Source organism: the organism of the source record quoted next, unplaced genomic scaffold (genome assembly GCF_019419815.1).
Source record: "Pyrus x bretschneideri cultivar Hongxiangsu unplaced genomic scaffold, Pyrus_bretschneideri_v1 Contig14, whole genome shotgun sequence".
NCBI lineage: Eukaryota > Viridiplantae > Streptophyta > Magnoliopsida > Rosales > Rosaceae > Pyrus > Pyrus x bretschneideri.
Genome location: NW_025999435.1, coordinates 4,538,936 through 4,610,733, shown reverse-complemented (window position 1 = coordinate 4,610,733; position 71,798 = coordinate 4,538,936). Strand labels below are relative to the sequence as shown.

At 36.9% G+C, this 71,798-nt stretch overlaps 7 protein-coding genes across 7 annotated transcripts in view; 5 read left to right on the top strand and 2 right to left on the bottom strand.

Annotated features, from left to right (window-relative positions):
* Positions 1-18,356: 18,356 nt before the first annotated feature.
* On the top strand, positions 18,357-22,186 carry LOC103966890 (probable serine/threonine-protein kinase PBL19). The gene is given in 7 exon segments (XM_009380113.3): positions 18,357-19,187; positions 19,190-19,350; positions 19,713-19,772; positions 19,774-19,974; positions 20,705-20,827; positions 21,520-21,810; positions 21,812-22,186. Coding segments are annotated over 7 exon segments (1,161 nt in total). The 5' UTR covers positions 18,357-19,000; the 3' UTR covers positions 21,950-22,186.
* Positions 22,187-28,650: 6,464 nt separating this feature from the next.
* LOC103966889 (heptahelical transmembrane protein 4-like) lies at positions 28,651-31,998 on the top strand. Its single transcript, XM_048579877.1, has 4 exons — positions 28,651-28,894; positions 30,064-30,301; positions 30,452-30,728; positions 30,970-31,998. Exons 1-4 carry the CDS (start codon positions 28,870-28,872, stop codon positions 31,621-31,623), a joined length of 1,194 nt encoding a protein of 397 aa, XP_048435834.1. The 5' UTR covers positions 28,651-28,869; the 3' UTR covers positions 31,624-31,998.
* Positions 31,999-33,432: 1,434 nt separating this feature from the next.
* On the top strand, positions 33,433-38,857 carry LOC103966891 (ATP-dependent Clp protease proteolytic subunit-related protein 4, chloroplastic). Its single transcript, XM_009380114.3, is given in 9 exon segments — positions 33,433-33,626; positions 33,628-33,741; positions 33,938-34,141; positions 35,030-35,085; positions 35,228-35,354; positions 35,526-35,603; positions 36,842-36,955; positions 37,036-37,145; positions 38,626-38,857. Coding segments are annotated over 8 exon segments (918 nt in total). The 5' UTR covers positions 33,433-33,476; the 3' UTR covers positions 37,111-37,145; positions 38,626-38,857.
* A 1,498-nt stretch (positions 38,858-40,355) lies between these two features.
* LOC103966892 (expansin-like B1) lies at positions 40,356-42,616 on the top strand. The gene is made up of 4 exons (XM_009380115.3): positions 40,356-41,003; positions 41,418-41,524; positions 41,707-42,021; positions 42,156-42,616. Exons 1-4 carry the CDS (start codon positions 40,868-40,870, stop codon positions 42,351-42,353), a joined length of 756 nt encoding a protein of 251 aa, XP_009378390.2. The 5' UTR covers positions 40,356-40,867; the 3' UTR covers positions 42,354-42,616.
* A 2,248-nt stretch (positions 42,617-44,864) lies between these two features.
* Positions 44,865-52,501, bottom strand: LOC103966893 (CCR4-NOT transcription complex subunit 11). The gene is made up of 12 exons (XM_009380116.3): positions 52,282-52,501; positions 51,824-51,934; positions 50,742-50,837; positions 49,151-49,204; positions 48,835-48,980; positions 48,606-48,756; positions 48,389-48,526; positions 47,044-47,115; positions 46,885-46,958; positions 46,580-46,721; positions 45,283-45,361; positions 44,865-45,096 (listed from the first exon to the last, which is right to left on the bottom strand). Exons 1-12 carry the CDS (start codon positions 52,429-52,431, stop codon positions 44,999-45,001), a joined length of 1,311 nt encoding a protein of 436 aa, XP_009378391.2. The 5' UTR covers positions 52,432-52,501; the 3' UTR covers positions 44,865-44,998.
* Positions 52,502-52,982: 481 nt separating this feature from the next.
* LOC103966914 lies at positions 52,983-64,036 on the bottom strand. Its single transcript, XM_018652298.2, is given in 5 exon segments — positions 52,983-53,599; positions 54,521-55,183; positions 55,185-55,681; positions 55,684-58,458; positions 63,889-64,036. Coding segments are annotated over 3 exon segments (3,858 nt in total). The 5' UTR covers positions 58,421-58,458; positions 63,889-64,036; the 3' UTR covers positions 52,983-53,599; positions 54,521-54,559.
* A 5,782-nt stretch (positions 64,037-69,818) lies between these two features.
* Positions 69,819-71,798, top strand: part of LOC103966894 (T-complex protein 1 subunit alpha) — a 6,262-nt gene continuing 4,282 nt past the window's right edge. Inside the window, exons 1-6 of the mRNA XM_009380117.3 lie at positions 69,819-70,071; positions 70,163-70,227; positions 70,850-70,939; positions 71,024-71,110; positions 71,216-71,275; positions 71,421-71,471. Of these exons, the coding sequence (XP_009378392.2) occupies positions 69,999-70,071; positions 70,163-70,227; positions 70,850-70,939; positions 71,024-71,110; positions 71,216-71,275; positions 71,421-71,471 (426 nt within the window). The 5' untranslated portion in view covers positions 69,819-69,998. The remainder of the gene's footprint in view (positions 70,072-70,162; positions 70,228-70,849; positions 70,940-71,023; positions 71,111-71,215; positions 71,276-71,420; positions 71,472-71,798) is intronic.

Here is a 71,798-nt window from a genome sequence, read left to right as displayed (position 1 = left end):
TTGTTCAAACGCCGCTGCTCTCCATCTCCGTGTTGTCCAATTTGTTTGGGTCAGGACGAATCTGTGGTTTATTAGTTGAGCTTTAACATGGTATCAAAACAAACAATTTATGTATTTGAGTTGAAGCGCCTAATATGCGGGTAATTGAAGGTCGAAGGTTCATATCGAGAAATCAAACCTTTTGCATAAAAATTTAAACAATGTTTAGTTTCTATACTCGCTACCAATTGGCTTTTAAATTGAATTGAAAATTTCAGTTGAATAATATCTTTCTTTTGTATGAATAATGTAGTTTTCTAAAGTAACAAGACCCGAAACAAAGCAACCCTTTTCTCATCAAAGCTGCATTTGTTTATACAAAAGTTTTGAAAAAAAAAAAACAAAAGAATCTCGTAACTGAAAATGCAAGAGTTGAAGCTTCTACACGAGCGACAATGGACAGATCGTCAAGCAGTACCAACTAACGCATTAGAATATTGTAGACTTTTTTGTAGGCAAGTCAAATGGCTGACAATCATAGTGATTGCTGACTTCCTTTTGAGAGGAAGGCCATCACCCACCAAACCCTTTGGGGTGATCATGCAACCTCAATTATGTTTAAGGGAACCCTTTTCTCATCAAACCTGCATTTTCTGCATATTTTAATATAAAAGTTAAAAAAAAAAAACCTGGTAATTGAAAAAGCAAGACTTGAAGCTTCAACACAAGCAACAATGGACAGAGACCAGCAGTCCTAACACATCAGAATATCGTAGACTTTTTGTAGTTAGTCAAATGGCTGACAAAGTGATTGCTGACTTCCCTTTGAAAGGAAGGCCATCACCCACCAAACCCTTTGGCCTTTGGGGTGAGGGTGATCATGCAATGTAAGTCAATGGAACACCTACCTGTTTTCTATATTATATCTGATACTTTTCATTTCTTTTTTTATGAACCATACGATGCACTGATGCACATAGCATATCATCGTTCTATTTTATGTGCATTCATATTCCAAGTTTCTTGTTCAACAAATTCATCAGTTCAATTTATGTTTACCATAACTTATTGCTCATATAATCACTAGTCGTACGGCCTAATGACGTTACTTCTCTCTATTTGTGAGAGAGATTTCATATTCAACTTATACAGATAACGAATTTGTTATAAGTTCAAGTGTCCAATATATTTCGGGCAACGGGTTCTTTGAAATTATGGTAATGAGTTTATAACTGAGGTGGTTACGAAAATTTTCTTAGTAGACACTCGAATGTAGATGTTCCATTGATGTTGCATGATCACCCCAAAGGGATTGGTGGATGATGGCCTTCCTTTCAAAAGGAAGTCAGTAATCACTATGTTTGCAGCCATTTGACCAACTACAAAAGTCTACTACATTAATGTGTTGGGACTGCTCGACTCTCTCCATCATTGGCTGTGTTAAAGCTTCAAGTCTTTGCTTTTTCAATCACCAGTTTTTATCAAAACTTTTCTATAAACAAATGCAGCTTTGATGAGAAAAGGTTCCCTTTTTTCACACTGGCATGCTTTATTTTGGGTAGAGTTTTATTTTAAAAACCAATTGGTAGTGAGTATATAAACTCAACATCGTTTAAATTTTAAATTTTCATGTAAAAGCTTTGATTTCTCGATATGGACCTTTAACGCACATATTAAACACTTCAACTTAAACACGTGAAGTATCTGTTTTGATATCATGTTAAAATACAACTAATGAACTCGAAACCAATTAGAACTTTTGATTGAGTGGGTTTGAATATGAGAATTACATTTCCTTTTTCTTTTTACGTTTCCACCCAAGAGATGAGGACAAGCTAGCTATCCCAATTGACAATTATAGCTTGATTTGAAATATAGTCAGAACCAGTGGTATAAAACTCTGACTTATGGATCGTTGACAGCGGATCCGACGGTTGGGTGCGGCTAGAGAAAACAATGGACGAAGCCTTCTTTTCTGCACACATGCAACTGCGACAATTCTCATCATTGCGATATTAAAGGTACGATTTATAAGGTAGTGCACCTAGATACGAAACATTTTGATATCCAAAGGATCAGGGAGAAATGAAGAAAGGAACCACAAGTATGAAAGGAGGAAAATGGTACGTATTTCGACTTACTCTGAAAAATACAATTTTTGGGTAACTATCCATCCTCAAGGGGAAAAGTTCTTTCCGATGCCTCGTTAGGGCAATTGTGGGACCATGATTTCCTAAGGCCGGAGTAAGGCTCAGAATATGCCTACCTCTGAAGTTTGGCCATGGACTCAACAACTTCCATAGCATAGCTAACTAAACAGATAGTGATGCACCATCATCCTGTTCCAAAATCAGTGGGTGAAGTTCGTCCACTTTACTAAGATAGACCGTTCTTGTTCCGTAAGATTCGGGAACCTAATCCAGCAAGGAATCATTAGGTTTCCTATAACCTTAGAGTCCTTACAGTATAAGGATTGGTATGTGCCGCAAACAATCATACTTCTAAGAGGATACAATATCTACTTCCTAGATATCCTCATGAATTCGCCCGGTTTAAGGTTGATTCTACTATCCTAAAAGGTCATCTCCACAACTGGTATAAAAACTTTCTTTTAGAGTTTATCTCTAGTAGCACAATCTTTGCACATTTATTCTTTTGCGTACTGCTTGAGTCTTAATATTGCTTACTAACTTGATCGTTTGAGAGCATTTGAACGGTATACCCCCATCACCACCACCACTACCACCACTCTCTGGGTCCTAGGCTTACTCATGGTTGTGTGTTCTTTTACAGGTAAACAGATTCAAGCATCTCTACCATTCACGGTGGTGCGCAAATTTGGTTTCAACAACACACATAGTTGTGGACTTCATCTAGTTACCCAATCTTTTGAGGTAGTTCCAAATTAGTCTTAACCCTTTTAAACATTCCAAATTGCCTAATGTTTTAAAATTAAGACATCTGTTAGGTCACCACGTTAACTGATGACTTTACCAACATTAAGTGAAATGAAGTTTCTAGCATTAAAGGAGGAGGTGGAAAATACTAAATTGGTCTCTACTAATCGTCTTCTTTGGAGCTTTAATTCCCCAAATCAACTTCTTTTAGCCAAGTTAAGCCGTAAATTTGCTTAGCTAAACTACATCTTCGAGATTCAAAACTCCATAGGTGACTTGAGAATAAAAACCCGCTTTAATAATTGTCCACATTATCACTTAACGCTAGTAAACCGAACAGATGTTTAATTTTTAAACGTTGGGTAGTTATTTGGAATGTTCTAAAAGGTTAGGACTAATTTGGAATCACTCTTAAATGTTGGGTAGTTATCCAGACTTAATTCTTAGATATATTTTGGTCATAGCTACTAAATTTGCGTATATTATGCCTATTATATAAACGTACATACATACTTTTTTAAATACTTTAATTTTTCGTGCATGTCGTAGTGATTTGTTATATGAGAACTATTATTGACACTTCAAATATCTATTTCCATATTCTTCATAACATAATTACTTTTTTTTTTTCCAAATATAGAAATTTTAGAGTGCACAATTAGATTTTTAGAGTATCAATAACAATTATCTTGTTATATTTGGTATTTTTTAAATCCATCATATGATACGTGTATTATGCATATACGTAGATACTTTTAACATTTAATAACATTATTTACATACATTTTCAATAAAAATTAAACATCGTTAAGTTTGCTAGTGTCAAGTGATAGTGTGAACAATTATTAAAGCGGATTTGAAATTGGGTACTAGACGGAATATCCTGCAAATAAAAATTAACTTTGCACAGGAGACTAGTCAAATGAGCTAGTTACAAGTTAGTCAGTGATATAATGTGCATTTGCAAGAACAAAACCTAACTGACCAATACGTTCAACTAATCAAAGTCTGCCCAGATTAGTTTCACAACAATAATTCCTAAGCTTGAACACATTTATATATCAGTCCATTATGCAAACAACAATGATAAAGCAAATTAAAGTACAATGGATTGACTAGTCAAGCTCATCAGTTAACTAAGTATAGATTCATTGACATGCCCGACCCTGATATTCTCAAAACACCAGAGTAGGCAAGTGCTGGCCGACACCCAAAGGTGACGAAGACATATTAGGATGCATGAGAAATAATAAATATAAACAAAACTTATAAAGTTAAATACAATGATTATGCAATTATGGAACGTGTTCAAAGCATACAACTAATCATAGACACTAAAAAGGAATAACATAAAATTGAATGAACAAAGAGATGGGTCCTACACTGAGAGGAATCGAAGATGCCGATGCGGGAGTGCCTTGGTGCTGAGATTGTACGCCTCAATTCTAAGTCCTAAGGGGGGCGCAAAACAAAACATGAGTGGACCAAGTTGATATATAAGTAACACTAAAACAGTTAATCTTTAACGTACTGACCCCTAGGTTTAGTAAACTCATAGTATAATAAGTAAAAGGTTTTTCCAAAAACCCTAGCATGCCATAAAAACTTCATAAATCATATATTATATATAGTGTGCTTAGTAGTGGTATCATTTCCCGCCCGAAGGCATATATAACTCTTCCGACCGAAGCCATTTAAATATCTTCCGCCCGTAGGCACTAAAACCCCCGGCCGAAGCCAATATAAGTATCTTCTTCCCGTAGGCACTACAACCAATATAGAACTCTTCATTCGCCTGTATGTTCTTACAACACCCATTTGAAGGCATATAAGTATCAATCACCCGTAGGCTCCTAAAACACCCACTCGAAGGCATATATAAATATCAATTGCCCGTAGGCTCTTACAACACCCACCTGAAGGCATATAAGTATCAATCGCCCATAGGCAGAACATACAACCGTAGGCAGAACAGTGACCACTAGATAAGCACAAAAACATTGAATATAATCTTTCCAACATAAGTATATATATCTCAACGAAGCTCAGTAGCTCAAACATTATATCTCAAAACATCTTTATAGTATATAGTCATCCATCATATATACTACAAAGAACATGAAATCGATAAAGCATGGTTTTCCAAAATATTCTCAGTAAAGCATGATATCTCATAAGAAGTAAAATCTAATTTACTCATAAAATGTTTCATAAAACGTAACTATTAAATCATGATTTTCATGTATGCATTTCTAATAGCAAAATTATGCATTTTGGAAGGGGTCCACTCACTGATACTTCGCTGTTGAAGAGCATTGCAAACTAGCGAAGACGGAAACGCCACAATAAATGCACCTTGCACGATGACTAACTCACCGTGGATTGGCCAGAAAAAGCCTTGAAAGTGGCGATGCTCGCCAGAAACTTTCTCGACGGCTAACTCGCCGTGGTTTGGTCGAAAAATGGCTTGAAAGGTCGCAACCCGACTTGGTTTCTATCCTGATAATCCGGAAGGAAGTTCGAGGTGAGTTTGGGTGTTCTAGGCTCGTGAGGATGAGACGAAGCTCGTGGTGTTCTTGGTTTGGTGGTGGTGGGAGTGTTGTCGTTGTTGTTGGTTGTACTGCCTTCGAGGATGGCTGGTTTTTTAGAGAGAATGAGAAGGCCGAGAGGTGAGGAAGTTGTGAGAGAGAGAGTGTGTTACAAAATTAGAAAAAAGGGGAGGGGATCACGGGTAGGAAGGGATAAGGGGACAAAAATCCCTAAGTGGGTCCCACAAGGCACACTAAATAAGACCCGTAAAGCAACTATTTTAAAAATATCTTCCAACCCAAATGAAATTACCAAATTGCCCTCCGTTCCAAAATCCATAAAATTATTTCGGGATGGGTTGTTACAATCTACCCTGTTAAGAAAATTTCGTCCCAAAATTTGAAATCACTTACTATACTGAAATACTCGAAAATAGGAAGAAGAAAATATATACAAAGAAGAAATCAAGCCAGAGTGGTTGCATCAAAGAGAATATGCCACGCCGTTGCGAGTGAGTTGCAAAATCCTCCTTCATGCCTCCAAGCTCCTACTTTCTTCCCCAATTAGCATAATAGTAGAAACATACTTTATAAAGATATAAGGTTGTAATATATAATAACGTATGGTCAAAACTATGCACGTATAATACGATAACGTCAAAATAGATATGTACTAACATAAAGGTCGAAAAACTCGTATTGAACTTAATAGTGAAAGTGGAAATGACTTGAGCAAACATTTGTAACGTCAAAAATACAATATGTATAATTCATGTAAGGTAAACCAAAATACTCGTACTGAAAATTAAAATTGAAAATGGAAGTGGGTCTCACCCAAGCATTTGAAACGTCATGTACTCCGAGAACAGATGTGTGTTTTTGGGTCAAGCCCCAACAATAACTAAACAATACCAACTATCGTAGACGACTCTACCTATCCACTTGCTTGACGAACCCAATGAATAAGCCATGGATATCACAATCGGCTGCTTGCGATATCGAGAACACATTGTTGTCTCGATAAGCAAGTAGTAATTTCTAAGGGTGCAAACATACCAATGTCTAATCCCAAGTCAACAACAACATAAGCACATAGTTTCTCAAATCATAAAATCAAACATCCGAAAACCACAATCAAAAGAGTGCAACACATCTTTCAAGATCTGGATAGTTCATTCATACTAACAGCTATGCCGAGAAGGCTAAGTGGACACTCACGAATTTAAGGGTCAAAACAAATCCATCAAAGCTAGGAAACAAGATAACCGGAGTGAATGCACAACTTTGATGCAAGAATAATTGTAAGTACCTAACTTGATTCAGTGGTGGTAAGTCGAGATGATTGAGTGCGAACTCGACTCAGTGGTAGTCTAAAGCAGTCTGATTGAAGGGAACTCAAACTTTTTCCCCATACCAATTTTCACAACAACTTGTTACAATAATAAACTCAAGGAACAATAATCTAAGGGATATTCAATCACTGGTGGTAATGATTCGCTTGATAGAATGCTAATGGGTGATTGAATGACTGGTGGTTCAAACTTTCAAATTGAGTGGTTCTCCTGAATAGTCTCTTTGCTATAGAAAAGATACGAAGTGAAATGATATGAAGTGTTATAGGGTAAGCATGAAACCAAAGTTGCCTAAAATGCTTTCAAGTACCAAGAGGTGAAACTGAGATCACGGTTGAAGTTGATGGTAAATTGAGACATCGGTCTAACAAAGTCTAGAATGAAGAATTATGCTAGGTGGTCGAAAGTATAGTCATCGCGGACTGGTAGATAATACAACAAGTGAGTTGATTGATAAATACCAAAACGTCATCATAGTCTCCACGTGTACAAGGTGGTTTGTACTGAAAATCTATAGTGGCACTCACCCATTTCCATTCACATCCCTAGTGGGTCCCTGACAACCCAAAAAGGACAATCATGGGAATTTCTGACTAAGATCATTAGTTACGACAGTTACCTGACCATGATGATACTTCAAGGTGTAATCAACTCACCGATAAGTTCCATCCACCTCTTCTGTCTCCAACTCAACTATTTCTGTGTGCAAGCACACTGCATCTTCTTTGGTAAAAAAAGATGTAACGTTTCTTGCTGTAGAGAGAATGTCACCAGATTTTAAAGCAAGAAGGTCGTTATCAGTTCTAGGTTAAGACTAAGATGGTTCACATCATGCGGTTCCAATCGTCAACAGGCACACGCGTTACTCGATCCTGTTGCATTAGCGTGCGGCCAGACATTTATTAATACACCATCAAATAATTCAAAAAGTGTAAGAACTACGATCGGATGAGATAATACCTCGTTGTCGGAAACTTCGTTCACCGTCAGCATCGTAATAAAGTTGACTGGTTCCTTAGCCAAAAAGGAAATAGGGTTAAGCTCAAAGAATAGTTAAGAACTGCTGATAGGATTTGACGAGGTCAAAGGCGTTTCGTATTTCACAACACCATGTGAGGATTTTCAATTTCCAACGGTCGTAACCCCTTTTAGGAAATAATGAGAATATCGTCTGTTACCAAAGAATTTCTCAAGAAGAGTATCAAATCTAAACAAAACAACGTTCGAAGAATTTGACGTACAGTTGACCGTCAATGTTTAATGAACTGGACCTCGTGATTGAAGTAAGCAAGAAGGTTATCGATAGAACAATCACAGAGAATTGTTCTAAAGATCCACACGAATTTCCTCAGCGGGAATGAGTCTGAGAACATTGATCTGAGCCCACCAAACTACCATTTACTAAACTTTGTAACGACTAGTGTTTACTCGCTTTCTCCAACACAAACTTCGAATGTTTCGAATAATTTCCATGAAGATATGACTTTGCCCTCTATTCTTAGGGAATGCATGTCGCAGAGTAACATCACAAATTCAAGGTCTCCAGTTGGTCTTAACCAACTCCTACCACATAGATTTTTCTGTTTTTCCACACTCTAATGTAGATCAGACTATGCCCGTAATTTCTAAGGAACGCATGATGTAGAGTGGCATTGCCATCTCGGTTCATCAGCTGGTCTTAACCAAGCTTCCCTTTACTGAGATTCCTAATTCATGTCACTTCAATGTAAGACTGACTCTACTTGCAATTCCTAGGGAACGCATGTTGCAGAGTATCAGTCCGATGTTGAAAGTCGTCCAACCATCCATTTCGTCATCGATGAGGCACAATCCCAACACGAATTCTTGTATTTAAACCAGAAGGTGATAACTCAAACAAAGAAAGGTTTGCACAACTGCGTCGAATGACACCTAATCCGAAATTCGTGACACCCAAATGATGTGATGACCGACACACAACTACAGTAACAGAAAATCCTAAGTATGGTCTGAACAAACCATGCTTTGATAACATATTAACACGCCCGAACCTGATCTTCTCTAAACACCAGGATAGGCACGTGCTGGCCGACATCCGAAGGTGACGAAGCCATATTACGATGCATGAGAAATAATAAATATAAACAAAACTTATAAATTTAAATACAATGATTATGCAATTATGGAACGTGTTCAGAGAATACAACTAATCCTAGACATTAAAAAGGAATAATATAAAATTGAATGAACAAAGAGATGGGTCCTACACCGAGAGGATTCAAAGATGCTAATGCGGGAGTGACTTGACGCCGAGATTGTACACCTCGATTTTAAGTCCTGAGGGGGGTGCAAAACAAAACATGAGTGGACCAAGTTGATAAATAAGTAATACTAAAACAGTTAATCTTTAATGTACTAACCCCTAGGTTTAGTAAACTCATAGTATAATAAGTAATAGGTTTTTCCGAAAACCCTAGAATGCCATAAAAAGTTCATAAATCATATATTATATGTAGTGTGCTTAGTAATCGTATCATCTCCCGCCCGAAGGCATATAGAACTTTTCCAACCGAAGCCATATAAATATCTTTCGCCCGTAGGCACTACAACCAATATAGAACTCCTCATTCGCCTGTGGGCTCCTACAGCACCCACCCGAAGGCATATAAGTATCAATCATCCATAGGCTCCTATAGCACCCACTTGAAGGAATATATAAATATCAATCGCCCGTAGGCTCCTACAACACCCACTCAAAGGCATATAAGTATTAATCGCCCGTAGGCAGAACAATGACCATTTAGATAAGCACAAAAACATTGAATATAATCTTTCCAACATAAGTACATATTGTAAACACGAATTTTCCTTGAAACAAGAACACGTGTACAAAATATATTTTTGTATTGATTTTGGGGTTACAATCTCTTCTACAAATTTAGCCTCTGATTTTATCTTCGTAAAATATAGATATGTGGATGGGCTGTTGATCCAAAGAACCGTCGGGGCTTGGACTAGGGATGAACAGTTATGTGGATTTATTGATGTTGTTGATCCAAAGGGTTGTCGGGGCTTGATCTTAGGATGAACAGTTGATGAACGGATCTTCAAGGGCTTTTAGGCTTGATCTTGAAGAACAGGTGTGTGGATTTGTTGATGTTGTTGATCCAAAGGGCTGTTGGGGCTTGATCTTAGGATGAACGGATGATGAACGATGAACACTTTCTTCAAGGGGTGTCGGGGATTGATCTTGAAAGAGGTTTTGACAAAGAACGAAGAAGGCTTTCTTGATTCTTCGGGATTTGCTTGAGAGCTTTAGATTTTCAAAACTTCAAGGCTTTGGTGTGATGTCAATTCCTTTCCTGAAATGAATGAAATTGGCTTCTATTTATATACTTTTTCAAGGCCTAAATTTGAATATAATATTAAGATGAAATAAATCATTTCTACCAAGTGTTGACACATGTCCCTATTTGATGACTTTTCTGATTTTGTTCCATTTTTGTTAAATTACATGGCACATGTAAAATTTATGTGATGCGTGACCGTTGAAATTTTAATTATTGGTCAACATTTATTTTACCAAAATTTCGATGTCTACACATATATCTCAACGAAGCTCAGTAGCTCAAACATCATATATCAAAACATTTGTGTAGTATATAGTCATCTATCATATATACTACAACGAACATGAAATCGATAAAGCATGGTATTCCAAAATATTCTCAATAAAGCATGATGTCTCATAAGAAGTAAAATCTAATTTACTCATAAAACATTTCATAAAATGTAACCATTAAACGTTTCATAAAACGTAACCATTAAATCATGCTTTTCATGTATGCATTTCCAATAGCAAAATTATGCATTTTGGAAGGGGTCTGCTCACAGATACTTTGCCATCGAAAAGCCATGCAAACTAGTGAAGACGGAAACGCCACAATAAATGCACCTTGCATGATGGATAACTTGCCATGGATTGGCCGAAAAAAGCCTCGAAAGTGGCAGTGCTCGCCGGAAACTTTCTCGACAGCTAACTCGCCATGGTTTGGTCAAAAAATGGCCTGAAAAGTCACGGCCCGTCTTGGTTTTGATCCCGACAATCCGGAAGAAAGTTCGAGGTGAGTTTGGGTGTTCTAGACTCGTGAGGATAAGATGAAGCTCGTGGTGCTTTTGGCTTGGGTGGTGGTGGAGTGTTGTTGTTGTTGTTGTTGTTGCTTGTAGAGCCCTTGGGGAGGGCTGGTTTTTTAGAGAGAATGAGAGGGCCGAGAGGTGTGGAAGTTGTGAGAGAAAAAGTGTTATAAAATCAGAAAAATGGGGAGGGGATCACGAGTAGGAAGGATAAGCGGACAAAAATCCCCAAATGGGTCCTATAAGGCACACTAAATAAGACCCATATAGCTACCATTTTAAAAATATCTTCCAACCCACGGGAAATTACCAAATTGCCCCCTGTTTCAAAATTTGTAAAATTATTTTGGGACGGGTTGTTACATCATTAGTTAATCAAACGCAAATCTACAAATCAAATTTAGTTCACTGCAAGTTATCTTAGTTAACAACAGTTATGTTCATTGCTCATAATATGCAGTGTAAACTTAGTCTCTAACACATATCAAATAACAAATCATAGGATGGATCAAACATATGCAAGTACATAAGATATATGGACAAGCTTAAGAGACAAAGAGCGCAAGAAGTTTTTGGCTAGAAAAACCCACCTCTGGGTTAAAAAACCGAGGACTCTCCACTGAGTCCAATACACTAGTGTAAACAAGATTCTTACAAAGACCACACAAGCTCAATTCATAGATCCCTATCTACGGAGCATCTTTACCTTTGTGCAACATTGCCTTACACGAGATGAACTCCTTCGGTCTTTACGAAGTAGTAGCTCCTTAGGAGCTATTCACCTTGTGGCACCGAAAATGTGTTGTCTCCAGTCTTCACAAGATGACGGCTTATTCTGAATTCTTCACCTTGTGGCACCGAGACCAATACCAAAACATGCACATGATATGAAATGATGATAGTGTGCAATCTGGATTTAATGACTAGTCAGTTTCTTCAGTCAAACAGTTGAAAGAGGAAACTGACCAGAATCCAAAAATGGGGTCAGTTAAAAGATATCAAACTTAAAGAACTTGACCACCAAATTAAAACAAAATCATGAAGACAATGCTACCCTAATATGCAGTGATTGAGTGTTTGATGTATGGATATGGTTTCATGGCTAGGGTTTCAATGAAGAATACAAGAGGTAGCTCAAAGCTAAAATTAATTCTTTTCTGAAAATGTAAAAATGCTAGCCAAAACAAATGAGCATATAAAACAAATTTAAGCAAGCAATTTCAAAGATAGGTTTAGAAATATTCAATGAAGAACATCACCCATAAAATATTCTTGATGCTCCTATGAGATCTGAGAGATGGAGATGAAAATAAAACTCTCAAAAACTTTTCCAATCTCAAACCCCAAAAACAAATAAACCCTAGATTAGCTTTTAAAGCGAGCTTGATATTCAAACAGCAATGGGACCAGAAAAGCCACGTATCAGGTGCAAAATCAATCTGGAAAGATCTAGGTTTGAAAATTCATTTTCGAGAAAGTGTCAGATAGCCTATATAGGCTGTCTTAATTTACGTGCACAGATAGCTGGATAATAGACGAAATTTCTGACTAGACAACTACACTACACCAAGATTTGCCTAGAATCCTATTCGATATGAAAGCTGAGCTGCTAAAATCTGGAGGAGCGCAAAATAAGGGTGAGGGGGCTTGAAAATAAAGTTTTAATGAAACCCTTTTGAAAATGTTATAACCCCTCGCTGTAACACCTGTACAGTTTCTAGAAAATCATATTACGAATAAGTACGAAATCAAATGCAAATCAACAATAATTCCAGAAATATGCCAATCATAACATCTCAACAGTAGGATGATAAAATCAGGTGATCATCAATCTATATTAGCATACGAGTCAGAGTCGCTTAATGCAACATGTACGACTGGACTGATGCTCATCACTCTATGCTAGCACATAAGTCAGAGTTGCCTAATGCAACCTGTACGACAAGATGTTGGAGTTGCCTATTGCAACTTGTACGACATGACTGAGTGTAATCATAATATAGGCTCTAGTGCTACAATCACGTGAAGACTGGCGCTATTTGCGGTCACATACAAGTCAGAGTTGCCTATTGCAACCTGTACGAAATGACTGGCACCTACTTGGATCCAAGGCGAGTGTGCGATGCGAATGTGAACATACACGTGAAAGATTGGCATTGGCCTTGGCAAGCACTAACACCGATGCAGCAAACGATAAGCATAAAACATAAATATAGTCATGCCATAGTGGTTCAATAGTTCTAATCGACATAATATCATTCATAGCCGTAGGTATAATCATGGCATCAATAAACATACATACATCTGTGCATCGCGTAGGATTTATGATCACTTTGTAAATTTATGTTATTTTGCTAATTCTTATAATCATTAATCTAAGCCAGGCTTATGTAGTAAATTCTCTTTCAATGTATAAATGGAAACAAACAAATATGTATATACTATATAAAAGAAAAAACCCACTCACTTGAAGTCTACGCTACTAACTCCCTATCACAAATATCGAGGCGTCATGAACGATCGTCACCTAAAACAAATATCAAATCACGTCTTAGAATTCTTATCGATATAACACATAACTTACATAAAACACATCCCCAAGAACGTTCTAGAATTATTTGTAACCCATTAACCAAAAGTCAATCGTCGATTAAAGGTCGATGGTAGGGTCCACAACCCTACGTAACTCGATCTGGAAGATCCACACCATAGATTTCCGATCTTTAGCTTCCCAATAGTTTCAATAATCTTCTAGAACAACATCCTAAAGTTTTAGAACGATCCAACGGTCGAATCTTCGCCAATCGCTAAAATTAAGTGGCGGTCGACGTTAAGACTTACAAACTTAGAAAACCCATCCGAGAAGATCCATATGTCAGATTCCCAATCCGTGAGTTCCTAATATCCTTAAATATTATTTACTATTATGTATTAAAGTTTGGTGACGATCCAATGATCGAATGGTCGAATCATATAATAGCCAAGTAGCAGTCCTTAACGGAAATATAACCAAACAATATAATTTCGTCAATCGGATGTCTAATATGGAATCGGGGCACCAATTTTAGCCTAAGGAGGTCAATTGGTGTCTCTTTCCACGCGTCGCTGCACGCGGCGGCCGGCCGCCTCGACTCGCCGAAAAATTCAACTATTTCCAAAAATTCTCAAATTTTATAGGAATAAAGATCTCAATGAGTAGAGAAAGTTTTATACCTATGACCAAGTCCAATTTGGCCAGAAAATGCCCCAAATCGTGCTCGAACCATCAGAAACCCTTGAATTGGGTGTTCTTGATTTGTCTAATCTAAAGCTCCGCTACCTCCAAACTCGTTTGGGGTTTGTTACTGGGGTCAAGGGAAGGCTAATGGTGGTGGTGATTGAAGGAATCGCTTTCAGAAATGGCGAATCTCTGCCGATCTCCCTCTCGACACCACCAGTGCTATCCCACGAAACCAAGATGAAAAACCGTTGGGTTTGGGGTGGAACCTAAAGAAGGAAGGTCGTGGAGTTGGTTTTGGGTAGTGGCGACGGTCATTTCACCGAGAAAACTCAAAAATCAGAGTCCGGGTGTCCAGGAACCGTGTCGAGTCGACGGGAGGAACCGGGTCAAGGGGATCGGTACTACCTCACTCTCTCATTTCCCCTCCTTTCTCTCCTCTCCCATTGATCATCTCCTTACCTCCATCTTCTGGTTGGTCCATCCACCCTCATTTTCTCTCCTCTGATTGGGCAGCAACCCCATCTGCTTTCTCCCTTCTTTCCTCCGTCCATTGCTCTCTCTTCCTTCATATCTGACAAAATAATATTAAAATAATAATATAATAATTGTGAGAATTATATAAAATAATAAATAGTAATCTTTACAAAAGTATTTTTCGGATTTATAGTTCCGTAAAACCCTATCGTAACTCGGGTTTCGATTCGAATTACGTTTACGTGATCGTCCCATTAAGAACTTCGAGAGTACGATAAAATAATAACTCGTACGCGTCACGAAAGGCGGTCAATGAAAGTCAACAATCTAGCCTCTAGGGCATTTTCATCAATTCACTCATTTTAAAATTAATAAAAACATAAAATTAGGAACGGTTTGTCACAAACCCTAGATTAGCATTGTATCCTAACTGTAAATTATAAGCATGTGTGGTAACATTTACAATTTTTGACAAGGGAAGCCAAACGTTAAACTTGGTACTTAACAAGATTTTTATTCTCAAGTGATTTATAAAGCTTTGAATCTCGAAATCAGGGTAGTTTAGCTAAGCAAATTTACGGCCCAACTTAGCTAAAAAGAGTCAATTTAAGGAATTAAAGCTTCGAAAATGACGATTGTAGAAACTAATTGTAGTATTGTTACCTCATCATTTAATACTAGAAACTTCATGACACTTAGGGCGCGTTTACTAATCTGTAATCAAATTGAGAGGAATTGAATTGAGGAGGAACTGGATTGAGGAGGAAATGAAATGAGGTGGAATCAAAATCAAATTCCTGTTGAAGTTGTTTAGTAAAGCTGTCTGGAATCGGAATTAAATTCCGTAAAAGCTGTTTACTAATTCAGCAGAATCGGAATATAAACCAGTATGATTACTAAAATGCCCTTGTCCCAAATCAAATATTTTATATACTTTTTTTAATAAAATTTGATATAATATATAATAGTAAGAAAAAATTAAACTGCTTTTTTATTTCATAGACACACTAAAATGATTTTGTTCATTTTTTTTTTTATAAATTTAAGTATTTACTTTAATATCTAAATTTTCCTGCTCAAGTTGTAGTTTCTTCTCTTCGGCATATGTATGGAGTTGTGCATAATGTGAGTCTAGGGTTAAGGATAATTTTTGAAATAATGAAAGTAAGTGAGGGTATAAAGGGAAAAAACTATCATTCCGATTGCTTGGGCAATCCGGAATCCAAATACCTTCTCTATGTTGGGAATCCAAATTAGCCAAATCTTGGAATTGGATTCCATTTTTTGTGTGGGTCCCATGCACTTTTGATTCCTTCCAATTTTAGTAAACAATTGTATAAGTCGTAATCGAAATTAGATTCCTTATTCTCATTCCAATTACGGGTTAGTAAACATACTATTAATGTTGGTAAAGTCATTACTTAATGTCAGTGACATAATAGATTTCTAATTTTTTAAAAAGAAGCTACCATGATACATTAGTGAAAACCGAACACCTTATCCACCAAGATATCAAACGACGTGCAGAAAAACCATACTTTAAGTGTACATGAAAGTATAAATGTTTATGTTGAGAATGAATTGAACATTGAATTCTTTTGTATAGGTTTATATGTAGTTAATCTATTCTCTATATTGGTAATTAATTTTAAGGAAATTTTATTTGAACCCATATAATATCTTTCAACACCCAACTTACTCTTTACACCTATATTAGTTTTAATCAAACTATTAATATCTCTTTAAACCCAAATTTACTACCTAAACTACCCTTACAAACCCAATTCAATATGTAAATTGTATTTGCACCCATTTGAAAATTAACAAATCAAAATCAAAGCATTCTCTCCTTGTACGTTATCTCCTTTTCCAACAGTTGCTTTTGATTCCTTTATAGTGTTACTCTTGGTAAATTTCAGGTTGCTTTGCGGCTACTACATAGATTCACACTATTTCCATTAAGAAACAACTACAGGCAATCAAATAAATTCATTTCTGGGGAAACGTATACTTGACATTTGATGGAATGGAGTAATCTGCAATACCATGAAACAAAATAATCGGAGCTAAGAGGGAAGCATCATTTCGAACATTCTAGTCTTGAATCATAAGTTCTGGAGGAAAAAAAGTTGTAAAGATTGTTCTTCTTCCATTTTACTGTGACTGTGAGAGGTTCTGAAGTCATAAAAATTAATGCAATTCTGACTTTTTTTTTGAACGAAAATACAATTTTGACAAAAACTATGAAATTATAAGATATTATGTAGGGCCAACATTTTAGGAGACCAAGAAGTCTATACCCTAGAAAGATTTAACGATATATACCTCGGTGGTGGAATTGATCCACTAAAGTTAAGTAAATTGTATCTGTTTGAAATCAGAAAACTCAGAAGTCAACTAAATACATGAGAAGCAATTTGAAGGAAGATAGAAAATATAGTTAAGAGCAACTCTATTTGGTGAGAAAACTTCTTGTTCATTTGCATTGGATAGTCATTTTTTGTGTAAGAGAAAGAACCATGAACATAAACATAATAACTGTAATACTGATCAATTTTTTAGTAACATGATTTGTATTGGGGTGCTGCCATTTTTTGTTAGGGTTTGATTAATAGGTGTGAGTTTATTAATAAATCTTATTTTTATTATTAATTGTATCTTATACTTGATGATAATTATACAATAGGATAATATTGACCTTTTCATATTTAAAATTTAAGTTGGGAGTAGAAAGATGTTGTATGGGTTCAAATAAAATTTCTCTTAATTTTATATTACAATCTTAATTTACTTTATAGTATCAGAATAAGTTATTCTAGATATGAAAGCCTAATAGACAAACAATCTAAACACCAAACGTCCCGTAAATGAAACAGTTTTTATTCACTACTGTAACTATAATATATTTACTATACATCTGATATTAGTCTTTGACACTATAAAATTATACGCAATAAATAATTAAATGTATGAAAAAACAAATCATATTTTATAACAGTCAACAAAAATGCTCACCCAAAAGTAAAAGTTCTGTTATTATTTGCCCTCCGTCTTGAGTCATGACGCACGTAGGCTGACTACAATTGCTTGATGCATACGTAACGAGCAGCTCTGTTACCAACTGACAGCTGTCACAATAAAACCCCATCAGCAGTACTGTTTCATATCCGCGCAGGACAGGAAGCAGACCACATCCACATGCGACTTCTGGACGTGATTAAACATTAATTAATTAAACCAAGACAACTTATTTCATACTTCGTAATTAAGTAACATTAATTAATTTTTTAAGGGAATTAAGAATAATTAGTAGTCAAGTTACTGTTTCTGATGTTGAAAGTAGGATTCTCTTATTTCGTAAATCTTTTTCTTTTACTTTCGTTTTATTTGAACGATTACGGTTAAACTATTTTATAGTTTTATGTTAACTTTTTAATAGCAAAAGAAAAAGACCAAAATAATCTGTAAGAAGAGTGAGGGAAGAAGATGATAATAATAGAGGAGAGAATTCTTTTTCGTTCTACTGAGTTGAGTTGAATTAAGATTAGGATTCTCTCACTTTTTTTTCATCTTTTTCGCTCACATTCTTTTATCTTGTATTTCTCTTGTTATAAAAACTTAATATAAGATATTGATGTGATTTAACTGTGATTGTTCAAATAGAATGAGAGATAAGGGAAGAAAAAAAAAAAAAAAAAAAGAGAGAAACCAAGAAAATTAGTGGCGAGACCAAAAGTCAAAGGGTCGTACAAGAACGCGGTATTCTTTCCGAGTGCCGCATAGTATTGACTGCAATGGGAACGGAGGGAACGAGGAGGGAACGGGAAACATACACACAAACCTTCAATCTCTAGCGTTGCGCGTTGGTACTTGGTAGTTGAAAAGTAATCTGGCCCTGTTTAAGTCCTGTCCGGCTGTTCCCTTCATCCTTCCTTCTTCCTCCCTCGTTGGTTCAGTTTCGTTTCAAACACGTCCCTCTCTCTCTCTCTTCTCTCCTCTCTCTCTTCCACAATAGGTTTTAGAATTTTCCCACTTCTCTATCTTGAGATTCATTCTCACAACTTTCTCTTTCGATATCTATCCATCCACACCTTTCACTTCAAATTCTGATTTGAGTTTCTATCTTTTTCCAATTTCCAACTGGGTTTTCTTTTATTTGCTTCATTTCCTTCGATTTCCCATCTGAGTCTCCACACTTCAATTCTCCCGTTTCTTTGACCTTTCTTTCTACTAGTCTCCCCTCCCGTCTTCTTCTTCAATTCTCTCTCTCTCTCTCTCTCTCTATATATATATATATTTATATATATTCCAATTGGGTGTCCTCTTTCTTCTGTCAATGAATCCAAGTTACCATTTTTACAACTCCACATATCCCATTTGATTGAGGTCTTGAGGCTGCTGATTTTGCTTAGACCTTGCAACAGAAGGAATAAAGAAATGAAGTGTTTCTTTTCTTTCAAGGAAAAATGCAAGAGCAAAAGAGAAGGATCACAATCCGCTCCAGAATTGAGAAACAGAAGCAATCCGGTTTTGGATCGCACAACGAAATCTTCGAGTTCAGTGCCATCTCCGAAGAGCATACCAGAATTGTACAGAGAAAAGGAGCAGAATTTGAGAGTTTTCTCCTCCAAGAGCTGCGGGAAGCGACAAATGGTTTCAACAGGTTGCTTAAGCTCGGGGAAGGAGGTTTTGGGAGTGTTTATAAAGGAACAATCAGGCCTGCCGATGGAGAAAGGGGTAGTCCGATTGTGGTCGCCATCAAGAAGTTAAACCCTCAGAGTTTACAGGTTCTAAAAATATTTTCCTTAATTAAATATAATTTTCTTCAAAATTTTCCACTCCAATTGATTGTGATGGTTTGCATTGCATTTCATTGAATGGTTTGATATGTGATCTTTATATTGCACTTCCATCCCGTCTTCGAAACTCCCCTTCTCTTATTTTAACTCCGGCTGTACAATTTTATCTTATGCTGCCAATCCCAAGTCCGTATAAAGGATGAGGGGAAGTGCGTCAGGTAGTCGACAGCCGGCACTTTGCTTAACAAGGCTCTTTCTGGTTATCATATTTTTCACATGTTACATTTTACAGCCTTTTATATTTCTCTCACAGTTTGTTTAACTTGTGGTTATGAACTTTTCTCAAACAGGGTCATAAAGAATGGCTTGCGGAAGTTCAATTTCTTGGCGTCGTAGATCACCCAAATCTAGGTAAAACTTTTAGGTTACTGTTCTGTAGATGGAGAAAGAAGGATACAACGGTTGTTGGTGTATGAGTTTGTGCCTAATAGAAGCTTAGAAGACCATCTTTTCAACAGGGCTTTGCCCACATTGCCTTGGATAACAAGATTACAGATTATGCTTGGTGCTGCTCAAGGATTGGCTTATCTGCACATGGGACTCGAAGTCCAGGTCCATATACATTCTCTTCGTTTTATCTGATTTGACTATAACTTCGACATCGTTTGGAGATAGGGTTCCTCTTTGTCAACTTTTTGGTTTCGACTATGTTAATTTAACCGATCAGGGATTTGGACTGTGTTTTGATGTTGCAATTATTTGATGTTGTGCGATATTTTTTTCTTCTTCTTTTTTACTTACAAGCTGTTGTCTCTGCTTCCGAAACTTAAAGGGTATGTGCCACTCCTGTGATTGCCACAAGTTTGGTAGAGTTACAGAAAATATGAAACTAGTCCTTGTAAATTAGAACCAATAAATGTGCTGCTAGATTCAAGTTGTTTTAGAGGAAACGAAAATGACCATCGCTATAAAAATGTGTTGAAAACATGTAGTATAGACTATTGCTGTTAAATGAAAACCAAGAAAATTTACTGCTAGATTTGAGTCGTTTCAGGGGAAACAAAAAATTCTCACCACTAGAAAGTTTGCAGATGTTTTTCTGTTCTTTGATGATGGTGGTGTTACGGTGTTACAGAGGTAAGTTCAGCTTCACTTGTAAGCTTGAAGAAATAAAAATCCTCGTCTTCTGATTTTACTTGTGGCAATCCAAATGCTGCAGAATTTGTTTGTAGATGCATAGGATACACTTGCTGACCGGTCACACGGTGATTTTGTACTTTTTAGAAGATAAGTTCTTAGTCATATATGTATTGAACCATGCTGTATTGCATTATATGGACAGGTAATATTTCGAGATTTCAAATCCTCAAATGTGCTATTGGATGTAGAATTTAGGCCAAAGCTTTCAGACTTCGGGCTTGCTAGAGAAGGACCAACGGATGACCGTAGTCATGTATCAACCTCGGTAAGTAGAGTAGTCATAGACAATTTATTTGTGTGTGCTTCCCTTTTTATGTAAAATGAGGGGCTAGAGTCCCAAAACTGACCCTCTTAATTCTGGGCCATGCTCTACCAGCTACATATATAGTGGCATATTTATAGGTTGCATTAGCAGCTTATCCCGTCACTCGTATGACATATAAGGTCAAAAGCATCGCTAGTTCCACCCAAGTTAGCCGTCTCAGTACATTTCATAGTATAGTCCCATTTTTTTTCAAGATATGACACAAGTTATTTGCACCTTAGTTTCATTTGAATTTTGGTCTGAACTTACTGATGGAATTCTCTTGTGCCTCGTTTGGGACATCAGACAGGATTGGGACTGAGTCCATTCTAGTCTCATGGGAACCGACCCCTGTAGAGGGGACTTGTTGTCTATGATTATATTCGACAGGCATTCAATTTGGTAGTCTAGTCCCATTATTATTAAGTTCACACATGCGACGTGACTGTCCGTCCATTTTAAATGAATTCCCCCTCTACAGTCCCATTGTCCACCCGCGGTCTTGGTTTCCCCTTCAAAGGTTGGCCACCGTCTTCTTTGAAGTGCGCTGTGTGCTCGGAAGAAACATTGGGATTTGCTGTTGAAATTTAATTGTCTGTATCTGTTCAAGATTTATCACTTATGCATATTGTATTTGATATTGTATCCATCAGGTGGTGGGGACTTATGGATATGCAGCCCCAGAATATATTGAAACGGGCCATCTCTCAACTAGTAGTGACTTGTGGAGTTTTGGTGTGGTGCTGTACGAAATCCTAACAGGCAGGCGTGTCTTAGACAAGAACCGCCCTACAGCAGAACAGAAGCTTCTTAACTGGGTTAGACAGTTCCCTGCTGACAGTAAAAGGTTCAGCATGATAATAGATCCCCTACTGAGAGACCAGTACTCTCTTACTGCAGCTCGGAATGTTGCCAAGTTGGCCGATAGCTGTCTGAACAAGAACTGCAAAGGAACGGCCAATAATGAGTCAGGTGGTAGAGGTGTTGGAGCAAGCTCTACAAGATTCACAAGGGAGCACCAGTTCTTCAAAGACAAGCTCTGAGGCATCTACGTCCAAATCGGCGAAGCGGAGACCCAAGTAGGATTGATATAAAGAGAGCACTATATATAAATACTAGTGGTGTGTTGTGACTAAGTTCTCTATAAATATTCTCAACAGATTCAAATGTTGCATATTATAACATTCTTTTTCAGGGACTTCCAGGCACAAGTATCAAATTCATCATCCTTAGGTATCGAATCCGGAAACTATGTAAATCTCTTAGGTCCTAATGCACATTATTGCTATAAGAGAACTCAAGCAAACTCTTTTTTTTTTTTCTTTCCCTATTGTAATAATCTCTTAGGTCCTTTATGCGTGCACGACTCCATGTTATTATTGGTGAGAGTAAATAACACTCAACAAACACCCTAAAACGTGTGCTTAATGATTAATCATGAACTTATAGTAACTATAAGTGTGCATGATATTTAAACAAGTCACCAAAGATAATCATAGGTCTCCCCTAATTAACCTGATGAGGCCGTACCTTCCCTTGAGTCAATTTATGCAATGGTACATATTCATGATATCAACACAACACTAGCAAACATGTTTATATATGATATCCAACAACGCAAAATAATGTGTATTAAAACATGTTATTTGCCTCTTGAAACATATAAACATGGGTTGAATCATATGAGACAGAAAAACATGTATATGTATACTTAACCCAAAACTAATTCATGTCGTTACCCGAAGATGAGACAAAGGCCGATCCTGAAAATTAGGAGACCCTAGGTGAGCCTTCGAAGTGGAGCCCCAAAATTCTTTGATTCTCGATTCTTTGTGCGTGTATAAAAAAAAAAAAAGAATTCTCTAAATACATAAAAAAATTTACTTCTACATCAGATATCATTAAAAATTAATATCAAAAGAAAATAGATATACAAACATTTTGCAGTCAAGAGAGTACAGAGTAATAAAACTTGATTGGCGAGTATAATAAATTCAACAATGCCAATTGTTTCTTTTGTGTTTTTTCTAAAATCAACATCACACTAACGCGTCGAATATTAAAATAATCGATTGAATAATAAATTATTGAAAAGAAAATTCAAAGTTTTGATTACCTTAAAGTACAATCTTCAAGACCATGTGATAGTTGATTTAAACATTCGTTAGAAATTGAGAGTTTGGGAAGTTGAAAGAAAAAAAGATTGCATAGGGACTTGAGTTTTATAACTTTATATGCATTTGGACAGATGAATTGGGAGTAAATTTGAACCAAAAAAAAAAAAAAAACTAGTGATATAAAAGGCAGCTCCATGTTTCGGACTCACACCCCAAAGAAAAATGAAAGCGGAACATTTCCATTGTACCAACAAATAAATTATAATATTTCTTACTTTTACTATATTTATGTGTTGTTTTTGGGACTCCTACGAGGTGGGGGTTCTAAACGAACGCCTACATAAACTACCCTGAGGGCCGATCCTGCAAGTGAATTATTGCATATAATAGTGCCAAAATATTTAGTTTTAAATGGCTAAAATATGGATTAAATAGTGAGCGAACAACTGCAAGATACATGGTTGAATCTTTGCCTGATACATAAGCATACACAATTTTCAGGATCGAATAATTACAGACATGATATAACATAAACCATTTGATGCAACATTCGAAAACAGACTTGTAGCAAGCGATTGCAGATACATTATAACAAACATGATTATAATCGCAATATAACAAAAAACCTTTAACCACAACATTTATAAACTGATTTGTAATAGCATCAGGGCCGTCTTTGAGATTTCGGGAACCCTGTGCGAAATTTATAAAAGGGCCCCTCCCTAAGATAGTTTTAGAAAAGTCGGACAATGTATTGATGTCAAAAAACAATCACTTAAATCAAAACAAACTTTAGTACTCACTTATTGCAAGTTTACAAATGTCATTAACTATAAGTAAAAAGAGGTACAAATATAATATTCACTAAATGATCAAAAGCATTTCAATATTCAACAACCAAACATGAAAAAAAAACTTCAAACCTCTAACTTTAAAGTTTCACCTGCATATATAACATTATAATATAATAAAATTGAAAAATATCCCTTTTTAGGAGGTTACTATTGATACCCAAAATAACTCATTGCACTTCAAAATTTTATATTTAGAATAGAAAAAAAAATACTCTTTTAAGCAGTGCATAATGAGATTTTAAAGTGCTAACAAAAACAATTTTTAAATATAGAACATTATTACATAATATTAGATGGCAAAAATTTGAGGCCCCTTAAAATTTGGGGCCCTGTGCGACTGCAGATTTCGCTCCCGCTCAACACCTCCTCTGAATAACATCTATATGGTTATATCAGAGCAGTCGAAAACAACAACAATAACAAATTATAATTCCAGGATTTGATATTTGAGCTTTAGTTCTGCATGCATATTTTAAACTGGAAGAACTATTAAGATAAACATGTAGACATTTAGTAGTGTTTCTTATTGGTCTTGATAGCACAAAACTATGCTCTGATACCAATGGTAAACTTTATCAGTTCATGCTAATCAAAACACGTAACCTTACTTACTTGGAGAAGACAACATAATGAATTATTGGATGATCAAACACAAGGACGGAATAGCTTGAAGCACTTCTACGCACGGCTGCTTCTTATACAAGGAACTAATGGGTAGTTCTAAGATTGTGGTGTGTTAGCAGCGTGCATAGGGATCTCAAACTTATATAGGCCTCACGTCCCTCGAATCCTACCCACTAACGGATACTAGCAACCCTAATGAGCCTATAACTACAATACTAAAGCCCTCGGAATTGTATTCCACGCAAGAACCCAGATCTAGAGCCTCTTCTCCGACTTCAACTTTCAGCCGCCGCCCCTTGCTCTTGCTCGGGGTAGGCGGTAACCCGCTACTTCTTCCTCTTTCTAGTCTCCTTCTTTCCTCCTTCCATCCTTTGCCTTTTTCTTCTTTTTCCTCCCCTCACTTCCTATGCTCTATCCCCCTCCCTGCATTCATCTCTTCCTCTCCTCTTTCCAATCTTTTTCTTTCGTTTTATTCCTGGTTCTCTCTGAGTTTATCTCAGTTTTCCCTGAGTTGGGTCTCAACTATCCCTTGAGCTTGTCTCAGATCTGGGCTTCATGCCTCTTATCCGACATCTTTTGCCTACTGTTACTGCTTTCTGTCTTTTAACTTTCCATCATCTGTCCTCCTTAGATGTGATACTCTATCCCTATCTCACCATGTACTCGGATAGGTGGACTCCGATCAGGAATAGGATACCACATCTACTACCCTCATTCACTTGCCCTCCCCCAACCGGCATGCCAATGCCGAATCCCCATCGAGGCTAAGTGTTGGGTATTTTACATACCCCTTAGCCTCACTCTCTACCCGTATGATATTTTGTTTGTATATATTTGCAAGGATTAGTGAAAGGGATTTGGATTTGGTGTCTATTTTCTCGATTCGGAGTTTGGCTTCCTCCAAGGATGTGACGGCGGCAATGATGTTGTCTTTGCTGCTGGAGATTAAGGTTTTTTATTGTCTATTTTATGCTGCCTTCAAGCCTAAGCTTGTGTGGTTGTATTTTGAGTTGCTGCTCTCATTTTGCTTGGACCTTTTACTTTTCTTGTAGTTGTTTATCCCCTTTTTTTTAGATGTTGTACTAGTTTTTATCATAATAAAAATTGACTTTATGATAAATAAAATAAAATAAAATAAAATTAGGAAAGATTTGAAAAATTCTCTCCGATCATACTCACTATCATATCACGCTGTTACTATTGCAAATTAAATTCTTTAGCGATCTCTTATATTAGGTTTCTAGTATCTTTTGTTAAAATTAACTAAAATAGAAATAAAAAATAAGTTACTTCAATCCATTGTTCTTAATTTGAATCTTTTCATAATTAGTAAAAAATCTCCAATGTTTTAATAATCTAACGACGTAAGATGCGGGTGTGGAAGTTCAATACCTTATAAATTAGAGGATCGACGTTATGTGATATTTTTATTTTCAATATTTAAATTGAAGGTTCTAAAAAAACGTTAGGATAGTCGGACGGCGAGTTAGGATCTAGCGCTTAGATAGATTTTAGTAAATATATTATATTTCGTTTAAATAAGTATTTTCTTATACTTAAAATATTTATAATTTCATCATAAATTATAAAATAGAATGACCTATATATTATGAAGTATTGAAACAAATGAAAACATAGGGACAAACATATAATGTGTGTTCATTTAAGTATGCAACAAGTTTCTTACAATTTATTAAAAAAATAAAATACAAAATGAAAGTTATCTATTTTCTGTCTAAGTGAATAGCAACTTAAGCGGGTCTTGGCAGGCTAGGAGAGTGCCTAGGTAATCTAGGTGAGCGCCTCAACAGATCTAGGCACTATTTCTTAATTTTCAAATGTTTAAATAATAATGGGTAAAGTACAAAAAACTACCTCAACTATTGGGGTCACGACATTTTCATACCTCATCTTTTAAAATTGACAATGTCATACCGCATCTTACAAATTTGTGATAATGTCATACCTCCGTCAATTTTTCTGTTAGTTTTTCTGTTAAATGCTGACGTGGCAAGAGACGGGGACCACTTTCTATTAAAAAATTATTAAAAACTAAAAAAATATTTAATATTTTTTAAATATTAAAATAATAAATAAAAGTAAAATTAAAACAAAAAAAGGGTAAAGTACAAAAAACTACCTCAACTATTGGGGTCACGACAGTTTTATACCTCATCTTTTGAAATTGACAATGTCATACCGCATCTTACGAATTTGTGACAATGCCCTACCTCCGTCAATTTTTCTGTTAATTTTTCTGTTAAGTACTGACGTGGCTTGATTCGGGACATACTTTCTATTAAAAAATTATTAAAAACTAAAAAAAAATTATTTAATATTTTTTAAATATTAAAATAATAATAAAAAGCAGAGAAAAAAAAAACCATCAGTTAGTCCCTCCCCTCCCCCTCCCCCTCCTCTCTCTTCTCCCCATCTTCATTTTCTTCCCCCACACCTGCAAACCCAAAAAAATAAAAAAAATAAAAAATTTTTGAAAACCCAACAACCCCCTGGGGAAGAATAAGAAGGAGAAGGAGGAGGAGGAGGAGGAGGAAGAAGAAGAAGAAGAGGAAAAAAAGGAGGAAGGAAAAAAAAAAAAATTCCCCCTTGTCGGCGCAGAAGAAGAAGAAGGGAGAATGAGAAGGAGGAAGAAGAAGAAGAGGAAGAAAAGGAGGAGGAGAAGAAAAAAAAAAAAAAAAAAAATTGAAAACCCATCAACACCCCCTGCGGAAAAAGAAGAAGGAGAAGGAGAAAGAGAATGAGGAAGAAGAAGAAGAAGAGGAAAAAAGGAGGAAGGAATTTTTTTTTTTTTTTTTTTTTTTTAAACCATCAACTCCCTTGCGAAAGAAGAAGAAGAACAAGAACAAGAACAAGAGGAAAAAAAGAAGGAAAAAAAAAAATTTAAAAACCCATCAAACCCCAAATCCACCACTTTCATCCATTCTCCACATCCTCTTCCGCACCCATCCTCGACCTTCTCTGCTCACCCATCTTCCCGCCGACGGGATCTGGGGTTTTTTTTTTTTTTTTTTTTTTTTCTGGGTTGCAGGAAGGAGAAGAGTGTGGGTGGGTGTGGGTGTGGGGAAATTGAGTGTGGGTGTGGGTGTGGGGAAATTGAGTGTGGGTGTGGGGGGAAGACAAATTGGAATTTTTTTTTTTTTTTTTTTCGCAGGTGGGGGAAGAAGATGAAGATGTGGAGAGGAGAGAGGAGGGAGGAGGGGGGAGGGGAGGGACGAAACGAGGGGTTTTTTTTTTTTTTTTTTTCTTTTTTTTATTTTTTAATATTTAAAAAATATTAAATAATTGTTTTTTAGTTTTTAATAATTTTTTAATATAAATTAGGTCCCGAATCTAGCCACGTCAGCACTTAACAAAAAATTAATAGAAAAATTGATGGAGGTATGACATTGTCACAAATTCGTAAGATGCGGTATGACATTGTCAATTTTAAAAGATGAGGTATGAAACTGTTGTGACCCCAATAGTTGAGGTAGTTTTTTGTACTTTACCCTTTTTTTTAATTTACTTTTATTTATTATTTTAATATTTAAAAATATTAAATATTTTTTTTAGTTTTTAATAATATTTTATTAATTTTTTAATAGAAAGTGGTCCCCATCTCTTGCCACGTCAGCATTTAACAGAAAAACTAACAGAAAAATTGACGGAGGTATGACATTGTCACAAATTCGTAAGATGCGGTATGACATTGTCAATTTTAAAAGATGAGGTATGAAACTGTCATGACCCCAATAGTTGAGGTAGTTTTTTGTACTTTACCCAATATTAATTGGAACGATAGCCAGCCTAATGCCTAGATGAAACCTAAACGATGCTAAGCGAAATTTTTTAAAATAGTGTTTAATCTTCTGACTCATGATAATGAAAAGGAAAAAAAAAAAATCACTACAATTATGTCATTTTATCTGCGAGAATGAAATGGACAAAATTGTGTGAAAGTCACGCAGTCGTTGCAGTAGGTAGCCACTTGGACATCCTCGTGAGAGGTCCTCTCTCACCACACTCTTTCAAGTTTCAACGTCTGAATTTTATACTTTTCTATTTTCTCCGTTATTCTTCCCGCACAAGATTCTTAGAAAAGTAAACGTTTTTACGAGAAAAAATTAATTGTTTTCGTTAAGTATTATTTGTGTTTAATTTTAAATAAAAAATTAAAAAATAATTATGTGATATATAATGGATGGATACATTGATTAGTCTTCGGATCCCACAACCAAGATCCGGCCTATCCCTCTCTCACCACTCTTTCAACATCTAGAATTTATACATTTCTGTGTTCAAGTTCCCCAGGAATGTAAAACGTTTCCCGAGAAAATATCCATTGTTTCCATCGACGCCAAAACCAGACAACATCAAGAAAACTCCTTTTGGGTTTTGAACCTTGATCATGGGTGGTGACTCTCCATTATCAGGTAATTACTTTTCCCCTCATATATTATCTTCTAATTCTAATGTTTTGGTTATCAGCTGTGGATTTTAGTCATGGCATATGAAGGATTGATTGCACTGTGGCCTGGTTTTTCTATTTGTATGATTTTCATGGGAGTCCTATCAATTTGTTGAGAATTTTTCAAAAGAATTTGTTTCATGGGAGTCCTATCAATTTGTTGAGAATTTGCCAAAAGAATTTGTAGTGTCTTTGAAGATTAGAAAAATCCTTGTGATTAGGAATGCTAATCTTAAAATTAGTAGTTATGGGTGAGGAGAAAAGAGAAGAAGGCAGTAAATTTCACAAGAGAAATCTTGGTTTGGATAATCTTCATGTACAATTAAAAGGGACATGCCTATTTGTAGAGCCAACAATATGGTTTGATGAAACATTTAATTATCCGTCAATATTAGAGCAAACTCTGAAACAGTATTTGTATCGCCGGGACGCCGAAGGGCCGGCCATATGTATCTCGGAGGAAAGCAAGAATGTGGAAGGCTTGTATGTCAATGATCAAGTGAACCCCACATGTAAAATAACTGAAAGCGTTTTTGATGAAATATTTTTGAAATCAATTTTTAGTAAAAATCTAAGTGGATCCTCAAAAAAACTGTTTTTGGAACCCAAAATCAATTTACCAAAAGTGCTTTTAATCATTTAAAAGTACTTCCAAACGAGCCTTTACTTATGGCCCATTTGATAGTTATTTCGTTTTTAGTTTTGTTTTCACTTTTTCCTTGGTAGAAATAGAAGGAATGTATATGGAGGAATGAGGAATAAAGAAGGGCGGAGGGGAGAAAGTAGAAAACAAAAACTAGAAACTTGAAAAGCTACTAAATATTGTTTCCAGTTTTTAGTTTTCACTTTGTGTACTCTTCCATCTACATTTCTTCCACATCCTTCCCGCCGTCATTCCTCCACCGTCCTTCGTCCGTCTTTTCTCCTTTGTATTTCTCCTCTATTCATAACAACAACGGGAAAACTAAAAACGAAATGGTTATGGATTTTGTTTATATGATGCGTGTTCCCGTATGTAGTTATCTCTCTCCAAGAAAAGCTCTTGGACTTAAATTTTTGACAGACCTTCGTTTGTAGTCTTGTCTGTGCTTAGTAGGAAAATGCTCCTCAATGCTTATTGTTTCTTGGTTGCAGAAACAAGATCAGTAGAAAATCAATTCAACCATGAAGATGTAAACGAAACGCATTCAACGGAAGCGAAGGGAAAGAGACTCTGGAAGAAAGTTAAATATCAGCTTATTGAATACCATTCATTGCCTTATTTTTTAAGGGACAATGAGTTCATTTTGGGTCATTACCGATCGGAATGGCCATTGAAGCAGGTGTTTCTAAGCATCTTCTCCATTCATAATGAGACTCTTAATGTCTGGACGTAAGTACTCTAGTGCCTAATACTTATTACCGCAATACAATCCAGTTATTTTGTTTTTTGAAGCTGTGCCTCTCAAGTAAATAACGTTGAGTGCTGCTGAGAAATGCTTTTAAGACCATTGCTCTTAATAGTTATTCACATTTTTTGTAGGCATTTGATCGGGTTCTTCCTTTTCCTTTTCCTAACCATATACACAGCAACAAAAGCTCCAGACCTCATGGATCTGTCCTCCCTGCAACGTTTGTCTGACATGATTAGAAGAGCCAATTTGCACAGAATTCATCCGGAACTGTTGAATTGCCTCCCTTCGCTATCTTTGCCGTCTATGAATTTTCTCTCCTCAGTTTCAGGGAATATAAGTGAACTTCTCACCAATTGCTTGCCTGACCGGGTCTCCCATGGCAATCAAACAGAGAATTCTGTTCTGGTATTGTCCTGCTCTTTGATTAAATCCAATGCAAAGATGTCTTTGAGTGCTTTTCAAATTCTATTCGACGTTTTTTTTATTCCCTTACATGCATGAATTTTTTACCCAGCTACTGATGCACATAACTTTCTGATAAAGTCTCTATAAAATCCGTTCTATATACCGACGGTAACATACTTTTTAATTGGAAGTCCTTTTGTTTCCCAGCCTTATGCCTTTGTTATTTGTTTAACAATTGCAGGATGGAGTAACGGATGACGTGATGAACATGGTGGCCCCTCTTATGTATCAGCCCATAACAAGGTGGCCCTTCTTTGTGTTCCTAGGTGGAGCCATGTTCTGCTTGCTAGCCAGCAGCACATGCCATCTCCTTACTTGCCATTCAGCGCGCCTTTCCTACATAGTTCACAGATGTGACTATGCAGGCATTGCTGCACTCATCGTGACCTCATTTTACCCTCCTGTCTACTACTCCTTCATGTGCAACCCCTTCCTTCGCAACCTCTACTTAGGTTTCATCACAATACTAGGTATCACCACCATGGTTTTCTCCCTCCTCCCATTTTTCCAAGGACCCAAGTTTCGAAGCCATCGTGCCTCTCTCTTCTTTGGGATGGGCGTGTCAGGTGTCGTGCCTTTAGTTCATAAGCTCATAGTGTTCAGGAATCAGCCAGAGGCCATCCAGACTACCGGCTATGAGGTGTTAATGGGGGTTCTTTATGGACTAGGGGCATTGATTTATGCTATAAGGATACCCGAGCGGTGGAGACCGGGGAAGTTTGATATTGCTGGGAACAGTCACCAGCTTTTCCATATCTTGGTTGTGGCAGCAGCTTACACACACTACCGTGCCGGTCTACTGTACCTAAGATGGAGGGACTTGAAGGGTTGTTAGCTTGTATTGAGACTGTAGGAGGACCAACATTGGATAATATTATACAAAGGAGCCCTTCTGTGTTGGATTTGGATGTATAGCTAACTTTTTCCTTTGGCCATCTGAAAATTTGTACACATTCCTTTTTCTTGTTGAAAAACTTCCAGGAAATGTAATTATCAGTTTGGTAAAAAATTAAATACCTTTCGTAAACCCCGCAATCATTTTCGAAGGGAAATGATTTGTGCACACAACTTTGTAAGCGTTTTTGAATGGAAATAAGTAAGGGTGTGCAAAGAGGGGAAATAGGTGTGCGGAAATGACTTCCCTTTTCGACATGTAGTCAAGTATTGTTTGGATATGTTGTTCAAGTTTAAAGGGTTCCATTGATCTCTCCTTCACATATCTCAATTTTGATTGACCCCATTGTAATGTTGAAAACATTTTGCTATCTCAAGCAAGTTCTTCGAATGGATTGCCCCGGTGGTTACGGGGCTTTCCTCTTAAACTTAATGCGTTTCGGGTTCTTATTCTCCCCTCTCATGAATTTGGTGTAAATTATCCTATCGTTTGTCAAAAAAAAAAAAAAAACAAGTTCTTCAAAATGAAAATGTGGCATCTTCTTAAACATTATTAACACTAATACTTCTGGCAACAATAATTAAAGTAGAGATGCACGTGATTCGGTTTGACACCAAATATATTACCAAACCAACTAGCATTTAATAGTTCAATTTAGTTTGGTTTTGTCTAACATCACAATTGAAACCAAAACAAACCAAATCATTGTTAATCCGTTTGGTTTGGTTGGTTCAAGCCTATTCTCCATACATCAATAAAAAAATGTCTAACATTTAAAAACATTTTTAATTTTCTAAATATCTATACACCTCACACATTCCAATTCGATCAAAAGGTTTAAGTTTTTGGAACATAAATTTTCATCAAGTGAACTAGAACTAAGTTTCAATTAAATAAAGTTTTGTGTTAGCAAACGATTTATTAGTTACAGTCAAACATAAGCTTTAAGAACAAATAACCTATCGCCTATAATCTTAAATTACACATAAGCTTAAATCTCCTAATTGTTAATAGTCTCTACAACTTTTAATATATGTACGGTTAGACATCTAAATAACCTATGATATGTGTAAAATAAGTAAAAATTATAATTAAAAGATATACGGTCGATTCGGTTTAGTTTTGATCGATTTCAAAAGTGAAACAAAACGAACCAACATAAAATCAGTTCAGTTTTTAAATTGTGTAACTTTTTCTTCGTCAGAATGAAACTAAACCGACCAAAACAGTTTAGATTGGCTGGTTTGGACGGTTTAGTTGGTTTATGCCCACCACTAAATTTAAGTGTGTGTGAGTTTCACACGATCCATGCACAATTTTTCCTATAACTCATTACTTCGTGAGAGAACAAGATATTTGAAAATATTTTGTGGAACAATGTTACACCGTCATGTAAAGAGTCTCTTGGCCTAATATTAATCATGGTTTTAGGTAACTCCAATCATTGACATCTTCATGATGATTATATAGCAAAACGATTGGACTTTTACCATTTCTCGTTCTTGTTTTTTCCCTTCAACTTTTTTTCATGTGTAAGTAAAAAGTTTTAGATAAATAAGAAGTTTTAAGTTTAGACATCGTGAATGATGCGTTCAATTATTCCACCTTTCAGTGTAAATATATGTTTTACCAAAAAAAAAAAAAGTTTGAACCAAAGGACATATTGGGCTGGAATGTCCTATATCATGGGCTAAATATTTTATGGCCCAAAAACGAAAAAAGCCCACTTTTATTTGGTTTCGATATCTCCTTCCATTTGGCTACTGCGTTCTCCAGTCGTTCGAAACTCATCAATGGAGGTGGCAACCACGGCTTCCTGCTTCGCGCTCCACACGCGCATGTTAGCAACGCCCACCACTTTCCGAGCCCTGAACACTACCCGCCCCCATCTGACGTCGTCTCATTCCCCTCCCAGAGCCTCCCTCTCCACCAGCTTCCTCTCTACCCTTCGCCGGCAACAGCCTCTCCTCCGACTTCTCCGGCCACAAGCTCCGCCCTTCATTCCTCAATCCGGCGTCGTCTCGTGGCTCCAAACCCACACGCGGCGTCGTCACCATGGTACTCCGCCAAATTACCTTCCCGCATTTTACTCTCACCTTGTGTATTCTTTTCTACTGATTTTTTCGATTTATAAGTAAAAATTCAGCTCAATTGAAATTTATCCGGATGGAATTTGAGATTTTGGGTCATCTAGGCTTCAATTATTGTGTAATGAAGTTTGAATTTCGAATCGAATTGAAATTTGTGTGTTTAGGTTATTCCATTTCAAAGAGGAAGCGCATGGGAGCAGCCGCCTCCGGACCTGGCATCATATCTATACAAAAACCGAATAGTGTACTTGGGCATGTCACTTGTTCCTTCGGTGACGGAGTTGATACTTGCCGAATTTCTCTACCTTCAGTACGAAGACGACACGAAGCCCATTTACTTGTACATTAATTCCACAGGAACAACCAAGGTCAGCAGTCAAGACTCTTTCGTTTATTTTCAGCTAGCTTTAGGTCTAATGCCTGCTTGTTTCACACATTGGCATCTTCGAAGCACACCCGAAGTCAATAATGAACACCCACACTTTAATTGTTAACTCTTGATACTAGGGATAGGTACAAGACGAGTGGTTCAATGTTTGTTGATAGTGAAAAGGTAGATTTGGGGAGGGTAGTGTGACAAAGTGACATCACCTCCGTTGTCACTTTTGTAGGGATGTCCATGTTTTTCTCTTATTATCGGTCAGTTCATCAGTTGGTAATAATTGGAGAGTGTATTATAAATACACGAAATAACTTGTGTTGGACTTTGGTAGTAGTACTGATAGATTTCACGTCAGCGGTTGCTTAGATGTTCGTGTTGGTGCTGGAGTTAGTTGTGGTACGGTTAATGGGATTGTTGCAAACTTCCAATGTATTAAAATGGTAGTTCTGATATGATCATAGGTGATGCCAACTTATGGTGGTTGCAAAGGAGAAGGTTTGTGATGGGATTATGGTGGTTGTGAGATTGTATGGTAATGTCTTCATTGGTGGCAGCAGTATTATCATCCAATAATTTTTAGAAAGAACTGTAGTTAGATACTGTATAATTTGTAACTACACTTTTATTCTTCTCTTATCCTTTATAATTTTGGGTTGCTTTTGCATGACTTCTTTCGTAGTTGTAACTGTAAGTGTAATTCAAGTTCATTTACGGTAACTATGCTGTTTGATCAATTTGGCAGTAGTTGGCTTAGGAGATAGATAATTCTTGCTTTCACGCTTCTTGCCGCATTTACTGTGAACAATGAAGATTGTTCAATAATGGCGCCTTGTTTGTTTTTCATTTTATATGATTCTTATCTTGTATTCTTCAGGGTGGGGAGAAGTTGGGTTATGAAACAGAGGCTTTTGCAATATATGATGTCATGAGGTTATCCATCTTTATGTTCTTCTGCTATGTCATTCATTTAATTATCTTATTGTGTTGATCAGTTCTAGTTTGTATTCGCTGAATTTAAGAGGTGATCTGAATTTTTGCCCTAATGGTCGAACTTAATGTCTATTCACTGTAGGTATGTCAAGCCACCTATATTTACTCTTTGTGTTGGTAATGCTTGGGGAGAAGCTGCCTTACTTTTGGCTGCTGGTGCAAAGGGAAACCGTTCTGCTTTACCCTCATCAACAATCATGATGAAGCAGGTTTGATCTTTATCAGTAATTTGTTGAGCTTCATGATGGTGTATTATCTATGTGTTTCTTAATTTTTGTTGGAAGGACTGGGATTTGTACTTTTTTATCTGGTTAAGTGGAACTTATACATGTATTAAATTCTTACCTGAACTTTTCTCTTCTTTGTTTATCTATCTGTAGCCGATTGCGAGGTTTCAAGGTCAAGCAACAGATATTGAACTTGCAAGAAAGGAAGTGAGGAACGTTAAAGACGAGTTGGTAAGATTAGTGGTCACAAACATATTTGTTGCCATCCTTCACTCTGTTCACATTGACTAGTTTGAATGCTGGTTAGATGTTTATGGTTATTCAAAAGTTTCAAAGAATGGGAGAGATTTTTCCTTTAGCTCTTTTCATTTCTATTCTTCCATTTTTCTCTTTTGTGTAGCAAGTGGATATGTTTTCTATCTTGGATGTGGATTGATTTTTGCAGTATTTATATTAAACCAGGAATTAACTTAACTCTCTGTACAAGTTCAAAAATATAGCTCAGGTGTAATAATTCATGGGAATGTAAACAAAAAGAAGAAAAAAGAAAGACTCAATTACTTTCAGCATCTACTTCACAGTCCTGATCTATGTTCAACGGACATGGGTTCTGGGCATGATTTCCAAAAATTTGGACTTGGATATGGCCAAAAACACAGTAATTAAAATAATAATAATCATAAATTAACAATAATATAGCTTAAATATAATAAATGACACTAAAAAAAAGACAATAGATTTAAAATTACATATAATAGAAGGTAATCTCCTCTTCTCAATCAGTTCTAGGAGCTTTCTCAGGCTTTCTCCTCTAGTTCTGCAACAAAGTAAAAAGTGCTAGGTCCCCGTATGGTTTTCAAATAGAGAGAGAGAATAGGGAGATGGTTGGGCCTTTAACTGTTTAACATATCGTTTAAATACTATAATTTGACAGTATAGTTTTACACATTTCGATTTGACCTATGTAGTTTTGAAATAATTACAAGCTGACAACTGTGTCCTAACCGTGTCCCAGCTGTATCCAAAAGAAAATGGTCAATAAAATCGAAGGACACTCCACAATATCCAAAATATGTATTTTTCCATGTCCTACGCGAGTCGTGTCCATTCCAGTGTTATACACTGCACACACCTGAAAGTCGAAATTGATATGGTGGGATGAAACAAAGAGATGAAACAAATCTATCAATCAAAAGACGATAGAACTAACACAATCTTCTACATGGAGAGGAACCCCTTTTTCCTTTCAAAATGAACTTTATAAAATATTATTCTTGGAGCATGATGTAGTATGTGCTGTGAGTACAGGAAATGACTAATTGTGGTATGTTCGGTGAGTATAGAAGTGACTAATTGTATAGAACTTTGCATTGGAGCGTAGAAATTGACATTCATAACTCCATACCAACAAAAGAAGTGCCTTAGGTGACCTATCAACTCAGTGTTTTATTGTCTGATTTATGTTTTAGGTTAAACTCTTCGCAAAGCATGTGGGAAAGTCAACTGAGCAAATTGAAGCAGACATTAGGCGTCCAAAATATTTTAGTCCAAGTGAGGCAGTTGACTATGGCATCATTGACAAGGTATTTCAAATAGAAAGAGTTAATACATTTTTGTCTAACTCATACCAAACATATGTCACCCATTTCAAACTAATTTCCAGGTACTGTACAATGAAAGGAGTACCGAAGACAGGGGAGTTGTCTCAGACCTTAAAAAAGCACAACTTATTCCGTAGGAAGACTTGGAATTCTTATCCGAAGGAATATTGAGGTACAGGGCAATAACAAGATTCTTTCAGATTGTACGTTATGGGATGACTCATTTCTGTTGCTCATTACATGAAATTTACCATTTGCTAATGTTGGAGTGAATATCAATGTTTAAGTGTGTACTGTAGTCAGCAATTGTCCTAAGCTTTCTGGACTGATTTACGCTGCTTGTGATTACTTGTGCTTGTTTTCTGTTCAATAATTTTGACATCTCCTGGACGATGATTAGTTGGGTTGTGATTGGCTTATTTGGAACGACTAGGTTTGACTTTTTACGTGTAAAGTTCTAGTTAAAGCACTCCCCTTTCCCTCATCCACACCAACCCCTGGTGAGTTTGGAAAACTCCATGTTCTTGGGTAGTACCATTGAACATCATGCCATAACATCGACATTGTACTTCTTTTTAGCTTATTTAGTCCCCTCATATGCTATGGTATGATGGCCACAATAATCTGAAAAGCCTGGTATGGAAGAGTAACTGGGTTTTTGGATCTTTACTTTCTGTTGACTAGGAAATTTCTCTCTGGTATCATTTATATGCCTTTTCAAAATTTCACTGCTCACAATCTCTCCCAGTTTTAATTCTCAACCATTCCATTGCTCTAGTATGAGGACAAGTTGGTTCTGGATTTGCGAAGTAATTGCTTGTTCTTTTCATGGCATTACCACCTTTACCACTATTTCTCCATAAGATTCAGTAAGGAGACACTTGGCAGAGGTGCTGTCCTTTTTTTTCGTTTGTTGATTGGTAAATTTGGGAGTGAAGATGACTAATGAGGTTTTGGTGGATGGTATGTTGTATTGTTTGTAATTTTGGTTTTGTCTCCGACAAACATCACCCTTTCGCCTTTCCTTTTCAACCCAATTTACAAGTGTAAGAGAGAGGTGAGAAAGTAGAAGATTTGGTGATATTAACCGTACACATACTCGGTGGATTGTGTCGACTGATTCTCTTCCATGATTTGCTCTAAGTGGTTGCCCCATTTATGCAAGTGATGTTATTTTTTTAGCCCATTTTATGGTGAGTCACTTTCTTTGAGTTGGAACTCCCTCCTAGAACCATGGTATAATCATTAAGAACAAATTATTTAATACGTGTTTGGAAAGTTTGCATCATTGTAGTTGAAACAAGTGTGTTATTACTGGGTTCGTGAAGTCTATCTTCTTGCCCGTAGTTATGTAATTTTTTATTACAAGTGCTGGATCAACAAGCTTAGATCAGAGAATATGCTTTGCCTAAAGTGCTAATTCAAAAAGTGCTTTTGCTGAGGTCAAAACAGCAAAAAGTGTGTCTATGCTGCAAATGCTAAATACTTTAATCAAAGACTAGTTAATATCAATGCACTATGTTGATCCAAATTAAGTAAGTTTTGTACATGTTCTAAATTGTTGTTGAAAGAATGGTAGTGGAGTTAAACTTCAAATTTGTGACAATTGTGATATTTCATTGCGCGATGTGCATGCAAACTTGTGATTTCAGATTGAAGTTTATGTGGTGATTGTCGTGGAGAATGCTCGGGCCAGAGTCACACCATGCAATGGAAAAACTGGGCATCCAGCTTCCAAGTGGTAACACAAATATTTTCCAGCAAAGCAATGCATAATACATAGCCTAAACTTGTATCAAGCACAAAGAACCATCTGTGTAAAACAGCTGAAAAGAAAGCAAGTGTTTTGCTTTTGACTTTTAATGTACACTTGGTGTTCGCTGATTTTTTGTTAATTTGGTAATTAATCATCTGCGTATTGGCACATGTGGTGCGTCTAGTACAATCTTGAAGAGGAGGAAACACCAGCAGGATCACATTTGAAGGTAAGAATGTTTGTGATAGTGGTTAAGATAATGAAGGAAATGATTAGTCACTAATCTCGTATTACAGAATTTAAACACACGTCCAAGTGCTTACGAACTCAGCACAGAGAAATGGTGTGCTTGGAAGTTGGAACAAGGCAGGTGGAGGGCAAGGGATGACGATTCACCTACCCCCCATTTGGGATTTGGACAGGAAGCCTACTCTAATTGGACCTCATTAGCCATTGCTTCCCCTCACCTCAACTTTTGTTAGTACTATTACTTTTCTTTCCATCATATACATTTATCGTATATCGTGCAGCTAATTTTTGTCAAATACTGTTTATATTCAATTTTAAACAAAAAATTTACAATGATTTTTTACTGTACGATGTACAATGAACGGATGTGATTGAAGGATCTGAGGAGGATCCTTGTGACTATTTTAAAAGTTAAACATGTCGAAGTTATCCGTTCTTTAGCTTTCTCAAATAAATTTCTCTTGTTTTGGTTGGTTGAAGCCAAACGCGTCAAAATCTTAAACCCAATTAGCTAGGGAAATTATAAGTGCTCATCCTTTAGTCTTAAACTTTGACACGGCATTAGAGATTAATGCCTTGGTTTTTAGTCACTCCGAGTGAGTCTGAATCTGATAGACCTACTCACTCAGTCGGCATGTCAGTGCGTTACAACCAAACCCGACGATGGCTTTGGTGGGTTTCAATTAGTCCACTTGTTTATATCCCATAGCCCTTGGTATTTGACTCAAAACACCAATTAAATTTCTCAAGGATCATCTACCAGTTTCCAATTGAAAACCATTTCCATCAAATTAACTCACGTAACAATTGACCCGTACCAAGTGACTAAACTAACAACTAAAAGACCATAACTCAAAACAACCAAAATCCTAAATTAATCCACAACCCTAATTCATAACCATCCACACGAATTGAAGTCGCGCTACCATTGAACTCACCACATCTAGCAATGATCTGAGAACCTATAGAACAAGGGAAGGGTACGAAGAACAGTCGATCTCCAATGATCCAATTGCTCATATTAGCGGAAAAGAGTCGTGTAATAGTGACTAGGAGTCATCACCAGACAATGTTGGCAAAAGTATTGGTTTTCGTCCAACCTACACAACTAGGGAGGAATAGACAGAGAATGGTCCCAAATGTAATGATGGTTTAAGAGCACCCTAACTTAATTAAACCTGCACATTCAAGGAACAAGCGAAAATGTTCAGCTCAGCTATTTGTGAATTATATAATATTCCCTCCACTAACACATAGTAATATGTTTTCATACATCCCATTTAAAATTGATAGTCTTTTTGATGAATTTAATAATGATAAGACAAGAGTTTTCATTTGACAACTATCCAACCGTTAGAGATAGTAATTTCTTTTCAAAATTATTGAGACTATGTGAGACGAGACTAGACTCAGACTCAGACTCAACCTATTCAGTCCCGCCCACCAAACGGATCAACATCGGAGATCCAACACAAGTGGCCCTTTACCACAGTGGTGGAAGGGTGTTGTGCCCTTACATGACGGCATGGGTTCAAACCCTCTCAGTAGCTAATCTAACATTTAACTTACTAACGCTATCGTTTCACTCAAAAAAAAAAAAAAAAAAAAGACATCGGAGGTCCAACGTGTAAGTACACGTTATCAATCTAATCCAAAACTCCAGAGCTCTCCTATTTCTTTTGCACCCTGTATTCCCAAAGTGGAAGAAAAGGTATGTATCCACCTCAGCATGCACCCTCCCCCCTGCCTCGACTATAAATATTGGGACTAAGATACCTTTGCTCTCACAACCCTCCTAAACTCATTAGCTTAATCTATCTGATTATCGTCTTACTTTGCGATAATTAACTTCCTTGCATTGTCTAGGAAAAACTTTGTCACACAGAGACATGGAGTTTTTGCTTAAGCACATAACTTGGTTTCTTTGTATCATGGTACTGTTGCCTGCACTATGTACCTCTCAAGACGCATTTGTTTCCTCTAGAGCAACCTACTATGGTAGCCCAGACTGCTACGGGACCCCAAGTATGTGTAGCTTTCTTACTAATCGATGTTTACGTTCATAATATATTTGTGCATGTGCATGACAGTTTTGTTGCTAAACTGTTAATCAAAGGTATTGATCAAGTAGAACTATTTTTGAACATGTGATTTTGATTGATAGCAGTGCGAAAATAACATGTTAGCTTATCATGCAAAAGAAAACTATTAAATGTATAGTAGGGTAACATTCTCTACCAAACTTGCATTACCAAAAACATGTTGACCACGTAAGGATATTTACATTCTAGATAACTTCAACATTATAAAAGTTTAGATTTACAGTCTGGTAACATAATCACGTTAAGTCATCAGATAGTGTGACAAAAGAATATTTCCATGCACGTAAGTATATTTGATTATGGTATGTATATTCACAGTGGTATATTACTGATGCAGCGGGAGCTTGTGGGTTTGGAGAATATGGAAGAAAGATCAACGACGGTCAAGTAACCGCAGTTTCTAGGCTATGGAGGAACGGAACTGGCTGTGGTGCATGCTACCAGGTACATCCACTTCCTCAAAGTTTTCAATAATTTACTATGTGACGAAAAGAACAGTAATACTCATGTTGATTAGCACTAAGCATAGACAAGTAATCATGCCGGGCCGGCTTTTTTAAATTAATCGTAACAATAATTAACTTAATTAAGTATACTGTAGTTAATACTGAGTGTGGTTTCATCAGGTGAGGTGCAAGGTCCCTCAGCATTGCAGCAGTGATGGGGTAACTACGGTGGTGACGGACTACGGCGAAGGCGACAGAACTGACTTTATCTTCAGCGCAAGAGCTTATGCAAAGTTGGCAACCAATCCAGCTTCGTCTGCGGTATTATTTGCTTCCGGTGTCGTTGAAATCGAATACAGAAGGATCCCTTGCAAGTTCTCTGGTTACAACATTGTGTTCAAAGTCCATGAACAAAGTAAATATCCTCATTACCTTGCCATAGTCATTCAGGATGTTGCTGGGGTAAATGACATAACAGCTGTTGAGGTTTGGCAGGTGAAAATTCAACTCCAACTCAATATTTCAAATACAACTTACCAAGTTACCATGTTATTAATATAATTTCGTAAACGTGATTCGTGTAACATTACTGGTCTGACTAAAAATATTTTTTTCTTTTGTTGGGGCAGGAGGATTGCCAGCAATGGAGGCCAATGAGGAGAGCATATGGAGCAGTGTGGGACCTTCCAACCCCACCAATGGGGTCCCTTAGCTTGAGGTTCCAAGTGAGTGGCAGTGCAGAAGTGAAATGGGTGCAGGCAAACAATGTCATCCCTGCTGATTGGAAGGCTGGGGCTGCATATCAGTCGGACATTCAGCTCACTTAGGAGGACACTAATTTAGTTACATGTTGATTAATATTATTGCTTTTTTATGTTTAGTTGCTTGGCATGGATTTAGTATAAAATAATTAAAAGTATTAGTTAATGTATGATGCTTGTTAGGAACCAGTGCACTTGGCTTTCGTTTGCCCAAGGATTAGTGGGGTTCTGCACCTTCAGTTGGTGAGGTTATGTAATATGAATGAATAAAGTTCCACCTTGTTGGATACTTTAAGCTTGCTTTATAAACAAAGTTTGTTATTGTATTATACCCAAAACTTTTGGCGTGCTCTCTCCGAGTATCTGGTACTCCAGGTGTTTTAACCATTGAATTTTAAATTTTGTATTTTCAAACAAAGATCTAACGGTTAAAACACTCAGAATATAAAATACTCTATAGTATTTTAAAAGACAACAAATAATGATCAGCTATTTATATATATATAATAAAAATAAGGCAAAACCAGAAATGCATAGAATGAAAAATAAAATTAAATTAAAAAACCAGATTCGTAAAGCAAAAAATAAACGTGGTCCTTTGAATGTGGAACTTCATTCGGATTGCTTAACCAGGCTACCAGCAAGTGGCTAAACTGACTACCTTTGTTTTGACCGTGCTTAAGCCATCTCCTATGGTTGAGGGCTAAACGTGGCCCGTGTCATTTTTAGCCTTTAATAAACCATGTAGCAAAGATCTCAGATAAGATTTTGCTCTGCGCGGCACCTTGTCATGATTGAATCTTTAGCATTTCTCAAATATGTTTTTTCGAGTGACATCCGACAGTTCGGGAGCAACTTTCGAGATTTCTGAACAGATTTTTCTTGACGTGATATTTTTATTATGATTGAATCTTAATCATTTTATTAATATGATTTGCAAGTGAAACGTGTCAGTTCGTAAGAAACTCTCTAAATTTTTTATTAGGTTTCTCTCGACATGACACCTTTTATCTTCAACTTCACGTGTGAATAAATAGTGTGCATTGAGTTCCATATCTCACTACTTCATATGCTTCCATTTCAATTTCTCTCATCTTCTATAATTTGTCAACCAATTCTGCAATGTATGATAACTCTGATTTCAGTTCCAACTTGGATCATAAAAGAATACGAAGAAGACGATGCACATCCGCGCATAACAGGTGGAATGTCCAGCCAGAAGAGATGACCTTACATCCATTTTCGCAAAGACATGCCATTTCAGTCTACTCAAGTGATCAGTGACGGAGCTAGCATAGGGTCTTTAGTTATCTTTGACCCCAACAACTTCAAAAGCTCCATATATGTTTGTTTTGTCAATTGTGTTTGACACCTATAAACACCTAAGGCAAACTAAATTACAACCTCCTCATCCTACCTCTATTTTCTTCTATCATATTTGTATTCCTTTTCTCTCGTCTGAAATACTTTAGTTGAAAGCCTTGGCATCCTTCAACATCACTCTACAATATCATGTATCCACTCTCGACAAGTCTCTACAAATAATAGTAGTTGTCGACATAAATTGGCATAAACTTTCAGCATATGTTGACAGGAATTGGCAGATGCCTACTAGGTGCTTCGACAAAATGGCCCAATAAAGTTTTTTTTGGGTGATATTCCCATTATTTGAAAATCCTAAATACGCACGATTGGGCTTATAATTAGAATTTTTAATTTATTCTTAGTACAAATGATATTTTACACAAGGGTGAGGAAATAACTGATCTCGAATTCGTCACCTACAAAATTCGAGCTAAGATCTTTTATTCACAAAGAAAAAAAAAATACATGACCGTAGTACTAATGACATTTAAAAATTATCATTTATAAAATTAGGGACTAAATTTTGAATCTAAATGATTAAAAACTGCAATGGAAGGTATAATTCGTAATCAAAACCTATTAATATTAGGAAGATAAATTTCCCGATACGAAAATCTAGTTCGCACCCTTAGTTATGTTAAAAGGAAAAAGGGTAAATGAAGGGAAAAAGCATGGAATTGAATATTAGTAAGAGAAATTTCATGATACACATGATATTACTCATAGTTTTCGAGAATGACACACATGCCACAGGCTCATCGCCGCGATAGTGTCCCATGTCAATAAATTGAAGAATGTGAGTTTTTGTCCATCTTTTTATTTCATTGACACAAGACCCCGTGACAATAAACCCCGTGTCATGTAAGTTATTGTTTTCTCCTACACACACACCCCCCCCCCCCCTCTCTTCATTTTTGACAATCAGATTAAATAAACCAAACAAAATAAGCTGACTAAATTAAACATGGATATGTGTAAGGAGAGAAAGGACAAGCGATTATCATTTCCCAAAATTAACAATACATACTGTCATCTGCAAAAGCTATAATTTTTATTTTTCCCCCATGTTAATGCCTTTGATTACCAAGTCATTGCTGCCCAACATGCAGGACAAAAATTTACTTAAGACTTACAAAATTGAAACAATCTCTAATTTTGAGTGTGTTAATTGAAACAAAAGCTATAACATTACACTGTTTTAATGACACACGAGAAGAAAAGAAAATTTCATTAAATGACCTCTAAAATCAATCTACAAGCTGAGAGAAAAATAGGCCAAACTTACAGAAAAAAATAATTGCTCATCATACAAGAGTAACAATCTTGCGAAGAAATAAACAACGTAATCATTCCAAGGACTTTAGGAGCCTAAACAGTGCCGCTGCTTCCCTAATCCGCGAGAACTCTATGCAAAAAGCTTGGACTTCGATGAAAAGATCCTTAACTGTAAAGACAGCCATCAATAAAAGTAAGCGACGTAACGTTGTGATTAAAAACTGTTACTTCAATTGTTCATACAACAAATGTAGTTAGCATCCCATTGATTGACTGTTTCTACATCAAGCATGCGAGTTCAAACAAAATCAAATGACCATATAACATTGAATTGCAAGTAGAGAGTGACACTGACCATTGATAATTTTGCTTCGGATAAGGCTCTGAAGAAACACGCAAACAAGTCTCACAAGTCTGTTCTGCATGTATTTATCCTGAGAGTAAAATATTCAAAACTGCTTAAGGAACTTACAAAATAAGAGTTTGGTACCAACAAAAAAAAAAACTATCATCTAATACCTTCTGACAGCGAGTGAGGGAGGAAGAAAGAATTATAATCAAAACAGACAGCTCATTTTGAGCTCGTGAAGTATGCATAATGCTACACACACAATTTGACAACTTCACAGCTTTACTTTATGGGAGGGTTTGGGAAAACCAAATAAAACCACGACGACTTTAACAAGCAATAGTTTACACTACAATAAAAGCCAGTGTAATTGAAGAATAAAAGAGAATGCACATGTCCCTTCCCGCCTTCAACTAAGGAACCCTAACCAACCTATATTACTCAGTTCAATCAGCAAACACTAGCATGTTCTTTTGCATAACTTTCCAAAAAACGCAGGGCCCTAAAAGAACCTTGAATAGATAATCCCTCATTTGAACGTCTTGAACGGAGAATAGGGGGAAGCAGGATTTTAAAGAAAGAGCAACAAATTTCCCATGTTCAAGCAGGCTCTTATATTATTTTTTTAATTAAACCCTAGCCTTAAATATTTCACTACATAGCTTCTAAACCTCATCATAAAATAAACATTATCGCTCCTAAACATATGTATTTGAAGCAATGCACTAGGTAAGAAATGTATTGCATGATCAAATAAAAAAACATAGATGCGTGAACACTTAAACAAGACAGAAAGAAAATCTTATTATCACTCAAATTTAGTCTCCTCATTCGCATCCTTCAACTTCAGAACGCCTCAACCCATCCTAAGCATCATCCTTGTGTTTATACTCTGTTCCTTCCATTGACAAACCTTTATCCAATTAGATGGCATTTGCTGACATGGAATGGTTGGCATTGAAGAATGCATCACGCACACGAATCTTCTTCCTAAACCCTAAACCCTAAGGCCACTGCACTGACTCACCAAAAGAAGCCACTGAACCAGAGTGGGAAAACCTCCTAATAACCTACCACCATGCACATCCTTAACAAATCTAGCCAGCCTATTCAAAATTTCTTCTCCTAACAAAAATCTACCACTTTTACTCATCTCCCAATTATTATTATAGCATGGAACCATTAAAGGAAAAAACTATCTGAAACTCATTACAATTCAACTGTTTGCATCAAGACTTGAACTGTGCCTTTGAATCTTAGAATACTTATAACCTCAGTCCAGAGGCAAGGTGTGAGCAAGTACCTTGATGTTCTCACAAGATGATATACAATTCGCTATGTACAAGTGTATGAACTCGGAAGGAAGTCCAACTGCTGTAGTAAGCCTATTCACCACTTCCATGGAGTGCAGACTCATGTCCATATTGACAAGCACTGTAAAGTATCTGTGGCCACAAACAAAATTTTTACAAAGCATAAAAACCTTGAAAATGAGGAAGTTAACAGGCTTAAAAGTTTACAAAAGAAAATAGGAACAGGAATAAAAAATAATCTCGTATTCTCTGTAGAATTAGACACACAAAGTAATCAGAGAAAGTGAAGACATACTCTGCAATTTCAGGGAGTTTTATGAGCTTGGCGAGGACTTCAACTGCAATAAGGGGATTATTTTCCACCAATTCCTGAAAACAATAATTGAGGAATTATACAGGTATTAGATTAAATCATACTAATGTTGTTGACTGAGATTTATGTGACAACACTTACCGGTAGCTTTCTTGGTGTCAGCCCACAGTGATATACAAGTTTCGGGTCATTTTCCAGCTCCAACAAGACTTTCTGGACAGAGAAAGGCAAAGCATTAGGTCATTTGTTCCTTCAAAATGATTGACGTAAGGTATAAAATCAAATAACATGAATTTCTTGGTTAAAATGAAGCCATCAAGAACCCTCTATCGTTAATAATTTATTTTATCAATTATATTATTTGGGGGACGGAGAATGAGACCATAGGGCCACTTTAGCAGACATGTCCAAGTGCCACTACAAACTGGACTATACCCCAGCCACATAAATTTCCCCAGATAACACTACATTTAGAAACAAGGCTAAATTCAAAGATGCTTCAAGGTATCATTTATAATTGACTCCAAAAGTCCATAATCCTAACACTAATTCAGCTCTAGTTGATCTATACATATAAACCTTGGGGTCCAAACAGGAAGGGCCTACTTTCAAGTTTCAGCACTTTGTTCTGAGGCCAGGCATCACTATGACTTCTAGCCTCGCCAAAATCCTATAAAAAAATCATTACATGGCTGGATTGGGCGACCCATATTCCAACCCTCCCTACTTAATAAGTTTGGGATTTGTGATGCCCAATCTCAGTATTGCTTAAGAGTCTTCCTGTACTTAAATCTTTTTCAGGTCCTCCAGAATATTCCCTCTCCCATTCTAAAACCAATGCAAAGTTGCATCAGTGGACAAGAATGAAGCCGAAAAGGTAGTCTCTCCCATAATGAAAAAACCACCTCGTCCTCCATTGAAAACTTTACATTTCTTCCCAACCAATTCCATAAAAGAATAGCTATAACACAATAATTCCACAGAGCTTTTACCCTTTTTCCACCAACATAATACTTCTCAACAAATAATGAAACACAAGAAGCCAGAGTACCCAATTCAACCTTGCCTCAATAAAAAGGTTATTTCCATTGAAAATAAGGTACCTCAGCATTCCAAACCAACTAGGATGGGCTCGGAATGGGCAGAGATGGTTCATCGGTATTATTCCCCACCCCCCCCCCCTTCCTTCTTTCTCTCTTTGCTTTCTAGTGCAAAGTACAGCCCCATTCTCGTTATATTATACTATTTGATTCATGCATGTACCAGAACCATGAAAAGACCAACCCGACAATGGTTCATACACTAAATCCTAGAACCCACATCAATCAAATGCTAGACGCATAGCATATGACTTGACTAAATGATATGAAAAGATTCATTCAATCAACATAGGACTGATACACAGAAGTATAAATGCATTTTTAATATCATATTGCTTAAGATACATCAAATATATGAAGGGTATAAAGTATATACATGTCGGCACCTCTTGTTGTGCAGGCGCAAGTGGTCCTTTTAAAGCTTTTGCAATCAAGTCCCTGACAGCTGCCCCTCTGCTAGTATCAATACACATTCGATCATCCCATAAAAGTTCATGATTGTCCACGGGGTTAAGCCACACTAGCTGAAACATGTTTGACAAGTGAAATCAAGTAAACAAGTAAGCCCTATAAATAATCAATAAATATACCCTTATGTCTTACTTCGTCATTCTGAACTGGGAGCCTAGGTGGAATAGGCCTGTTCCAGTGAGGACCTAACCCTTCCAGCGTTAAATTGGATAGCAAGCCAAGCACTGCCTCGTCTCTATCTCCAGATCCAATTTTAGGTTTTGCTCCAGTTTGTATATCAAACCTAGACCATGATGCTTAATGTCATATGGAGAAGGCAAAGAAGACACACAAAAAAACTATCTATTGTTCAGGGTCATACTCTAATGAGTTAACATCACAACCACGAGGAACATCAGGGTCTGCAACCACACTTCTGATAGAAGCATCCTTGAATGGAGAAATAAATCGTTCTGGATGGACTTTATCAGCATACTGCTGCTGCAACTGTTCATGTTGCGGAAATGCCTGACATTGAGGACAATTGAAAAATATCTATTATAGCCATAGACTAAGAATGTTTCTCAACACTGTTAAACAAAATCCTTGAATGCAGTGTGGATCCTGTGTAGACTTGAAAGATTACCAACTTTGAGAGTGTTTTTAATAGTAAAATATACATAGGTCACATAACTTACATGTACTGAAGGATCAAAGCTTTTGATGTACTCTGCAGCAGACTTTTTAAGAATCTGAAACAGACAATTCTCCTTCAGATAAACATAATCTTCAAGAAAAGCATTCAAGAGAAGATGATGAGGCGGTAACAAAATAAAGTAACAAAGCCGCTGGTTACAGTTCACTTTGGTAATCTAATAGTTACATTTCATTTAAATGTCCTACGAATATATCAAAGCCAACAACTAATAAAACAACCAATCCCGCATATAAAAGCAACTAAGGATGACAAACTTGAGCAGATAATAAACAAGAACTCAAAGTGTCCTGATGGGGTTTTTCTTTCCTGATGGAATTATTGAGAAAATGCAAAGTTGGTATGAATGCTTAGTAGGATATAGGAAATTCAGGTTCTCTATCTAACAAAATTTGTAATTTTGAGAGAAGAATCTACGAGAGAAAATAATCTTACAACAATAACCTACATAGGAACAACACAAGATGAGTTTTTTTATCAAAACTTGATGAGCCAACAGCTGCAAGATAAAACTTCAATTTCAGACATCCAAATTTTGATTTGCTTTACAAGAGATAGCCTTATTTATATGCTTCAAATAGAACTCAGTGACTCCAAAATATACTAGAAAGCTTCCTTAAAATAATAAAAGACTCAGTAAAATTAGGACTTAAAAAAACTTAAAAGGTTTTTCTAAGATCCAAATGCATCGACTCTTAATATATACCAATGTTTTAAAAGGCCTCAGGGCGCGCCTAAGCGCCCTCTGAGGCTGGGCTTGAGGGTTGCCGCCTCTGTTTTGAGGGAGTGGGCGTAAGGCTTCGCCAGAGCCGCCTAGGCGGCAGAAGGCGCGCCCCAAGGCTTTTTTTTTTTTTTTTTTTTTTAACTCCCAAACCCAAATTTCGGGTAGGGTTTTAACTGCCTCATACCTCTTCCTAGCATTATTGTCTCTCTGACTTTTTTTCTGATTTTTATTTTTAATATAAGGAAAACTAATGAAAAGGGCTTGAAAACTTTGAGTTTTAATGATCAGGACAAAATAAAGGGTAAAGTGAATAGTACCAGGATTGACTTTTTAGTGTAAAAATGTGGTTTTTCGTTAAAGTGAACAGTACCATGGGCTTTTCGTTAAAACTCCCTTTAATATAATGGATGTGTGTGCTGTCTGCGTGCATTGTTATATCTGTATTAAAAAATTTAGGTCCCGTGAGGCTTCGCCTCACACCTAGGACGGGCTATCCCTCGGACGCCTCGCCCACAGCTCACGCTTTTAATACACTGAAACATACACAATAGATTCCCACCCTGACTTCTTTATCTTTTTTTATTGAACATTGTATGCCATCTGCAATATCTTCGGACCAAAAAGGCCTTATGCTTTGACCTGGGCCAACAGGCATAGTCTTAGTCAGATTCTTTGTAAATTTGTAATGGTAATTTAGCAACATTCCTAGGGGAAAAGAAGAAAACTCAAAAATTCACGTTGGTTTGCGGTTCTGTGTAACAGGTACAAACATAAAAACAAAAGTTTGTAGAACTATATCAACAACGTAATTCAGCTTAACAAATCAAAAGGGTAAAAAATAATGGAGAACCTCTTTGCTCTCACTAGAGCCAACAGAGCCAAACAGCTGTAATAGCTGCAGAACAAGTGCCCTCTCATACTTTTCGGCTTCGACATCACATGCAGCCTGCAACCCAATTATAAAAAGCTCACATTAACAAATGATGAAGTTTCTTTAATAAGAAAGCAGATTATGATGTTATTGTACTATAGTATCAAGAAAGCAACTTAAGTGCCAAATAAGCTGTTAAGCATGGATTCAACCTCCTGTCATTTCAAAGAATGGTCTGTCGCTTAACTATTGCTTCAAATTGGTAAAAGAATCATAAGTAGAAGAACCATAAAGAAAAATATTGATAAATTATTTGAAACCACAAGCTCATCAAAGTTTTCATACTTCCATGCTTACATTCTCTATGTTTACTGTGATCTGGTAATTTCTTCAATAGAAATCTGAAACTGCTTGTAGGCGTCATCTGCCCCAAATTGAACTAAATGGCCATGTAGGTGATCAGATCAAACCTAAAAATCTAGAAATTATGGCCTTCAAACCATTTTATTCAGTTCTTGCCAGTGTCTAAGTTGAGTTGAGTCCTTTTTTTTTACATATATCATTAGAGTATTTCTTTTTTGTTGAGTGATTTAATTTATAAGAATACGATAAACCCAACAATTCAAGTGATTCAAGTATCAAAAAGGTGAGAGATCAGCATTAGATCTATTACACAGATTAAAAACTGTTGTACACATTGGGGAAAAACAAAAGGAAACAACAATCAGCTTAGTTCCTAATTTAAAATTTGACTGAGTCTTAAATGATGAGGCAGATAGCATACATTAAGGTAAATTCTGGACATGTTTCATATCTTAGTTGTGATAAAGTTCAAGATTACGATGAGGTTGATATCATGGTAAATGATTCAAAAGAACCTTTCCGGAGAAAAAGTGCGGTTCCTTACAACTTTACGTATCTTGGTTGCAACATGTTGCAACCTAAATAGCAAATAGACCAAGAAACTGATCTCAATCAGATACCAATCATCCTTTGTGAACACCAAAGCAACCAAGACTAATGAATTACCAATTCTTGAATGAAAAAAGCGCAATGCTTACGTTTATAAGTAAATCAACGAACGGATTTGCAGAAGGTTTCTGTGATGAGTAGGCCTGCTGAAGAATAGCGAAGGCAATCAAACGCTGAGTGGAGCTCAGCATCTTCTTGTCCTGGGAATAGCACCAAACTTGTTAGAATCCCACATCACAAAAATTATGCCACACAAAAGCCAACATCTTTAACACATAAAACCATAAACACAAATTCAGTTGATATCCAATCAATGTCTCCACTCTTGGGTATCCATAATCATACATGCAAATTATTAAAAATAAAAAACAATAATTGATACCCAAGTCCAATTGCACATAAACCCTAACACAGCCCTGACGGTAAGGGATTTAGGGTTTTCCTCTAATTTTGTAAAGAAATGAAATTGGGCACGTCTCAATGTTTGTCCTAAAGCAGGCACCAAAGATACAGAGAGAGAGAGAGAGAGAGAGAGAGAGAGAGAGACCTGTAAAAGAATGGAGAGAGAGAAGCAGGGAGTGAATTGGCGGCCATGAGAGAAAATGGAGTTGAACTCAGAGACGATCTCTTCGATCGGGCGCTGCTCTGCTCTCAGCAGTCCAAACACCACCTTCGATTCTTCAAAGCCCAGCTTCATCTCCTAGCTTTTCACCAACACCCTCGCAGACACACTAGAAACGAAGAAGAAGAAAACTCTTTTTTCCTATTTCTTTTTTATTTAATTTTATTTTTCATGTAGATGGAAGAAGAAAGAAAGAAAATCTTTTATTCTCAATCTGCGGACTGAATCTGTTCAATCTGGGCCTGTAAACGGGTCGAATATGGGTCGGATTGTCCTATATTCAATCTGTTAAATTATGATATGGATTGGAATCCCGATCATCCGACCCGATTTATTTTCCTTGTATGGTTATGTTCTCCTCCAAAACCTTTGACTCTTATCTCGGGATGGGCACGATGTAATTCAGCCCGTCTCCACCTCAAATCCAAATCGGAATAGAAAAAATATTAATTGTTTGATTCAGTGCGATTCCATTTAAATTTATTATTAAACTCATACGATTTGGTTTACGCCGATTTCAATTCAGTTTATGCTGGTTTACAATTTCAAATACTAGATCAGAACGAAAGTACTAGTTTCTTGGTTTCACAAGTTTGTGTTCCTACCTGAATTATGGGAACGTAATATGGAACCCAATCACCAGTATCCAAACATTGCATTTATGCTTCCCTGGCTACGAAACGCTTAGTACAATCATTTCCAGTACAGTCGAATAATAAAGCATTTGAAGCAACGATAAGAATAGCTCTATCCTAAATACGCTATCAGAAATCGATAATCCCACACTAGCGATAGCATCAGCAACAAAGGACTAATTAATTGGATTTTCGGGATACTGAGAGTACACACGTCTCCTGAAGGACTAATTCTTGGGGGTGAGGCCGCCGTATGCGGCAGCGAACTCACAAGAGAGAGTCCTACCATCTATCTATTGACAGCCAACGTCAGCGTCACCAGCTTCAATCCAAAGCACAATAACCAGCTTTATTGAACTCAAGACTCAAGACCTGTACGTGTGATTACTAGGTCCATGAAGCGAACCACAAGCTATTCAAATCCGCCTCCGAATGCCCATCCTTCCGACTTCTCTCTTGCCCTTTCGTTTTTCGGATCAAAATTGTTTGAAATGTAAATCTTGCACCATGCCATGAGCCCTTGGCCCTTGAAAAAATACTGTTGTCAATGCAAGCTCCTCGTCCGCAGATGTTTCAATATTCACCCAGCAACTTACCAACACTTTAACCTGCAAGTTAATCATACATGCTCTGTTAGAAATTAGAGTGCACGACGTTAACTAGTAAAAAATGAAACAAAAATGCACATTGAGTATTAGCAAACTCTCATATACCAGATTATAACCATCTGAAACAAATAGAACAAAAGCTGCATTGTCACACAACAATTTAACAAAAATATAACTTTCCCATGCGGTTTACAGAATCAATCCTTTTTTTTCTTTGCACTTGTCAGCACCAAATGTCCTTGGTTTCGAACTACTATACTACTGATTTACGTCTTCTTCAAAGCATAACAGAAGCAGGTCACAGTGACCCTATTATTTTGAAGACGAATCCTCCATTTTGTTTTGTTTTATTGTACAAGCGACAGGAATGCAACATATGCAACCTTGGACTGATGATACAACTATGTTGTTCAGTAGGAACTGAATCCTAGATTCAACCATTTGTAGCGCCATGCTACAAAGATGATGGTGAAATGTATTTGGCTTGCCACTAGATAAGGCACATATGATTGTACTATGTTCAGAGATGATGCAGAATTATTAATAAGTGCAATAATAATATATGATCACATGATACAAATGACTAGTTCTTTAGGTAAAAAAAAAAGAAAGAAAAACAAACTATTAATTTAGTTGTATGTTCAGTTTGAAGGGCAAGACCCACAGGCCGCACAAATGCACACACGAAACACGTACACACAGAATTACATTTAGATGCATGTGTGAGTAGCTGCATACAAAATGGAAGGCAGGAATCGACGAAGAATATAAAAATAAACATGGAATTAAGAAATCACCTCTTTTGAGTAACCATAAACACATAGACATGAAATTACATTTGCATACATGTGCAAGTAGACGTATACAAAAGAGAAGGTAGGAATCTAAGAAGAATGTAAAAACATGTGAGCAAGAAATCACCTTTTTCGAGTAACCCAAAATTCTCCTCTCAAGTCTGCCTCAGTACAGCCTGCCAGTACAGTCCGGCGAACCACAATAGCAACTCTTCTTCTTTATATTGCCATTGGAATCATAAACCGAATCTATCGTATAATTGTAATGGTAAGTCAACTCTTTCATCGGGGGAATGTCTTCAGCGGCAAAGAACATAATATGAGGAATTCTATTGTCATTGTGATCGTAAAGAACATCTTGGGCATAAAGATTAGGGGAACAACTATGGTTAATAAATCTTCCCACATTTCCATACTTTGCTGCATCAATGGTGAATTTACCATCGTACACAACTTCAAAAGAACTTGACAGCGCATTGGGCATGAGGGTTGAAAGTTCATCCCAAAGATTATTGTCATTGTAGTTATTCCCAATATCAAACAGATACTCATCATAACCAATTCTTTCTTCAGCTTTCTCCTCTTCAAGAAGCTCTCCCATATACTCACATATAAAACTTCCCGAAGGAATGTAATTTAGTGATCTCAATCCCCAACCCCTTGATTCTGTTTTAAAAATTTGAAGCTGAAATTTGATACCATGCTGACTAACTCTATTATAACAAGACGGAGGGCACTTGCAAGAAGGACCACACTCATACACAAGGGGCTTTACTTCAACAATAGCACCAGTCAAAGTTATACGGGATCTCACCTCCGTTCTGAACTGCACAAGAACATTTCTCAGAATCTGAGCATTCAACAATACAGCTGCAACCCTTGAGAGGAATTGGACGGCACCAATCAGGATATAGCATGCTAGTTATGTATACAAATGCTGGAGGTTTCTCATCATCTATGGTATTCACAGCAGAAATAGGAATTGACTCTTTCCCTAGCGAAATATCGTCAATGCAGAGACCTTCCTGAACTTGAATTATTTTGGACTTCTTCACTTCTTTCCGAGCAAGCTCTTGGTCTCGAATTTTGTCCAGTTGAAACTTGAAAACAAGCTTACCATGAGACCCCAATTCCTGCCAACGTTTCTTTACCAAATATAGTCCATCATATACATATGTCTTACTCTTTCCATCTGAGGATTCAGAACCACGAATCACTCTAACAGGATTCTTTTCATGCAGACTATTCTCCAAAGCAAGATTTCCCCGTTCAAGCTTCTGATCTTCGGTTCCTTATAAGTCTTCATCACATTTCCTCCTTGGCCTGTATAAATCAAGGAATTTGAATCATTCAAATCATCAGCATAGCCACCAGATGCAATGATACTAGTTGCAAGGATCTTGCCACAATGATTCACATAATCTATACCACCCTGAGGCAGCCGATGAAGGCCAACAATAGTAAGTTCCACTCGGTTATGAAACTCATCACCAACTTCAATTCCCGGGACAGCTCCAATGTGTTTGCCCATATTTACATATTTTCCTTTATCCTTGAGGATCTTTAAAGCTGAATAATCAATTTTTTGGCGAGAAATTCCTCCTTCCTTTGACTTACCTTCTTCCTCCCGCAAGAGCTTCCTACAAAGAGCCTGGAACAGACGCAATGTCTCCTTCACCATGTGTCGGTTGACAATTGCGTTGTTCTCATGATTTTTACTAGTTGTACTACTAGGACTAAACAGATGAGGGGATACATCTGAATAACATGATCTTGGAGTCACATGAAGATCCTCTGGGTCATGCTCGAGAGAATACTCCTCATCCCAGAACAGACTTGTACCTTGATAAGCACTCTTTCGTGCTTTACGAAAAATCTTCTTTACAGACTTTCTTCCAATGTCTGAGTCAACTTTTGTCAACACAGTATTGGGTCCTTCTAGTTGGCATTTCAAATCAAGTGTGTTTTGTTCACTTTCACTTGTACCACCTTTTGCTTTGTGCTTGGAGACCCTTTTTCCCTTCCTCCACGGACAATTAGATGCAGCCATCAAACCCAGCACAACCACTGTATCTGAAGTAAGTTCCGAACTTTCGAAATCTTCTTTGTGCAATTGATTATTATAATAAGATATTTCCAAACATGTTTCACCCAGGGTCTCCTTCGCTTGGTATACCACCATCTCCTTCCCCACTTTCTCCACTGAATGTCCAACAGCCCCCATGCCTTGGCATCCATTGCTTTCTTGAGAAGGTTTACTTTCACTTGCACCATCTTCTAGTTTACGCATGGAGACCTCTTTTCCCTTCCTCCATGGGCAGCTTGACGCAGCCATCAAACCCAGCACAACCACCCTATCCATAGTACATTCTGAAATTCCAAGAACTTCTTTGTACAATTGGTTATGATAATAAGATACATCTATACATTTTTCACCTGGACTTTTCTTCACTTGGTATACCACCATCTCCTTCCCCACTTTCTCCTCTGAATGTCCAACACCCCCTGTGCCTTGGCATCCATTGCTTTCTTGAGAAGGTTTACTTTCACTTGCACCATCTTCTGGTTTACGCATGGAGACCTCTTTTCCCTTCCTCCATGGACAGTTTGACGCAGCCATCAAACCCAGCACAACCACCCTATCCATAGTACGTTCTGAAATTCCAAGAACTTCTTTGTGCAATTGCTTATGACAATAAGATACATCTATACATTTTTTACCCGGACTTTTATTCGCTTGGTATACCACCATCTCCGTCCCCACTGTCTCCTCTGAAATTCCAATATCCCCCATGCCTTGGCATCCATTGCTTTGTTGAGAAGGTTTTCTTTCACTCATACCGCCTTCTGATTTACGCTTAAAAACACCTTTTCCCTTCCTCCATGGACAATTTGACGCAGCCATCAAACCCAACACAATCTCACTATTCGATGTAGGTTCCGAACATACAAAATCTTCTTCGTGCAATTGGTTATTATAATAAGATACTTCCAGACATTTTTCACTCGTACTTTTCTCCGCTTGGTATACCTCCGTCTCGTCCTCCACTTTCTCCTCTGAATGCTCAACGTCCTTCGTGCATAGACATCCGTTACTTTTTTGAGAAGGTTCAATGCATGTTTTTCTTGTACCTTCCAAAACCACGTTCATCTTCGAATTTACTTTATATTCATCTTCTCTCTCCATTTCTTGTACAACATGCCCATTGCAATTTGGTTGAACCTCGGATCCACTTATTTCTAATACATTCTCTACATATTCACTCTTGTGAAACTCTTCATCATGGATATCCTCACATGTTTGCTTCACATTAGTCTTCACTGTGTTCAATGATGATGGTTCACCATCCATAAGCGATTTTTCTTGACCAAATTTCCTCGCTTCCAGGGAAGCATTTCTTCCACACAGAGGAGGTAAGTCACGAACAGCTGATATTTTTCTTCGAGGAGGATATTTTTTAACTGCAGTCTTCTCCAGAAGATTGCCTTTAGAAATAGAGATGGATCTGTCAGGTGGTGAACAAATATTTCTATCAGGCAGAACAGCAACTATCTCCTCCTCTGGAGCAGCAGCACCAAGCTGATGTTGGATCTTCAACGAATCATATATTTCATGCTCTAAGGCTGTTAAAGATTCAACTGTCTCCCCAGTACTAACAACGTTACCACTAATCAAAACAGTATCATCTACCTGACCAGTTGAGGGCATCAGATTTTCAGCACCACGTCCATCACCATTTTTACCCCCACTAACCAAACTTTCTGTCAGTGCAGTCAATAAAGTACCCACAGAAGCGGCCTCCTTATCAGGTCCCAAATTGCTTAACTGACCAAATCGTCCACACCCCGGGGGAAAATCACGAACAGCGGAGATTTTGCGCCTCTTTAACTTAGGTGACTGGGTACGGATAGAGCACTCCCCATTAGCCATGGGCATACCTACTAATCTTCCCTCAGAATGACTATCATTAACTGAAGCAATTCTTCTAGATGATTCCAAATATTGCAATGTCTCTACGATCCCCATTCCAACTCCGAAACCACTCTAATGAAATGCTCAAAAACCTAAACCACAGTAATCAAGAAAAACAGAATCGGTCGCAATGGTCCAATAAAGAAAGTAATTATCTACAAAATCTCAAGTACACACAATTATCACTCAAATATAACTTGCCTCGCTAGTGTAAAATATGCACTCAGTATAATGCATTACACCATGTGATGTAGATAAAGTATCCAGAATTTAGAATATGAAGTTCTAGTACACTAGAATATAATAAATTTTAGAAATAAGTAAGATTATTTGAGCATGCAACATTGCATTCAACTCAAGAAATGCATGTAGTGTGATGTATAAATGGTGTAAATTGCTTGAAACACAACACCAATGATTTTTTTTACTCCACAAATAGCTAGTTATACGTAGAGATAGTTTAGGTGGGAACCAAAATATAAAGGAGTCTCAGTACCAAAATAAAAGAGTACAACAACAACAAAGCCTTTTCCCACTAAGTGGGGTTGGCTGTATGAATCCTAGAATGCCATTGCGAACGGTTTTGTGCCACGTCTTCTGGTAGATCCAAGTACTCCAAGTCTTTTCTTAGAGTCTCTTCCAAAGTCTTCCTAGGTCTTCTTCTACCCCTTCAGCCCGGAACCTCTATCTCGTAATCGAATCTAATGGTTTTCCTAAAAATGGCCACCACTAGTATTACCATCTAATGGTTTTCCTCATCTCACCTTTCATGTTTTCCATCCCAATAAAACAACAATGGGGTATATACTCGAAATATTAATTCATTGGAATATTAAATAAATACGGTGGAGTTTAAAAATCTAACTGTCATTTGGAACTGCTTCTATATAAAACATCATTTTCATAGTACAAGAAAAATAACTACTCTAAACTGCGCTAAGGCGAGCGAAATGGTTTGAGAGGAAGACCCTATCTACCACCACATCAATCCACCATTTGCCTTCTATATAAAACATATTATATCATATCCATCTTTGTTATAAGTGCTTTAACTAGAAACACCTTCAAGTTTTATTAAAAGTTTTTATGGCAATGATTTTATGCTCTTGCATAAAACCCAGGTCTAACCAGTTTGGACTGCTCGACCAAACATAAAAAGTAACTTATAATAATTTTTGGTTTTGTGGTTTTTAGTTTCTTTTATGTGCTTTTCCTTGTACATTTCTCCTACATCTCTCTCACCAATCACAATTCTTCCTCCACTCTTCTAAACCCTAGTACAAAAGTGAAAAACAACAACAACAACGAAGCCTTATCCCGCCACGTGAGGTTGGCTGTATGAATCTAGATGTGCTCGGTTTTGCACCAAGTCAACCATAACTACACCATATCAACTTAAGAATCCCATTTTCTTCACAAAAAATCTAACCCCAGAAAACATGGACAGCAAAATAAGATACAATAGAGCCTCTCCAAACAACAAAACATTCATACATTCGATAATCTAGGTCACTTTCCAGCAGTTTTTCGGGTTCCAATACCGAAATAGAAACCGAAATTCAAAGAACCGAATCTAATTTTCAGCCCAACAAACAAATGCAATTGCAGTTGAAACAACCAAGAAATGCATGTAGTTTAATATATATATATATATATATGTATGTATGTATGTATATAAGGTGTAAATTGTTTGAAACACAACACCCATGATTTTTTTTTTTTACTCCAGAAATAGCTAGTTACACGTAGAGATAATTTAGGTGGGAACCCAAAATATAAAAGTCTCAGTACCAAAATAAAAGAGTACTCTGCTTAAATTCTCCCTTATAGATTTAAAAATGGAACGAATCTAATAGATTCTATCTTTATACTCAAAACAACATGGTCCCTGAAATTGTAAAAGACAGATAGATAGAATGCTATTGAACCAATCTGGCAGCAACTAAAAGTTAAAGAATCAAAATCAATGTAATTAAAGAAATGTAGTGGTTATAGAAAAACTGACCGCAAAAGATAGTAAAGAGGTGAGAATTACCTATCAGCAAAAGTGAAGAGCCAGTTTAAGGACAAGGGAACTGTGAAACCAGACCAATAGAAACACTATGTACAATTAACCAAGTAAGCTCTTAATCAGCGGTAGATGGATTATGACCTGTGCAGATGTAATGCCCAAGATATAAAGTTTGGTCTCTGTGATGCAAACAAAGACTAAAAGAATCCACAACTATTGGAGCGGTAGATGAGTTGGACAGATTGAAGGTGCTTAGTAAGAATTCTGATTCGATGACAGATTAACTATGTTTGGTTGGACCAAATCTGAACACTCTTGGAGTAACAAGATTAAAGATGAAAAGAATGGCAAGCAGTTTTCAGGGAAGAACAGACGATGGGTCTAATCAGTGTAGTTTTTAAACCCCCTAGCTGATCTTGTTTTTCAATAGACTCTGGTGTTATGCAAACAGTTGGGATGTTGATATGTGAATATGCTGAATAATTAACGAATGCAAAAATATTGTGAGGTTCGGCTAACTTTGCCTACGTCCTCCTGTGATCTCTTGGGAGAATCACTAGACCATGGAGAAAAAAGAATTGACTAGAAGAACTTGTTCAAATCCCTCTGCTAATCCCTGAAACTTTGCTCTAGGTCTCTCTACCACTCTTGGCTCCATATCCTTGTGTGTCCTTGCTGTTTTATATGATGTTCTTGTTAATAAAAGGACTCCCAACAAGCCTATTTATAGTGCATACGTCGTGGGTTATATGCCTTACCAGAATAGGATTCCAAAATCCTAATAGAATAAGAAAAGATAATTTAATTCCTAATCCTAAACTGATTAGGACTTGGATTACTGAGAAAAAACTGATTTTCTAATTCTAATGGGAAATCCTGTGCGCACCTCTCTTTACCCAAAACCAATAATCTTTATAGGTGATTACGAGTAACATAAACAAATAGAAAATAAAAAAACTTCAGAACCAAAATAATAAGTTACATGAGAAGAATGTGGAGACTCGGTAGAGAAATTCCTGAATAAAATTCTCAATTCTACAAATTTAAGCACGAAAAATGTATTTGCCCCGTCATATACTTCAAAAATAAATAGGGTTTCACATTTGTTGGTCTAGCCATGTAAACAGTTGGGGGATCTTGCAATGTAATTAGGACGAGAAGGACCTTTTCCATGAATTTTGAGTACCAATAAGATTCATCTATAAGCAAATCTTTTATTCGCAACTTGGAGTTGGTGGTGGTTCCCAATCTATTGATGAAAGCAGGTGGTGATTACATGTGATGGTTGCTTCCCATAGATTCTTTCCTATATGTCTACCTTTTAGCTTATTGTACACATTGTAAATGAAAGGCTTGGGGGTTAGGGTGTCGATATGAAACAGCTTCATCACATCCCACAAGAAAGAATTCAAGAACGAATTCCTATATAAACTACTGCTTCTCAGGTTGGCCAGTGATTTAATGCTTCTGCATAAAACAGAAAATTCTATTCTGTTTGGACTGCTTGACCATTTGATCCAAAAAATAAAAATGCAATCGGAAAAAGGTTCGTATGCTTTTTTTATTCTCAGATCCCAAATAACTACTTAAAAATCCAATCTTTTTACCCGACAAAAAATAATCTTAGAAAGGACGATATAAAAACTAGTATATAATAAGGACCCATTTGATGAGCTAGAGAAGAGTGGAGGAAGGACGGTGAGAGACCGTTTTTGGTTTCTCTAGTACAAAAATGAAAACCACAAACTAGAAACAAAATGGTCATCAAATACGCCTTCAATTTAAGCACACAACGAAATATCAACTTCAGAACCCCATTTTCTGTCATAATAACTAACCCCAGAAAACATGGAAAGCAGAATAAGATATAATGGAACCTCTCCAAACAACCTAACATTCATACATAGGATAATCTAGTAACGGTTTCCAGTACTTTCTCCGGTATAGAAACAGAAACGGAAATTCAAAGAACCGAATCCAATTAACAACTCAGTAAGCAAATGCAGTTGCAGTTAAAACAAGCAAATGAAAACATAATCACAAATCAGACCAAATTTACCTGAGTATCTTCAAGTGTGAACAGTTTCGAATCGTCTGATTGAAATGGAAAATTCATATATTTATCAACGGGAATACGGGAGGACCAACAAACACGTGATGCCTTTCTTTTTGTACTTCTAAGTGTCCGCCGCTCTTAATAGTTGAAAAATGAAACCAAGATGGTATGATTTGTAAATTGATTGTGTTTCGAGGTCGACATGGAGATTTGGAAATGTGTACACTGCAATAATGTTTGGACAACAGATTAGAGAGAGGTAATGACAAATGCAAAGCAAATGGTTTTGTACTTTGTAGTCCATCCATGAACCACGTTAAAAAGAAGGAAGGATTTTCAAGTAAAGAGGGAAGTGAACAAGGTGTCACTCACACCAGGCTTGCTCGATAGTCATGTTCTTTTTTCTTTTTCTATGGGAATTTCTTTTCTATCTATTATTATGGAGGAGTAAATCTGCTTATATAATACTTTTTTGAGGACCTACTTACATAATACAAAAAATGGCCGCCACTAGTATTACCGTCTAATGGTTTTCCTCATCTCACCTTTCATGTTTTCCATCCCAATAAAATAACTAAAAAACGATAATGGGATATATTCGAAATATAACACATTGGAATATTTAAAAAAATACGGTGGAGTTTAAAAATCTAACTGTCATTTGGAACTGCTTCTATATAAAACATCATTTTCAAAGTACAAGCAATATAACTACCCTAAACTACACTTTGGCGAGCGGAATGGTTTGAGAGGGAGACCCTATCCACCACCACATCAATCCACCATTTGCCTTCTAAATAAAACATATTAAATCATACCCGTCTTGTTATAAGTGCTTCAACTAGAAACACCTTAAAGTTTTATTAAAAGTTTAAGGTTGGCAATGATTTTATGCTCTTGCATAAAACCCAGGTCTAACCAGTTTGGACTGCCCGACGGAACATAAAAAGTAACTTATAATAAATTTTTGGTTTTGTGGTTTTGAGTTTTCATTTGTGTGCTTTTCCTTGTACATTTCTCCTACATCTCTCTCACCAATCACAATTCTTCCTCCACTCTTCTAAACCCTAGTACAAAAGTGAAAACCACCAACTACAACAAAGCCTTATCCCACCAAGTGAGATCGGCTGTATGAATCCTAGATATGCTCGACTTTGCGCCAAGTCAACCATATCTACACCATATCAACTTAAAAATCCCATTTTCTTCATAAAAAAACTGACCCCAGAAAACATGGAAAGTAGGATAAGATACTATACAGCCTCTCCAAACAACCTAACATTCATACATTCGATAATCTAGTAACATTTTCCAGTACATTTTCGGGATCCAATACTGAAATTCATAGAACCTAATCTAATTTACAGCCCAACAAACAAATGGAGTTACAGTTGCAGTTGCAGTTGCAGTTGAAACAAGCAGTGGAAAACATAATCATAATCCAGAGAAAATTACCTGAATATATTCCACCATGAACAGTTTCGGAGCGTCCCACTCGAATGGAAAACTCATATATCGACGGAAAATACGGGAGGACCAACAAGTAACCGATTCGTTTCATCTTATTCTGAGTGATCCGCCCGCTTTTAAAACTTGAACCAAGGATGGCATGACTCGTAAATTGATAGCTGTTCGAGGTCGAAATCGAGATTTGAAAGCGACTATGCTTGGACTCTTCATTCACCGATGGGAGGTTTACGTAATTAAAATAAAAGGAATTTGATTAAGAAGAAATTGAGTTGAGGGGAATTGAAATAAAATGAGTCTGAATCAAGTTCATGTTGAAAATGTTTACTTTAAATATTCAGGAATCGGAATAGGAATGAAACTAAGTTGTTTACTAATTCAACTAAATCGGAATATAAATCACTATGATTACTAAATTGCCCTTATTTTTTTGTTTTTTGGTTTTTTGTTATTCTATATTTATGTCTAAAAACATTTTAATTAGAAATTTTTATTTATTTAATTAAAGTAAAGTTAAAATGTCTATTATTGATTTTTTGTGTATAAATTAGATTCTAATCTAATTAAAAGCCAAAATCCTAGTCACATTCATCTTACTACCCTGCAGAAGAAAGAACCCAGAAACCTTCGAAGCTGTCAAGACCTTCCAACCCCGCAGAAGAAGGAACCCATAAATTCAAAGAAATTCATTTGCTCATGCCTATTTCTTTCTCAGGTTTGGGTGTTGTGGAATCAATTGGTGAGTTTTGGATGAAGTGATTCGACAGTCATATCAGGTAGTGGGGGTGAGGCGATTTGACGAATTTGGGTTGCAAAAGTTTTGTGCCCTAGGCATGGCATTGGTTGTGTAGAAGTGATGAAGAAGGTAATAGAGAAGGGAGATGGAGAGGGAGAATGGTCGGGACTGTGATGGCTGGTGAAGGAGATGAAAGGCAATATTGGAATAATAAAAATCAAGTGAGGGCATAATTGATAAAAGAAGTCGATTTCGGATTCTCCGCCAATCCAGGAATTCAATTACCTTCCTTATCCAGAGAGTTTAATTTCTCCAAAATGAGGAGTTGGATTTCTTAATGCGTGTAGACCCCACATGTATTTTGATTTTCCACGATTATGTAAACAAAGGTGTATCCTGTAATCGGAATCCAATTCTCTAAATTGATTCCGATTACGGGTACATTAACATGCCCTGAGTCACATCACGAACCACATTCAAATGGATTTTCAAGTGAAGAGGGAAGGATTTTCAAAAAAAAGAAAGGGAAAATAGACCCAACAAACAGTAAAATTTCATATATTTTTTTTGGATTTATCAGCACCCTAATTTTATTCGCAGTCCAAAATGTTATAGAAATTTTCCTAATACATTTGATATTATTTATACTAAGATCATTCACAATGATTGAATTAAATCTTAAATTTTAAGCGGTGAAACCCTCCAAAGCATTTCTAAAAATTGTGCTAAAATAAGGGGTGGGGAGAAAATTTGGTTTGAGCTACATTCCGCCCAAAATTTGAGCCAGGACTAAAGGGGTGGTCCATTAATGCACTTGAATGCTCATGTCTTGTGCCCACCCTCAACGTGAGCCAGGACTAAAGGGGTGGTCCATTAATGCACTTGAATGCTCATGTCTTGTGCCCACCCTCAACGCACTAACTCACAACACACTAACCAACCCAACTAGCCAGCACACGACAAAGCTATAGTGGTTGGGACCTATTGTTGACAACTTTGTCAAACACCTTTTCAAATCCTAATTGGTACTTCTTGATTGTTCAACTATTATGATATGGATGATCCAACGGTCCATATTCAAAAAAAAAAAAAAAAAAAAAAACTTTTATAATCGTATTAAATCGAACAGTTGTGATTGATATGTGCAAATCTACTTGTAAAAAAATCCCAAAATTTAAACGGCTAAAAAAATTCTAAAAATTATTTAAATTAAAATTCACCCAAAACCTTATCAATACTTATGTACACTACTAAGGAGGTGGGGAATTGGTTAGACCTCACACTGAACTAGCAATAATGTGGTTCAAAATTGTTTGAGACGAGAATCAAACCTAAGACTTGGAGAGTGGGTTAGGCCTCACAATGGGCTAGCAATAATGTGGTTCAAATTCGCCTTATACGAGAATCAACGCTTACAAATGAAGAAAAATATTATTAGATCGTATTACTAAGTGACATGTATTTGTTTAAAATTCACAAAAATTAACTTTATTCATTCAATTCTCCCATTTTTTCCTCCTACCCGCAACCAAGCTATTTATTTTCATTTCCAAATTTTCATGATGTCAAAAGATCATATTAGAGAACCTAATTGGTCAAATGACAAAGATAAAAAGGAGTTGTGGTGAAAATCATTGACAATAATGGGTTGGTTGTGTTATTTTTCATTATTTATCGGAATTTAATTTTTAAGGTTAAATGTTCATGAGTTGGGAATTATTACCTCAAAATGAGTTAGGTGCCAAGCACATAAGACTGAATCAAAGGGTAATGTGAAAATTTAAATGAGAAAATTGTAGCAATAATCTCTCAACTTTAACCCAATTGGATGAATGATTCCTTAACTTTAACCCAATTGGAGCATTGGTTCCTCAATTTTAACCGAACTTTAGCAATGTTCTTCCAATGTTACTCATTTTGACGAAAGTTCTATTGGAGCTAACGAAAAAAACCATAGTTGTACGTTTTGGTGAGTTAAGGAACCAATGGTGACATATTTTTAATTGAGAGAGCATTACTTCAATTAGATTAAAATTGCGGTACCATTATAACTTAAATGAGATAAACCGAACCAGTAAAAGCAATTACATTGTAACAGCAATATCGTCATCATGTCGATGTTGAGATTTTGTTCGAACTGTTTAATTTGAGATGCAGATGCCCTCCTTGGCAAGTCTCTTTGAATTGGGCGGTTTGGGATGCACAAAACAGTAAGTTGGTGATGACTCAAGACAAAAAGTAAGGAAGCTTGATGCAGTTATTAGATGCACGTACAAAATAATCAGTAGGTATTTAACTAACCAACTCGTAGCTAATCGTGCTGACATAACAGTAAGTACCAGAAAGAAAAAACACGATGAACCAACTCCGGAGTTGAGCACAAACACAACAAAATCGTTTTCTAAATCCCATTGCAGCTGAGCAATATATAGCATCAAGGAATTATCCGAAGATCGCTTAACCGTAGCAAGAGCACTTTCAGGGAATAATGTCTTTCCTTTTTCTGTCCAGTAGTTCATTTTTATCCCTTTCTCTTTTATTACTTCTAGCTAGAACTGAATGCGGAAAGCGTGGGAAAACATCTCGTAATGTATTTAACCAGCAAAGTTGTGGTGCTTCCAAATTCTCAAGTGATTTACACCCTTTTGCACTTACATCTAATCCTCATTCCGTTTGAAGATCGAAAGGAAGTTATACAAAACAAATGGTAATGGCTTCCTTAATTAATTTGGTTCAAACTTGTAACAAAGAAAGAAATAACATCCCTAAGTAAATATTATAAGTAAAATTAAGAACTAAATAAGCGTGATTTCAGTAAATGAATCGATAATACTTAACAAAATATACCAAATAGTTTTCAAATTCGGAGCAGAAGATGCTGGTAGCTAGCAAGCAAAGAAACAACTAAGAGAGAGATCAAGAAATTATTTCAAATAAGAGATGATGAATGCCAACGGATCATAGAACATCAACCCAATGACAATGCCACGAAGTCCATGATGAGCAAGTGAGCAAATTAGTCCACAACAGCGAAGACCTTGAAGCTTTTTGTCCGAGAAGGGTGCGTCCATGACATGGTGCGAGCCAATATCCCCACCATTCTCCAAGAAGGACTTCACCAAATTATTAAACCAGCCACGCAGTAGCGTCACCCCTGGACAAGGCAAAGCAACTGAGGACAATTCCCAGTACCAAATATCCCAAAACAGAATGTGAGGCACCTCATCATCCCTGTACCCTTTGTCCTTAAACTTGGTCCTTATGGCCTCGTAGCGAGTCTCCCAGGCCGAGCCATCATAAAAATCGAGGCCCATGTTGTTGTTGAAGATAAAGAGTTTCTGGATCATCTGATATGGCTTCAAATTCTCATTGAGAGCACTTGGAAAATCAAATCAAACACCTTTTGTAGATGAATTACCATGCAGCCGTCCATTCCCATTAAAAAGACAATTTGGACCTTAGGCCATCGTCGCAGGGTACTGATACAGATGAGGAGGACGAAGCAACTGAGCGTGGTTGTCTCCGGCAGCAACAGGAAAAGAAGCAGAACTGATCAGTTTTCCTTTTTAGGCCGGCTGTTCATTTAGTTCGCTTACAAAAAGTCCCAAATTGGCCATCAATTCCCTTGCCCCGCCCATAATTATGTCCATATTACATAAAGCAAAGCAGTTTTTGAACTTGCCACCCTCCTTGTGCTTGTGCAGCAATGCATTCCACTGAAGCTCAGCTGCCTCCCAACATTTGCATCGTGCAAATATCGTATGATAAAGTGTGGAAGCAAAGCATCAGGCTTTATGACGCAACTTAAATTGTCGTTGCTTGCTGTTGCTGCTTAGGCTTTCACCTCCTCCAAATATTTAGGAGGGTTTAGTCAATTTGGATTTCAGAGGTGTTGAGCAAAAATTGTACACAATATGTAAACAAATAATTCATTCGACACAATTTCATCCTCGTTCATTTTTCCGAAAAGGGTTTTATTAATTTGCCTTGTTCGAAACCAACATTTGAGTCGTCGCGCGAGTTTCGGAACCATTGCTAGGCACAATGGGTTCTTCTTCTCCATTTGTGCAAACGTGCAGGGTGATGGTTTCTTCTTCGTTACATCTCTGAAAAGAGAGAAAGAGACGTCGAAACCTCTTTAGACCCCTAAGACGTTGCAGGAGGTTGTGGGAAGCTAGTTTACTGCTGCGTCTGCTTGGGCGTTGGTGATGGTGCTGCAAATATCTCTATCGGTGGAGAAGAGAAAGGAACACTCTATGGTTGGAGAGTCAACAACATCAAGGACGGAGAAGATGGCAAAGAGGCTTCGGTGCATACGACATTGTTCGACAACTTGAGTGTATTTTGAGAGTATTTACAACATGACTTAGAGGTAATGTACCCCTGCACAAAAAGAAGACAAAGAAAATATAGATTTTATACCTTCAATTTGCTTAGAGTTTGCCTTTGAATTTACTACTTTGCTAGGAGCGATTAGATTTCTTTTGATCGGCAAGCTATTGATTGCTTCTCGATCGACTTTGCTTTCTGCAAGCTTGAACTTCAATGTTCCTCCTTTGCTTGACGCCTCGCAATTTCTGCAGTGTTTTTGTCCCTCTCTGTCATCCTCCTCCCAATTTGCTTTGGTTTAATGCCTTTTATAGGCGAACGGTGGAAACAGAAGTTGTGGTTAGTGGGTGAGTGCTACCACGTACTCTGCTCAGTGGGATATGAGCTTGTAATTGAGTTTCAACTGCCCACTGGGGGTAAGGTCGATCCCTTCCAAAGCAATGCATGCATTTCGTTCCTTCCAAATACTCCAAAGCAATACTAACACCAGATCGAAGTTCTCTTTCGATAGAGAACTAGCCATATGTGCCAACCAATATTGCAACCCGTCATCTCCGTTTAGGGCATTGTAGGAGAGCAATTCGATACCAAATTAGGTTGTTCATTGTGTGGTTTAACGGAACTCTCATTTTTAGTATAAAAATATTGATGCATTAAAAAAAAATAAACACATTTTATTTTGAAGGAGTTAATAAGATCTGAAAACGAAAAAGTGTAAAGATAAAGAGGTCCAGGCCCATAACGAAGCCTATATGGAATAACGGGCTTTATTTAGGCTGTATTGTGGACTCTGAATAAAACGACGTCGTCGCACATGAAACCCTTCCGTTTTTGCGCAGTGTGGCAAAATTGGCGCAGGCCGTTTTGAACTGCTGAAGCAAGAAGTGTTTTTGCGTTTGGGTGTATTGTGGACATTCGGGACTCGCAGCTTTTACAGTAAACACCTTCTACTTCTCTCTCTCATTTGGTTCCCTTCCTCCAAAGATCCGATCTAGGGTTTATCTAGGGTTTCTGTTCCCTCTCTGTCTCTTCGATGACCATGTCCTCTCAGACCCCCGATATCTTGGGCGACCGTCAGTACGGTCAGGACGTCCGCACCCAAAATGGTATTCTCTCTCTCCCCCTTGTGGGTTTTCCATTTTAGGTTTCTTACTGAAATGCTGCTAATTTTGTCCGACTTTATTTTGATGAACACAGTGATGGCCTGCCAAGCTGTTGCAAACATCGTCAAATCCTCACTCGGCCCCGTTGGCCTCGACAAGGTCTCCCTCCTTCTCTCTCTCTCTCTATATATATATATATATATATGTGTATATTTGTATGAATCTGAGATGTTATGTGCGTATGAGGTTTCAGTTGACTTAGTTCTTCTTTATACCACTAGTAATGTGGTTTGGTGTACTTAACTACTTAAAAGCTTCAAAATTTCAGTTAATTTTTTATGTTTGCCATTAATAGTGCTTCTATAGAAGTGCTTGTACTCGTTAGTGATTTTGGTATCTCAAACGTTTGATTAGAAGCCCTGTAAGATTCCCTGATTCTTCAAAAAATTCACTTCCAAGGAGAAGCACCGTACTCGGGCTTCTTCATAAAATTACTTCAAGTGACTTTAAATCTCATTTAAATCACTCTTCAATTTTTGCTAAGCACTCTATAAGTGATTTTGGCTCGTCCATAATCACTCAAAAAGGGGCCCCTCATGGTGGTGTGGAGTTTCATTCTTTTATTTTTGTCCTTATGGTGAATTTGTATGCTTCAAATCACTAGTGGAGTTGATGTTTTTCAAGTGGAAGACTGAATCTTACAGCCCAATTGCACAATATTATAAATTAAGTATGCAAGGGTTTCAGCTGGTTTACTAAGTTTATTGGTTGGTCATTGCAGATGCTTGTCGACGATATCGGTGATGTGACTATTACTAATGATGGAGCTACTATACTCAAGATGTTAGAAGTTGAGCATCCTGCTGCCAAGGTGTGTAAAAGTTGGTTATTTCTTGCAAATATTATACTATAGATGCATTTATACATGTCTGAAAATGCATTTATACATGTGTAGGTGCTTGTGGAGTTGGCTGAGCTTCAAGATCGAGAAGTTGGAGATGGGACAACGTCAGTGGTCATTATAGCTGCAGAGTTGCTTAAGGTAATCATGTCTGGTTTTTCTCCTCACCCCATATGCTTTCTAGAAGCATCTTATGCTCTAAAAGATTTTAACTGGGAATCAACTGGTTTGCTTCTAATTCTGCAGAGAGCAAATGATCTTGTAAGGAATAAGATTCACCCAACATCCATAATCAGTGGTTACAGAGTGAGCACCTCTTCTTGTTTCGTTTCTGTTTCGGATTCCATATTTAGCAACTGCATTTGCTTCTAAAATATTTTGTGGCTTATAACATGATGCTTTTCTATTGTATTTGAACCTCTTATGTTTGATCGTATCACCCTCTGTACAGCTTGCTATGAGGGAAGCATGCAAATATGTTGAGGAAAAGTTAGCTGTGAAGGTGAGGCCCCTTCAGAGAAATCTTCTTTCGATGTGTGTAGTAGAAGGGTCTCTTGTTGTTGGATTAAATTTCACTTTGGCCATACAGAGTATGCGGGAATTCTCTCTTAAACTTTTTTAGAGGTTTGGAGGGGTTGCATATATTGTGAACAGAAATTAATAGTTTTGGATATTCAATAGACTCTTGCCAAGAAGGCTCACTGCTCATACGTTCATAGTCACAATTCATGATAGTCTCTAGGCCATATGCTTTGACATATAGAAATTTTGTGGTTTATCTGTAAAACATTTTATACAAAAAGTGTTCCTGTTTGTTTAATTGATTGTG

Coding starts and splice junctions, on each gene's coding strand:
- LOC103966889 (XM_048579877.1), top strand. CDS start 28,870: ATGGGTGGTGACTCTCCATTATCAG. Junction 28,895..30,063: donor TGGTGACTCTCCATTATCAG/GTAATTACTTTT, acceptor TCTTGGTTGCAG/AAACAAGATCAGTAGAAAAT. Junction 30,729..30,969: donor AAACAGAGAATTCTGTTCTG/GTATTGTCCTGC, acceptor TAACAATTGCAG/GATGGAGTAACGGATGACGT.
- LOC103966892 (XM_009380115.3), top strand. CDS start 40,868: ATGGAGTTTTTGCTTAAGCACATAACTTGGTTTCTTTGTATCATGGTA. Junction 41,525..41,706: donor GCTGTGGTGCATGCTACCAG/GTACATCCACTT, acceptor TGGTTTCATCAG/GTGAGGTGCAAGGTCCCTCA. Junction 42,022..42,155: donor CAGCTGTTGAGGTTTGGCAG/GTGAAAATTCAA, acceptor TTGTTGGGGCAG/GAGGATTGCCAGCAATGGAG.
- LOC103966893 (XM_009380116.3), bottom strand. CDS start 52,431: ATGAAGCTGGGCTTTGAAGAATCGAAGGTGGTGTTTGGACTGCTGAGA. Junction 47,116..48,388: donor TTGCGCCTGCACAACAAGAG/GTGCCGACATGT, acceptor TTCTCTGTCCAG/AAAGTCTTGTTGGAGCTGGA. Junction 46,959..47,043: donor TGACACCAAGAAAGCTACCG/GTAAGTGTTGTC, acceptor TATTGTTTTCAG/GAATTGGTGGAAAATAATCC.